The 72,089-nt window shown below is 45.4% G+C and overlaps 2 protein-coding genes across 4 annotated transcripts; both read right to left on the bottom strand.

The window, feature by feature from the left end:
- Nucleotides 1-806: 806 nt before the first annotated feature.
- bahd1 (bromo adjacent homology domain containing 1) lies at nt 807-43,341 on the bottom strand. 3 transcript variants are annotated; one of them, XM_080512695.1, is made up of 7 exons: nt 43,090-43,341; nt 15,011-16,722; nt 7,563-7,939; nt 7,328-7,487; nt 7,162-7,241; nt 2,585-2,676; nt 807-1,331 (listed from the first exon to the last, which is right to left on the bottom strand). In XM_080512695.1, exons 2-7 carry the CDS (start codon nt 16,611-16,613, stop codon nt 1,139-1,141), a joined length of 2,505 nt encoding a protein of 834 aa, XP_080368821.1. In that variant the 5' UTR covers nt 16,614-16,722; nt 43,090-43,341; the 3' UTR covers nt 807-1,138. The 3 variants fall into 3 exon arrangements, with proteins under 3 accessions (XP_080368821.1, XP_080368823.1, XP_080368822.1); XM_080512697.1 differs by lacking the exon at nt 43,090-43,341 and adding an exon at nt 42,827-42,968; XM_080512696.1 differs by lacking the exon at nt 43,090-43,341 and adding an exon at nt 24,308-24,405.
- Nucleotides 43,342-52,340: 8,999 nt separating this feature from the next.
- On the bottom strand, nt 52,341-62,703 carry ivd (isovaleryl-CoA dehydrogenase). Its single transcript, XM_080512785.1, has 13 exons — nt 62,513-62,703; nt 60,113-60,202; nt 59,945-59,996; nt 58,789-58,958; nt 58,477-58,570; nt 58,216-58,346; nt 58,009-58,105; nt 57,819-57,912; nt 56,465-56,546; nt 56,289-56,393; nt 56,129-56,201; nt 52,617-53,670; nt 52,341-52,469 (listed from the first exon to the last, which is right to left on the bottom strand). Exons 1-12 carry the CDS (start codon nt 62,642-62,644, stop codon nt 53,537-53,539), a joined length of 1,254 nt encoding a protein of 417 aa, XP_080368911.1. The 5' UTR covers nt 62,645-62,703; the 3' UTR covers nt 52,341-52,469; nt 52,617-53,536.
- Between the last annotated feature and the right edge of the window lie 9,386 nt (nt 62,704-72,089).

Here is a 72,089-nt window from a genome sequence, read left to right on the forward strand (position 1 = left end):
TGATGGTTAAAGACGTGGCCCCGACCTCCAGATCAGTCCTCCAGACCAATCGACCAAAATCAAACAATTCTGAGAGAAACCAAAATATTAATAAGAATGATAATACAATTTATATAACTGTTGTTGGCCTGATCCTCCACGCACCACAGCTACACATCATTGCGTCCTCTTCATGAAGAATTCCTATATTTTTACATATTAATTACGAATTTTCACGACTTAAAACTATGCAAAATATATATATATAAAAAAAAAAACCACTTGAAGTATTTCAGTTCATATGAAATACATCTAAAATATATGATGTCTGAAATAAAATTGCATCTTTGCCAACAGCCACTTGGAAATTTTATTTGTTTTAAAGCTAATGCTAAGCTATGCTAACTAGCTGCTGGCTGTGGCTTCCCATAACTATAAACAAAACTTTCCTGAAACATGAAAATACTCCTTGAAATCACCTTCAATGTAGTTTGTTTCTCCGGACAGTGGTGTGTGTGTGTGTGTGTGTGTGTGTGTGTGTGTGTGTGTGTGTGTGTGTGTGTGTGTGTGTGTGTGTGTGTGTGTGTGTGTGTGTGTGTGTGTGTGTGTGTGTGTGTGTGGCATCCTGGTTAAAGCATCATGATTCTACCATCAGAATGACTCAAAGAAACTACAATTGACTGACATTCAGTCTCTTGTTCCTTCATAAGGACCAGTGTGGCAGGAAATGCCTCAGATCGTCTTCATCTGCATCATAATGAGACACCGTGTGTGTGTGTGTGTGTGTGTGTGTGTGTGTGTGTGTGTGTGTGTGTGTGTGTGTGTGTGTGTGTGTGTGTGTGTGTGTGTGTGTGTGTGTGTGTGTGTGTGTGTGTGTGTGTGTGTGTGTGTGTGTGTGTGTGTGTGTGTGTGTGTGTGTGTGTGTGCAGACAGTAAGTAGCATTATGCTCACATGTAACATGGACCTCTCCGTCACACTGCTAAGAGCTCCAGTAGCATTTGTCTACAGCAGAGAAAGTTCCAGATTCTTCTCCTCCTCAGCCTGTAACTAATGTGCAGCAGGTCACAATGAACCGAGGTTCCAGACTAAGACCTTCCTCCTGAACAACACTTCCTGGTAGCAGAGGCCGCCTGCCGTGGTGGTGCTCCGTGTGAGGCGCTACTGCAGGTTCTTCAGGAGGCGTCCGTATCGGAAGTCGTAGACGTGTCGACAGAAGAACACCAACTCCGGGTCCACGTCGTCGGGCACACAGTGGTGGGTGGGTGTGGCACTGCCAACAATGGGGGGCACCACGAGGGAGGCGGTGCTGTCGCAGACGCCCTCCCCGCGGCGTTTCACCAAGGCACAAAATCTGAAAATAACATACATTTGAAAACAGCAAACACAACCAACACAGCTTCTGTTTCCCACAAGCTGACGTCAAATAAAGGTCAGATTAAATATGAACTGGAAAATCTCTTTCAACACAACTTCAGTCACAGTCACAAATTTGAGCCTTATGTTATTTATTGACTTTATTCAATTGTATGGGATTGCACTGTATATTGTATATTGAGCAACACAAGGCTCAAATATGTTTTGCTTTTATTAATTTTTACTGTTTTAGATTTTGAATGTATTTTCTATTTAAGCAACAAGAACAGCACTTTGGTCAACAGGATTTAAAGTGCTTTATGAATAAACTTTGATTTGACTTTAGTTATACTCAATTATAAGTGAAGGTATTGTTTCTAAACAAGTATATTCATTCTAAACAATGTCGGTAGCAGCAAATGCCTGAATGTTGTTTACTGTACTAATATGTTTGAAACAACATTCTTTTACATGGGTACTGTACAGCAAGTTCGGGTGCAGTGAAAGGCGCTGATACATTTTTTTTTTAAATTATTATTATTATTATTATTATTGTTGTTATCGTTGCAGATTACTCAGTTAAAATACTGTCACATCTGTACAAAATAGCTGCATTTAAAGGAAAACATTATTCTCACATAAATATTAAAGTAAATGATAATTACGTTATGATAAACATACAGATGCATCTAAAATATATGTCAAAAGTGTTGCTTTTTTTATACTATCAGTTATCAGTTAGAATACCAAAAAGTTTTAATCTCGTTTTTAGGTTTCAGATGCAATATTTATGATAATTCTGAGTTTCACCTTATTTTTGATAGATTACATTAAAAACATAAATAAATCAACCCTTGACGTTTTTCTGAAATTCAGGAATTTTCTTTGTTAAAATCATAAACTAAATAGGAAGAAAAATGCAAATCAAAAGGTTTAATTAATTAGAATTGTCTGTTCTCAGTAGTGAGTGGTTTTATTAGCAGAAATGTAGATTAGATGGTGTAGTATGATGTTGTAAAATCACATATTAGAGAAAATATAAACAGTAAAACATCCAACTTTATAGTAGTGATGTCAGTATTTGAAATGCAGTATTTTCACCCTTGAAAGTCACTTGCAAGTAAAGAAAAATGTATTTGAAGATCTGAATTAGCTTGAACTCTTTCCACCTGCTTTCTGAACGAAACACTATTGTTACTGTTTGTGAACTCAGGAAGGATTTGAAAGTGTTGATTTGTGAAGTTTTCTTACCGACAATACTGTGCCAGCGTGAGGACATAGCATTTGTCTTCGATACAGGCCACACTGTTCACGTCCTGGTGACGAGACGCGAAGATCTCGTTCTGTAAAAACACTGGCGGGTTAACGTCCGCTCTCCGTTTCACTTCGGTTTCATACACAGGACCTGAAAACATCCCGTCTCCCAGCTACTATATACATGAACACCTCAGGTGAGTCTGCTGTTTCTGAGTTGAGCTGAGAAAATGTGAAACTTCTTGTGGTTTATTGATTGTGGACGTGGAATTGAACTTGCTTGGTGAGCTGTGGTACCCTGACTCATGACGTGTCACCGTGATGTGGGTGTGAACTGCCTCCATACATGCTGAGCTGGGAACGGCTCCAGCAATCAAAGATGGCTGAACATACTTTAGAAATCACAATCTTGGAAAATGACTGCTGGTGGAGCAGAGTACATCAAAACAGAACTATATATAATATACACACTCAGGTATGCCCTCTGCTCATGAAACTCTCTCCTACCTTTAGCTTCTATATGTGAACCCTTGGTGGTGGAGGAGTTTGTTTCAGGTCCATTGACAGCAGAGCTCAACATCACTGAGTGCTAAAGTCAAGTGGATTCACAACCTTTTAGCCACATTGTGACCACAGAGGTGAAAATGTTGAGCAATGGAGGCAGTCGATCAGAAATAACTTTTTATTTGAATGGGGCCCAGATCTACACAAGGCAGGATTTCTACCGTTAGTCTGTCAGCGAATTGGTGTATCATAAGCAAGCTCATGTATATAGAACAACTTTACAAACTTTGTTACCTCGTCACTCACATTACCACCAGTTTCCTCCAGTTCCTCCTCTAAAGTCAGAGTTTCCAAGTTGTACACCAGTAAATCATCAACATAGACTGTTCACTCGAGCTGCGCATGTGTGGCGACTCTGGTTCTAACTGGTTCTAACAAGCAGCAGTGTCTAAACTGGCTGCAGCCAATCAGCTGTGAGCTTCCAGATGACGTTGTTCAGTGGGGCTGCGAGCCTCACCGAACATCAACATCATGACATCAACCATCATGACATCATCATCATGACATCATCATCATCATGACATCAACATCATGACATCATCATCATGACATCATCATCATGACGTCAACATCATGACGTCAACATCATGACGTCATCATCATGACATCATCATCATGACATCAACATCATGACATAAACATCATGACATCATCATCATGACATCATCATCATGACATAAACATCATGACATAAACATCATGACATAAACATCCTGACATCAACATCATGACGTCAACATCATGACATCAACATCATGACATCATCATCATGACATAAACATCATGACATCATCATCATGACATCATCATCATGACGTCATCATCATGACATCAACATCATGACATCAACATCATGACATCAACATCATGACATCATCATCATGACGTCAACATCATGACATCAACATCATGACATCAACATCATGTGACCTGAATGAATGGAGCCACAGTCTGAGCACTGACACTTTCACTAATGTAATACACACTGCATGGTGAGAGAGGGGCGAGCTACACTAATGTAATACACACTGCGTGGTGAGGGAGGGGCGAGCTACACTAATGTAATACACACTGCGTGGTGAGAGAGGGGCGAGCTACACTAGTGTAATACACACTGCATGGTGAGCGAGGGACGAGCTACACTAATGTAATACACACTGCATGGTGAGGGAGGGGCGAGCTACACTAATGTAATACACACTGCATGTTGAGGGAGGGGCGAGCGACACTAATGCAATACACACTGCATGGTGACAGAGGGACGAGCGACACTAATGTAATACACACTGCATGGTGAGAGAGGGACGAGCTACACTAATGAAACACACACTGCATGGTGAGAGAGGGACGAGCTACACTAATGTAATACACACTGCATGGTGAGAGAGGGACGAGCTACACTAATGAAACACACACTGCATGGTGAGAGAGGGACGAGCTACACTAATGTAATACACACTGCATGGTGAGAGAGGGACGAGCGACACTAATGTAATACACACTGCATGGTGAGAGAGGGACGAGCTACACTAGTGTAATACACACTGCATGGTGAGGGAGGGGCGAGCGACACAAATGTAATACACACTGCATGATGAGAGAGAGACGAGCTACACTAATGTAATACACACTGCATGGTGAGGGAGGGGCGAGCTACACTAATGTAATACACACTGCATGGTGAGAGAGGGACGAGCTACACTAATGTAATACACACTGCATGGTGAGGGAGGGGCGAGCGACACTAATGTAATACACACTGCATGGTGAGAGAGGGACGAGCTACACTAATGTAATACACACTGCATGGTGAGGGAGGGGCGAGCGACACTAATGTAATACACACTGCATGGTGAGGGAGGGGCGAGCGACACTAATGTAATACACACTGCATGGTGAGAGAGGGGCGAGCTACACTAATGTAATACACACTGCATGGTGAGAGAGGGACGAGCTACACTAATGTAATACACACTGCATGGTGAGAGAGGGACGAGCTACACTAATGTAATACACACTGCATGGAGAGGGAGGGGCGAGCGACAATAATGTAATACACACTGCATGGTGAGAGAGGAGCGAGCTACACTAATGTAATACACACTGCATGGTGAGAGAGGGACGAGCGACACTAATGTAATACACACTGCATGGTGAGAGAGGGACGAGCGACACTAATGTAATACACACTGCATGGTGAGGGAGGGATGAGCTATACTAATGTAATACACACTGCATGGAGAGAGAGGGGCGAGCGACACTAATGTAATACACACTGCATGGTGAGAGAGGGACGAGCTACACTAATGTAATACACACTGCATGGTGAGGGAGGGGCGAGCGACACTAATGTAATACACACTGCGTAGTGAGAGAGGGGCGAGCTACACTAATGTAATACACACTGCGTGGTGAGGGAGGGGCGAGCTACACTAATGTAATACACACTGCGTGGTGAGAGAGGGGCGAGCTACACTAGTGTAATACACACTGCATGGTGAGCGAGGGACGAGCTACACTAATGTAATACACACTGCATGGTGAGCGAGGGACGAGCTACACTAATGTAATACACACTGCATGGTGAGGGAGGGATGAGCTATACTAATGTAATACACACTGCATGGAGAGAGAGGGGCGAGCTACACTAATGTAATACACACTGCATGGTGAGAGAGGGGCGAGCTACACTAATGTAATACACACTGCATGGTGAGAGAGGGACGAGCTACACTAATGTAATACACACTGCATGGAGAGGGAGGGGCGAGCGACAATAATGTAATACACACTGCGTGGTGAGAGAGGGGCGAGCTACACTAGTGTAATACACACTGCATGGTGAGCGAGGGACGAGCTACACTAATGTAATACACACTGCATGGTGAGCGAGGGACGAGCTACACTAGTGTAATACACACTGCATGCTGAGAGAGGGGCGAGCTACACTAGTGTAATACACACTGCATGCTGAGAGAGGGGCGAGCTACACTAATGTAATACACACTGCATGGTGAGAGAGGGGCGAGCTACACTAGTGTAATACACACTGCATGCTGAGAGAGGGGCGAGCTACACTAATGTAATACACACTGCATGGTGAGAGAGGGGCGAGCTACACTAATGTAATACACACTGCATGGTGAGGGAGGGGCTCAGCCGGCCCCTCTGTGGCTGTTTGGACAGATCAAGTTTGAATACAGAGGACAGGAATCTCTGTATCACCGAGTGTACGTGATGAATTACACAATGTATGTTGTATTATTGAATGCATGCCTCTGGTACACATGGCAGTAACTTGTGTTTTAAAACAGAGGTGTCGAACATAAAGGCCACGGGATAAAACTTGACTCGACTAAGGTTTAATTCAGTGTTCTTTTGTTTGTTTGCTTGAGATGAATTAAAATAAGACAGAACGCAGTGGCCTTGTGTGTACAGTGATGTTTTTCCAGTGTGAACTACATATCCTTAGTGCATTATGAAGTTTAACTAAAATCTTCTTTGAAGACAAACAGCCACTTCAAGAACGTTTGAGAAAATGGATTTATTTTTAGCGTTTTCAGTTGCAACAAATTAAAAGAAAAAATAAACTTAATGTGATAGTATTTTGCACCATTCATTAAAAACAATGCTGGAGTTGTAGTTCAATTTCAAAAGGTTAAACAGTACTTTCATTGTCATGAAACAAAGTGTTCATAGATTACAGACTTATTGGCTTCAGATCGTATCGTTCAGTGTGTGGCTCCGTTTGCTAAATTAGTTTGACATCTCTGCTTTAAAAACTCAGTTTATGGTAGTTTAGTCCTGAATCAATGACCCTCAGCAAGTTAACCCCTGGTGGTCTGCTGGCTCTTCCAGTGTGTGTGTGTGTGTGTGTGTGTGTGTGTGTGTGTGTGTGTGTGTTTAACTGTTGGAATGAATGTCCATTATATCGTCAGCAGGTGACCCGAGTTATACTTCAGTGTCTCAGCGTACAATTACTCCACACTGTCATTAGAAACATGTCTTACCTCACAATGTACGCTGGGGTTGCGTCCGCTGTGTGTGTGTTCTGGTCGGTAGTACCATAACAAACTCATCATGAGCTCTCCTGGAGACACACACACACACACACACACACACAGTTATTACCTTCAGCCAGCCGGGGTAAAGCACAGGCTGCAGTAAACCCCTCACCTGACTCCGGTTCCTCCCACAGAGCCGAGATCTTGGCCACATAAGGCAGAGACTTTTTCCTCGGCCCAGACTTGAGAAGAACCGTGTCTCTGACCCGGATCAGCTCGCCGTCCCTGTGGACTCCCTGGAAACACTTCCTCGGCACCAGAGACTCATGGCCCTGGACACAGTGAACCACCCCTGACGTTACCATGGTGATGGTGTGAAGAACAACAGTGGGACTTCTTCAACGTACCACATCGAAAACCTCCTTCTGGAACGGCGGGCCGACCGGCTTCCAGCCGTTGGTGGATCTTTGCCGTCCATTCTTAAGCTGCTTGGTGGCAGCTTGCCCTCCGCCGCCGGCGCAGCCCGGCTTCTGCTTCTTCTCTCTGGCGGGGGGGCGCAGGGCCGAGGCGGCGCCACCGGACCGCGAGCCGCTGGGCGGCTTGGCGCTCCGCGGGCTCTCCTTGGCGACCTGCAGCAGCGGCAGGGGCTGGCTGGGGTCCGACAGCGGGGTCTGGACGTGGGGCACCGACTGACCGGCTGGAGGCACGGCGGCGACGGGGCAGCCCGTCAGGACTCGGGGGCCGGGGCACACCGGGATGGAGGAGGGGCGGAGGGCTGCCGGGTCTGAGGAAGCAAACGTTGCCCCACATGAGTGAACACAGAAACTCTCCAGGTTCAACGTCAGAGACAAGACACAGTTAGCACTTTCACTGAAGCGGCACAAACGTAGGTGATTGGCGCTGTTGACGGATCCGTCGCTCAGAAAACTCATGGTTCCTTGTTAAAACATGTGAATTGATGTTGGACCTCAGTTGAAATGCCTGAACATCTGGAGTTTCAAAGTGGCTGGGTTTTTTTTTTTTGTGCTCTGTTTTCAAACTAGATTTTCCCACAAGGGGGCGCATCAACATGGGAGGTTTTGATTGTGCTCCTGTGATGTTGTCAATAAATGAGTCTAATGTCATAAACCCGCCTCTGTTGAATTTAGCAGTTAGCGACGAGCCACGGACAGTATAAACTCTGAACCTCCTGTGATTTACAACCGACCCTGTATTTCATGTTAAACCTCCACGATGTGTTGCTCTGGAGCGTAGAGCTTTGTGGACGGCTCCACCACTGTTTTTGATTTCTATTTATTCGTGTGACCAAAGGACCGCTAGAGCTCCTGACATGCTATCACTATGCTATCACTATGCTATCGCTATGCTATCGCTATGCTATCGCTATGCTATCACTATGATTGACAGATCTTGTGGCCAGTGGTGCCGGTAACTTAGGTTAATTAGTAATGCGTTACTCTGGTATGACCACTTTTTTCAGTAACTAGTAATCTAACGCGTTACTATTTCCAAAGCAGTAATCAGATTACAGTTACGTGTCCAGGTGCGTTACTGTTGTAGCGTCCAATCAGACGAGTTTCTTGTCTGCAAAGCCGCTTTATTATTAAACACAAGCAGCCGCTCCTCCCTTCTCCTCCACTGACACAGACACATGACCCGCCCCCTTCTCCACTCTCAGCCAATCACAGGCCAACCTGCTCTAACGGTGCGTTCAGGGAACACAAAACAATGGGAACAAACCATTGTCATCAATAAACCTTAACATTGCAATAACCTCCCACCCCTTTATAAATCAATCAATCAATCAATCAATCAATCAATCACTGAAAGACTTTATTTGTCCACAGGAATGGGGGACATTTACGGAGCCCCCGAAGGGACATGGAGAAAAAAACAAAAGGAAGAGGAAAAAGAAAACTTTCTCAGGATCTCACAATAACTTTTGCGAGATCTCGCAAAAGCACGTCCTTCTGCTAAGCACTGCTTGAATCTCTTTATAGTTTAGGCCGATTTCAAAATAAAACTCAATAAAACTCCCATGTGGGTGGGCGACTTCCATTAGCTTCAGCTTCTCTCAACAACGGTGGGGTGTACGGTGTCTCTGAAAGGACAAGCTTAGGTGATCACATACACAATGCACATATATAACAAGATAGTTTTGCGAGATCCCGAGATTTTTTTTCTCTCTTCCTTTTTTCCCCTCCATGTCCCTTCGGGGGCTCCGTAGCAATTAAAGTGTCATAGAGCGGGCAGTGCAAATAAATAAAGAAATAAAAATAGTACAACAACACATCTCTGGGTACATAAATAGCAGTAATAGTGAAACTACGATAATAAAAGCGTGGGTCATATTAAATACAACAAAGAATGAAGGTCAAAGGTTAAATATGCACCAGCAGGTCAATTTGGATCAGCAGAGCTTTTGGCCAAACCAGTGGTCATTTTGATGTTCAGGCGGTGGGGGGTCTCGGCAGCTGCTCAAAGTAACTGAAACAGTAACTTGTAATCTACTTAGTTACTTTTAAAAACAAGTAATCGGTGAAGTAACTAAGTTACTTTTTAAAGGAGTAACTAGTAATCAGTAATCAGTAAAAAAGATTTGTTTTTGAAAGTAACTGTGGCAACACTGCCTGCAGCGAATCAACACTCAGATTCCCCACACTGCCAGACTGGAACCATCTTTAATCGGCACAGCCTCTCAGTCTGAAACTGACTTCAGACCAGTACTTTGTGTGCAGACTGTCCAAACACTGTGAACGACCAGAGTACCAGTCTGAAACTGGCTTCAGACCAGTACTCTGTGTGCAGACTGTCCAAACACTGTGAACGACCAGAGTACCAGTCTGAAACTGGCTTCAGACCGGTACTCTGTGTGCAGACTGTCCAAACACTGTGAACGACCAGAGTACCAGTCTGAAACTGGCTTCAGACCGGTACTCTGTGTGCAGACTGTCCAAACACTGTGAACGACCAGAGTACCAGTCTGAAACTGGCTTCAGACCGGTACTTTGTGTGCAGACTGTCCAAACACTGTGAACGACCAGAGTACCAGTCTGAAACTGGCTTCAGACCGGTACTTTGTGTGCAGACTGTCCAAACACTGTGAACGACCAGAGTAACAGTCTGAAACTGGCTTCAGACCGGTACTCTGTGTGCAGACTGTCCAAACACTGTGAACGACCAGAGTACCAGTCTGTAACTGGCTTCAGACCGGTACTCTGTGTGCAGACTGTCCAAACACTGTGAACGACCAGAGTACCAGTCTGAAACTGGCTTCAGACCGGTACTTTGTGTGCAGACTGTCCAAACACTGTGAACGACCAGAGTACCGGTCTGAAACTGGCTTCAGACCGGTACTTTGTGTGCAGACTGTCCAAACACTGTGAACGACCAGAGTACCAGTCTGAAACTGGCTTCAGACCAGTACTCTGTGTGCAGACTGTCCAAACACTGTGAACGACCAGAGTACCAGTCTGAAACTGGCTTCAGACCAGTACTCTGTGTGCAGACTGTCCAAACACTGTGAACGACCAGAGTACCAGTCTGAAACTGACTTCAGACCGGTACTCTGTGTGCAGACTGTCCAAACACTGTGAACGACCAGAGTACCAGTCTGAAACTGGCTTCAGACCGGTATTCTGTTTGCAGGCTGTCCAAACACTGTGAACGACCAGAGTACCAGTCTGAAACTGGCTTCAGACCGGTACTTTGGCAGTCCGACAACCGTTTACAAAGCCTGACCCATTTGAGCCGCGACTGCAGATTTGGCCTACGACCCGATGCTTCTACGGTTTGATGGACTCAGGAGAGGAAGCTAAAAGTGTCAGAACAAGATGTTTGCTTGTTCTTCCTCATAAATGATCCGAATGGACTTGAGGACAATTGAAGTGAGACGAGACTGAGGCTCCTTCAACAAGACGACACATGAACAAGTGCACACAGGAAAACACCAACAACACATCATACAGTCACACATTCACTCACGGATCAACGCCTCAACATTAGTTTGGGAAGTTTCATGAATGCGTCACCAAATACTCAGATTCACTCAGATTAAATCCTTGTCCAAACTTATTTAACAGCTCCGAGGTTTAGATTATACTCGAAGCGGTAAAGAAAAATGAAGACCAAGAAAACTCAAGAACAGCTACTGTTCATCACTTAAATTGAATTTGATTTCAAGTAAAAGTACTGTTCAGTTACTTGTTAACAGCATTTAATTGTGTTGTCAAAGGGATTTAGATTGATTCACCTGTCTAAGCAAAACTTTAATTTGAAAACACAACTCATGCTTCTAAAATTCTTTTTTTTTTCATCTTTGCTGATGTGAGAAAATCCTACATTTCTCCTTTAACGGTGTATTTAAAAACACATGTACATGAGCTTTTATTCACAGCAAAATGGTTGTTTTGCATCACAAGAGTCTGATTGAAAACTGCAACAATCAACTGATTTCTATACAGTTTTATATCTTAAAAATCCGTCTGAATGGAAAAAATCTGCAGTTTTATTTGGGAATCAAAGTTTAAACCTCACGGACTTGTCACACCACATCAGCTATGATTTCTTATTAATCAGGACAAAATTCCAAGTATTTCTTCAGTTAAACGTCACAGTTTTACGGCCTCGGCTCAGGCGACTGCTAGTTGAGTGGAAATGATCAAATGTTGAAGCTTCACAGAAACGTGTGGGTCTCTTCAGTCATAACACATATATGTGTTAACAACACATTTCTAAAACAGAAGATGAAGCACAAGCCCAGACCACAGTGACAATATATCTACGTGGTGAGTTTCTCTTCGTCACTGCAGGAGGACAGTGTCAATCGTCTCTTCAGCAGTTCTATTTGGTTCATTCAGGTTCTATTCAGCTTCAGCCCAAATTATGTCACACTGACTTGTGCTTTTCAGGACTCCCACATGGAAAGAACCTATATGAGGATATATGCACATATATGAAACCTATATGCAGCATATATGCACATATATGACAATATATATGCTGTATATATGCACATATATGCACATATATGACAATATATATGCTGCATATATGCACATAAATGCTTCATATATGCACATATATGACCATATATACGCTGCATATATGCACATATATGCTGCATATATGTGCATATATGACAATATATATGCTGCATATATGCACATAAATGCTGCATATATGCACATATATGACAATATATGGGCTGCATATATGCACATATATGACAATATATATGCTGGATATATGCACATATATGACAATATATATGCTGCATATGTGCATATATGCAGCATATATGTGCATATATGTGCATATATGCAGCATATATATTGTCATATATGTGCATATATGCAGCATATATGTGCATATATGCAGCATGTATTGTCATATATGTGCATATATGCAGCATATATTGTCATATATGTGCATATATGCAGCCCATATATTGTCATATATGTGCATATATGCAGCATATATATGGTCATATATGTGCATGTATGCAGCATATATGTGCATATATGCAGCCCATACATTGTCATATATGTGCATATATGCAGCATTTATGTGCATATATGCAGCATATATATGGTCATATATGTGCATATATGCTGCATATAGGTTTCATATATGTGCATATATCCTCATATAGGTTCTTTCCATGTGGGGTTTAACAAAAATGTACTTTGAAAACTGGAGTAAAGCGGAAACTGAGCTGCAATTCGGGAAACACTACATGTGAAAACCGTTTTAAAAGTTGTCCTCGCTTCAGAACTGGATGTAAAAATACATTTTGCTCCTTGACTGTGATTCTGACCACATTCTTCCAAGCAACGTTCAGCCGTGAGATAAACACATTGAGATAAACATTTAAAACTCAGGTTTCTGTTACTTTCATGAGGAGCTTTACTTTAAATGTAAACATCTGGCAGAAAAACGCTTACACTGCAAAAAGGCCTAAAATTACTCCTTTGTTTTCCCCATTTTGCTGCAAAAACTTTTCCTTTTCATGGTCTTTAAGGACGTAGTTCATGTCACTTCAGCATCATGACCACATGCTGGTGAATTTACAGAAAACTCACAGAAATTCTAAAACGTAATTTTTTACATTTTGAAGTTATCTCATATAGATGAGATGTCAGTAATTCCTATAGTTGACCCCACATCTCCTGTGGTCCACATCATTTGATCTGAAAGCCTCAATAACACAAACCAGACGTGACGGAGGCGCCATTGGTGAAACAAGTACAATGTGAGGGAACAAGTTACATGATCTCGTTCCCTCGCATTACTAACTTGAGGGAACGACTTATTATTCTGTTCCTACGTTATTATAATTATTTCTCTATGGCCACTCAGGGGGTTCCGTACTATATAGATTAATGTAATGATTTATTCATTATGATATTTCATATCGTTTGAGTCCTGAGCTTCTGTTTTTTACATTATTGCAGTTTATCCCACTATAAATGTCTCTAATCACCTGCTTTTTATGTTTTGATATTTTAATGGAAAACAGGGGAGCGATAACTTTATAACTTTAAAAACTAATTTACTGATGTATGTGCTGCGCTCATATAACTCAATCACAAAACCCTGTGTGTCAAATTGCTTGATGCTCTGAATAAAACAAGAAGTGAGGAAAAAAAGAAAGAAACAGCTTCTTGTGGTTGAATCTGAAACACGGTTCTCTGGGAACCACGGAGGTAAACGTGACGTTCCCCTTGTCGTGTGAAAACATGTCGTCATGGAAACGTGACTTGATCTCCACAGGCGCTTCAGTTTCTACTATATCCTGAGGAGACGGTTTCCAGACGATCTGAACCCCAAAGGTCAGAGGTGCTTTGTATTTCACACCTTTTTTAACAATGTTGTGAAGCATATTGTCCATTAGATGTTATTTCTTTTCATCTGTAAAGTTATAAAATAATCACAGACTGTCTTTTCGCATGTGGTTCTCCAAGACGCTTCCTTTGTTGTTGTACTGCTGGAACTGAAGCTTCTTCACCAGCAGAATGGCCTGAAGACATCAAATACACGTCTGTTCTAATCTGAGTGAAGACGCTGACAATAACTTTAACCCGTCACTCACAGACACCAGGAGTCCCTCCCACTAGGAGTCCATCACACTAGGAGTCCCTCACACCAAGAGTCCCTCACACCAGGAGTCCCTCACACCAGGAGTCCCTCACACCAGGAGTCCATCACACCAGGAGTCCCTCCCACTAGGAGTCCATCACACTAGGAGTCCCTCACACCAGGAGTCCCTCACACCAGGAGTCCCTCACACCAGGAGTCCCTCACACCAGGAGTCCCTCACACCAGGAGTCCCTCACACTAGGAGTCCCTCACACCAGGAGTCCCTCACATCAAACACTGAGCTTTGGCTGAGTTACACATTTTTAAAAAAAGTCGTTGGAAAAAGATGTATAGGCAACAAATAACATTTTACTGTAAACCATCTGATTTGGTGTAAAACTCTGTGGGGGGCGTTTCAGTGCAGCGGAATTAGATCCTGTTTACAAGAAAACCATGAGTGAAAAAACACTCCACTGTTTATAGAACGGCGCTCGATTATGCACAATTTTGCAACTAGTATGTATTTTCACCAGAAATGTTGTGTAAACAGGGCCGAAGAAACATGTAGTGGTGTGTGTGTGTGTGTGTGTGTGTGTGTGTGTGTGTGTGTGTGTGTGTGTGTGTGTGTGTGTGTGTGTGTGTGTGTGTGTGTGTGTGTGTGTGTGTGTGTGTGTGATTTGTTGTGTTTACTGTGATGTGTGTATCAAGGACACGCACATAGGTACAATGACTATAAAATACTCATTCATACTACCAGTTTGCTGAGTGTCCTCACCTGTCTTGAAGAGCTTGGTGCAGTCATGGGGGCTGGAGGAGCGCCCCCCCCTGGCGCTGGCTGGAATCACGCTGCTGTAAGCGGAGAAGCCGCTGAGCCTGCAGGGCTCCACCGACCTGCAGCAGCACACTGGATGTCCGATCCCTGAGGGTGGTGGCGCCGCGCTGGGGAGCAGCTTCGGCCTCTTGCCACTGCCGGGGCACCGAGGGGGGGGCGACATGGGCGACGGGGGGCCGTCCGGGGGGCCGAAGTGGACGTAGTATCCTGGGAAACAGGTGTATGTGTGCGGGCTGATGGCGATGGCTGGCGGGTGGGACACAGAATGAGGCGACTGCAGGTGGTGGTGATGGTGGTGGTGGTGGTGATGGTGGTGGTGGTGGAACACCGGGCCGTCCTCCGGGTCCTTGGAGGTCTTGTGGTCCAGGAAGAGAGCCAGTCTGTGACAGTACTCCACCCCTCGCTCCTGGGAGCAGCAGTAGCAGGACGACACCTCCGCCTCCACCGGCTCCTCTTTCATTGTTTTCAGGGAGAATCCCAGAGAGGAGCCGCCGTGGAGGGGGCGCTTCAGACACCGCTGCCCTCCGGTGGCGCCCGCCCACTCTGGAGTCACAGCGTCGGGTCTGCGTGAGCTGCAGCAGCAGCTCCTTTGGGAATCAACCGGCTCTCCTGCGCCCTGTTTTCTGTGCTTTGATTGCTCTTCGTGTTTCCACTGTGTTCTTCTTTTGGTCTGCGTTGCTCCTCCGCACACTGGCTTATCGCCGCCGCCATCTTTCGCTGGAGGAGCTGCTTCCTCTCCACCGCCACTCCCCGGCTTGGACTCGGTCTTCCTGTGTCGTTTGGACCTGTACTGGGCGCTGGTGAGTCTGAGCAGCGTTGCGGCGGTGAGGCCGGCCTGACGCCGAGGAGTCGGTGCAAGCAAACTCAACCAGTCAATGTCCTCAACCTGAGCTCCTGAACGCTTCTTCTTCTTCTTCTGCTGCTGCTCTGTTGGGGCTGCCTTCCCTCCTGAAGGAACCTTTTTGGTTTGGTGACCTTGGTGTTCACCTCCAGAGAGAAGGTGAGCTGAATCCTGGCTGGACGTCAGACCCTCTGACGGCCCGGCGCTCAGGCTCTTGTCTCTGTAGAGCAGCAGGCTGTTGACGGCCTCGGCGTTCAGAGAGGCCATCCTCCTCTTGCGGGGCTCGCCGACCCCAGCAGGAAACGTGTATAAGGCATTGGATCGGTTGCTTTTTGGTTCCAGTGTTTGCTGATTGGCTGAGTGAGATCGCTTCAGTCCAGTTTTAATCTTACGTTCAGTGGATTTCAGCTTCTTTTTGACGTTGACACACGTCTGCTTCCTGGTTTTTAGTGCATCTTTTTCTTTAGCCACAAGTTTCCTCTCCTCCAGACGGGTGAGCAGGACGCAGCAGTCTAAAGCGTCTCCCTCTCCAATCCCCAGCAGCTGCTTTCTTTGTCCACTCCAGTCTCTTTTGTCCTTTCTTCTTCCTCTTGGGTCTTTCTTTTCCCCATTTCCTTTCGCCACTCGCTCTCTTGCTTCTTTTCTTCCCTTTTCCTTTTGGGGCTTCGCATGCTTTACTGGCTGGTTCCGCGGAGTTTTCGCCATCGTCTCGGCGTCCCAGAGCAGATCCTCCAGATCCTCTTCATCAACAGGGTCCCTCCGAGTGGTCTTGGCTCAGGCGGGGCTTTCAGCTCTCATCCTGGACCCAGACTCTCTGAGGAGACAGAGATTAGACGTTGAACTTTGGAGAGAATGTGACTCATCTCTCACTCACAGTCTGAAAGTCACTGAAAACAGTTTGTTCACATGCTTTATCTAACACCAGGTTTTCACCTTTGCCATCGAACGTCGGGGTGGAAGCACTTTCTTTTTTTAAACGCTTTGAACCCTGGGCCCACGACTCAGCTGTTTAAGAGTTAACGAGCTGGTGATGCTTTCAAGTGCATCACGTAACGCCTACATTTTTTTTTTTTTAACCTTTTTAAATCTGGTGGGTGTGGCTTATACTGTGGTGTGCTCAACAGTCTGGACATCACGGCGTGCTTTTGTCTGCATGTAGTTATTTATTGATTTATCGGTTTGTTTGTATGTAAGCATTCCGCGGGATGATTCGTCATCATGGAGAACCAATCGGTCAGATTTTGGGAGTGAAGAGATCCCGGAAAGGTACAATATTTACTTCATTGTCGACTGGAGCTCCACTGTGAAGCGCCTATCAGGGCTGAAGCTGCCGTTAGCCGCCAGCCAGCACACTGCTGACGCCGCGCCACCACCTCCACCACCTCCACCACCTCCACCACCTTCTCTCTCAGCCAATCACATGCCAACTCACTAACTGTGCTTTCAAGTAAGGGAAAAGAATGGGGGTTGTTTTCAGCTGCCTCATATGTTGTGATTCCTGTATGTTACAGGAAGATTGTCACGCTGAGGTTGGGGCACAACAATGTTTCCGCTACACAATAATGTCATGATGGAAGAGAGATCGGCCTCCAGCTTTGAAAGGAAATCTGTCCTCACATGCAAACATGCACTGCTTAGCAGGCAAATAGAATTCTGACAAGTTCCAGGACAAACTAAGCTGAGGAGCCTTTCATGTGTGTTCAGATAGATTCACCTCTTCTGTTTAGCTTCTTAACTTTGCCTCTCATTAATCGGGATCCATAAAATAATTTGCCTCTCTGTTCCTCTTGGCTTCGTTTTGATGAGTGACTAATTCCAGAGCCAACAAGAACAATTACCGTTTCTTCTTTTGGATCAATGATTGTGAAGCCGCTTGCAGCCATGTTGAAGCAGACTAGTGACTCACACGTCCACTGAGTGCCCAACATCAGCGGCGTTCAGCCACTCATCGCTGAAACATACAAACCACCAGCAGAAACAGGCGACGCCTTTCATCTTGGACACAATGAATCTTTAATTCACAATTTCATTTTGGCCACAAGAGCAAATATTTGAACACCAAACTCTCCTCACCTCTGCACATAACATTTTCAGACAAAAAGAAAACACAAAGTTAAATGACTTGCGTATCCCTCCGTGTTTGACCAAAGCTGGTGGCTGAAACACTCCTCACACAGCGACCGCTTCAGTTTCCATGTCAACTGGCTGAGACTGACGCCGAAGCATCTCCAGGAACGTCAGTCAAAGATGAGTCTGCCACTTGAGTCTGTGCAGCACAAAAAGATGAATCATCCTTTCTGCTGCAGCCCCGAAACACAATGATGCTACTTGACCTCCAAGAACGAAGGCAACACTCGTCTGTTCGATATGAAGCGACTCTTCAGACAGAAAACTACCGGGCTTTTACAATCACGGGGGAATGCTGAAGTGTCAGACTCTTGCTCCATTATTGACACACACATATACAGTGTTTGGTCAACTGCATGGACTTTTGACAAGTTCATACATGTGAAAGAGGTTTTTTCTGCACGACACCATCCAGCTGAGGGAAAACAGCTTGAGGGCACCATGTACATTCCTACAAAAGCTATCTTTGTCCAGCATGTGTGCCAAACTTATGACAGATGTCGTCGCTCATCCTTCACGTCTAAAGCCATGTGGTCACAAAAAGGTTGGGACAGAATTGAAATGACTCAAGACATTTTCTGATTTTATGAACACAAAAAAATCAGCTTGTTTTGCTTTTGATGTCAATATGAGATTGAAAAGTTACTGAAGTCACTGGAAACACAACTGGTGCTAATGAACATCTGGAGGAGCGTCTCACCTGGAACTGCGAGAGTAATCTAGTAATAATACTCTCTCTCTGATTGTGGTTTAACATTGGTCTTCAGTGTTCTATAAACACTGGCCACAGACTGACCACAGGATGACCACAGACTGACCACAGACTGACCACAGACTGACCGCAGACTGACCGCAGACTGACCACAGGATGACCACAGACTGACCGCAGACTGACCGCAGACTGACCACAGACTGACCACAGGATGACCACAGACTGACCACAGACTGACCACAGGATGACCACAGGATGACCACAGACTGACCACAGACTGACCACAGACTGACCACAGGATGACCACAGACTGACCGCAGACTGACCACAGACTGACCACAGGATGACCACAGACTGACCACAGACTGACCACAGGATGACCGCAGACTGACCGCAGACTGACCACAGTATGACCACAGACTGACCACAGACTGACCACAGGATGACCGCAGACTGACCGCAGACTGACCACAGACTGACCACAGACTGACCACAGACTGACCACAGGATGACCACAGGATGACCGCAGACTGACCGCAGACTGACCGCAGACTGACCACAGGATGACCACAGACTGACCACAGACTGACCAGACAGTCACAGCAGCATGGCCGTGACGTAGAGGGTGGTGTAAGGCTCCGTTTACACCACAACCATTCCAAGTGAAAACACGTTAGTTGTGTTTTTGGTTTCATTCACATGACAACGGTTCCTGGAGCAACTGAAAATGCAACTTCTTGAAAATGGCTCCACAGGTTGCACTTTTTGACGACGCTGTGACTCAGTCTCCATGGAAACGGGGGAAAAACAACTTTTTGACAACACTGATTCCATATAGACGAAGAAAAATGCAACTTTTCTTCAACGCTGCTCCTGCGCACCACAGACATAGTAAATAATTATTCTGCACATGCTCAGTAGAGGGCTGATGAAAACAGTTTCCTCCAGTGTCGTGACTCCCAGTCCTTGTTCTCCTGAGACTCGGTTGCTTTAGAGTTCACAGTCACCGTAATAACAATCCAACTTGGTCATCTGTGTCCTCCCCACAGTTAGGGATGAACCGATACCAGTACCGGGTATCGGTACCGATACCACGACACCGATACTGCTCTACGGCGGCGCGGGTGTCGTGTATTTAGACCTACTGGAGCTGCGTAGTTGAGTGAGACACAAGGCATTGTGGGTTTTGTAGTGTGTAGGTGTGTGTGTGTGTGTGTGTGTGTGTGTGTGTGTGTGTGTGTGTGTGTGTGTGTGTGTGTGTGTGTGTGTGTGTGTGTGTGTGTGTATGTGTGAGCTATCCTGCAGCAGACCACAGCTCCTTTGTGTACGGTCGGTGTGTCTATAAATTAAAAGCTTAATCTGCTACTGCATCCGTATCCTTGTTTGTAGGAAGATACACTGAAGACATTAACAGCGCGGTTTTACAGCACTTCATTGCAAGGCAAGGCAAGGTAAGGCGCGCACGCCACAGGCAGCAATGAGGAGCAGTTAAGTCCCGCCTCACAGCCTCCTAAGTGTTTCCTGTCGTCCACACCCTCACTACAAGAGCAAAGATTTGGTGAATCATGAAACAAAACCTTTGTGAAATAAACTGTACAGCAACAAGAATCCTGAATAAAAGCAGAACGGGATGCAACTCTTCCTTCAAGCTGCAGCCTCTCCTCACCTCATCAATATTCACACAGCATAATGTCCTCAAGAGTTTAACATTGAAAATGTGCTAATAATTCTGATGAAATGGAAACATTCATATTCAAATTTCGATATGTAGTAAAATGGATTTACAGAAACCGTAAATACTTCCATCCTGTATTCAATTACATTTCCCACAGTGATTCAGAAAGTTTGTTCATGGTGTCTATATGAACTCTCCCCAAACCTCCTGTGTGGTTGTGTAACGTGTGTGTGGTTGTGTGTCTCCGTGACGGACGGTGACTTGATGATCCAGTGTTCTCTGCCTACGACCAGTCAGCTGGGACCGGCTCCAGCCTCCCACCACCCACACCGGACCGGGCGGGGGACAAAATGGACAGACACTTCGGACGCGAAACTGCAAACTGAACAATAAAGTTTCAGTCTTTAATCATTTACAGCCAAGAAGCATATCTAAAAATAGCAACAACAGCTTGTGACTATTGTTGCTGCCAGAGGAAATGAAGGTTTGGCTTGTTTCCTAATGAAGCTCTTTAAAATCTCTTCTTCACACTTCAGACCACAGAGACACTCGTTGTCTTTGGACGTCATGAAGAAACTAAACTACTTGTAGAAAACCAACTCAAGCACAGGGAGAACATGCAAACGAGTAAGACCCTCATATCAGGGATTGAGCCGGGGGGGAATGAGCCTGGGGGGATTGAGCCTGGGGGGATTGAGGCTGGAGGGATTGAGGCTTGGGGGATTGAGCCTGGAGGGGTTTGAGCCAAGGGGGATTGAGTCTAGGGGGATTGAGCCAAGGGGGATTGAGTCTAGGGGGATTGAGCCTGGGGGATTGAGCCTAGGGGGATTGAGCCAAGGGGGATTGAGCCAAGGGGGATTGAGTCTAGGGGGATTGAGCCTGGGGGGATTGAGCCTGGAGGGATTGAGGCTGGGGGGTATTGAGGCTGAGGGGATTGAGGCTGGGGGGTTTGAGCCTGGGGGGATTGAGGCTGGGGGGATTGAGTCTAGGGGGATTGAGCCTGGGGGATTGAGCCTGGGGGATTGAGTCTAGGGGGATTGAGCCAAGGGGGATTGAGTCTAGGGGGATTGATCCTGGGGGGATTGAGGCTGGGGGGTATTGAGGCTGGGGGGTATTGAGGCTGGGGGGATTGAGGCTGGAGGGATTGAGCCTGGGGGGATTGAGGCTGGGGGGGATTGAGGCTGGGGGGTATTGAGCCTGGGGGGATTGAGCCTGGAGGGAATTGAGCCTGGGGGTATTGAGCCTGGGGGGATTGAGCCTGGAGGGATTGAGGCTGGGGGGATTGAGCCTGGGGGTATTGAGCCTGGGGGGATTGAGCCTGGGGGGATTGAGCCTGGGGGGATTGAGCCTGGAGGGATTGAGGCTGGGGGGGATTGAGCCTGCAGGGATTGAGGCTGGGGGGATTGAGCCTGGGGGGCTCCGCCACTGAGCTGTCACTCTTCTACACGTGGAAAACATGTCAACTGAAGCCTCAACACAGAGAAGTAATCCATGACAATACTTGATTACTGGAGGAATCCCCGGAGCTCCACAGGCCAACAAACCTCAACTATGGCATAGAGGAAAGTGTAAACGCAGTTCAGAGCTCGGCCTGTCGCCCAACGACTCGCTGATCCGTGAAGCACAACACATGAGGGGGAAACTTCATTTCCAGATAACAAGACGACAAAAGGAGCCTCAGTGAGTTTCTGTCCTGACGTCACGTCAACAGGCTTCATTTGAACGACACAACGAGCAGAGATGAAGGACAGGAGCATCATCGTTTCCCACGGCAACACCGTCACTGCTTGAGCACAACACAAAACAACACAACACAACACAACACAACACAACACAACACAACACACATCACAAGACAACACACAACACAACACAACACAACACAACACACATCACAACACACAACACAACACACAACACAACACACAGCACAACACACAACACAACACACAGCCCAACACACATCACAACACAACACACATCACAACACACAGCACAACACACATCACAACACGCAGTACAACACACAACACAACACAACACAACACACAACACACATCACAACACAACACACAACACAACACACAACACAACACAACACAACACACATCACAACACAACATACAGCACAACACACAACACAACACACAGCCCAACACACATCACAACACAACACACATCACAACACACAGCACAACACACATCACAACACAACACACAGTACAACACACAACACAACACACAGCACAACACACAGCACAACACACAACACAACACACAACACAACACACAGCACAACACACAACACAACACAACACACAGTACAACACACAACACAACACACAGCACAACACACAGCACAACACACAGTACAACACACAACACAACACACAGCACAACACACAGCACAACACACAGCACAACACACAACACAACACACAACACAACACACAGCACAACACACAACACAACACAACACACATCACAACACAACATACAGCACAACACACAACACCACACAAGACACAGCACACATCACGGCCACGCTCAGGCTCAGACTCAGACTCAGACTCAGACTCAGACTCAGGCTCAGACTCAGGCTCAGACTCAGGCTCAGGCTCAGGCTCAGGCTCAGACTCAGACTCAGACTCAGACTCAGACTCAGACTCAGACTCAGGCTCAGGCTCAGGCTCAGGCTCAGACTCAGGCTCAGGCTCAGACTCAGACTCAGACTCAGACTCAGACTCAGACTCAGACTCAGACTCAGACTCAGACTCAGGCTCAGGCTCAGGCTCAGACTCAGACGGTCAGTTCAGGAGTCCTTCACACACGAACAGCTGCAAAAACACACAGCTTCAAATGCAACCTTTGTTTAAAGGGAAAGTGAAGTTTAAAAGTTCAAGGTACAACAGTTCATGTTTTGAGTAAAAACACAGAGTTTATCCACGGCAACGTTTTCAGGATGAACGTTTTCAGGATGAACGTTTTCAGGAGGAGGAGGAGGAGGAGGAGGAGGAGGAAGAGGAAGAGGAAGAGGAAGAGGAAGAGGAAGAGGAAGAGGAGGAGGAGGAGGAAGAGGAAGAGGAAGAGGAAGAGGAGGAGGAGGAGGAAGAGGAAGAGGAGGAGGAGGAGCAGGAGGAGGAGGAGGAGGAGGAGGAGGATGAGGAAGTGGAAGAGGAGGTGGAAGAGGAGGAGCAGGAGGAGCAGGAGGAGGAAGAGGAGCAGGAGGAGCAGGAGGAGGAAGAGGAGCAGGAGGAGCAGGAGGAGGAAGAGGAGCAGGAGGAGGAGCAGGAGGAGCAGGAGGAGGAGGAGGCTGTCACACACGCTCATCCAGAAGAAGGACCTGGTGTCAGACCGTCATGAAGAGAGAGAAGCCCTCAGGCAGCCTGAGCTGCGAGCGATCCGAGCACGCGCACGCGCAGCTCCCGATCGCAGCATATCACCAAGTCCACTTTCCTGGAGCAGATCATGATCACACACACACACACACACACACACACACACACACACACACACACACACACACACACACACACACACACACACACACACACACACACACACACACACACACACACAGAGGGATTCAGCAGTAAACGCATTAAAGTCGTTCTTCCAGTAGTTGACCAGTAAAGCAGCAGAGCCTCCAGAAGTAGGAACCCTGGCTGATCCCCGATCAGCTCCAGCAGCTGCTGGTTAACATCCACCAGAAACCCTGGCTGATCCCCGATCAGCTCCAGCAGCTGCTGGTTAACATCCACCAGAAACCCTGGCTGATCCCCGATCAGCTCCAGCAGCTGCTGGTTAACGTCCACCAGCTCGAATTACAGCCGAGAAACAGCCGATCATCTCTGGACTGCGAGAGAAGAACGATCCGCCGTTTACCTTCCGCGTCCCGCCGGGACTCGAGCGACAACCCCCCGCTGCGAGACGCTCAGCGTTCGCCCGGAGCGGCGGAGGAGGATCCGCGGGGCGAGCCGCCGTGTGGAGCCGGAGACATGGCGATCAGACCGGGGAGCGGAGCTGAACACACCGCGGAGCGGAGCGACCGGAGCGGTGACCTACTTCCTAACACGCTGGAGAAGATTCATGCGCTGCCGCTGCGCTGCGCTGCGCCGCCCGGGACTCCCTGTTACACCCTGTTACTCCAAACAGCCCTGTTACACCCTGTTACTCCAAACAGCCCTGTTACACCCTGTTACTCCAAACAGCCCTGTTAAACCCTGTTACTCCAAACAGCCCTGTTAAACCCTGTTACACCAAACAGCCCTGTTACACCCTGTTACACCAAACAGCCCTGTTACACCAAACATCCCTGTTACACCCTGTTACACCAAACAGCCCTGTTAAACCCTGTTATTCCCTGTTACACCCTGTTACTCCAAACAGCCCTGTTAAACCCTGTTACTCCAAACAGCCCTGTTACACCCTGTTTTTCCCTGTTACACCCTGTTACTCCAAACAGCCCTGTTAAACCCTGTTACTCCCTGTTACACCAAACAGCTCTGTTACACCCTGTTACAATAAACAGCCCTGTTACACCCTGTTACACCAAACAGCCCTGTTAAACCCTGTTACACTAAACAACCCTGTTACACCAAACACCCCTGTTACACCCTGTTACACCAAACACCCCTGTTACACCCTGTTACACTAAACAACCCTGTAACACCAAACATCCCTGTTACACCAAACAGCCCTGTTAAACCCTGTTAGAATAAACAGCCCTGTTACACCCTGTTACACCCTGTTACTCTCTGTTACACCCTGTTACACCAAACAGCCATGTTACTCCCTGGTACACTAAACATCCCTGTTACACTAAACAGCCCTGTTACACCCTGTCACACTAAACAACCCTGTTACACCCTGTTACACCAAACATCCCTGTCACACCCTGTTACACTAAACAGCCCTGTTACACCCTGCTACACCAAACATCCCTGTTACACCCTGTTACACCAAACAGCCCTGTTACACCAAACAGCCCTGTTACACCACCCCTCCCTGTTACACCAGACCTTCCTGTTACACCTGTTACACCAGGCCTCCCTGTTACACCAGACCTCCCTATTACACCCTGTTACACCCTGTTACACCAGATGTCCCTGTTACACCAGACCAGGCCTCCCTGTTACACCAGACCTCCCTGTTACACCAGACGTCCCTGTTACACCAGACCAGACCTCCCTGTTACACCAGACCTCCCTGTTACACCAGACCTCCACCAACAGCTTCTCCTGGACTTCAGGTTTCCTAAAGCTCCTTTATTACAGGAATATTTTAATCCCAGAGTAGAAATAATCCACTGAACATGATGAAGACTTTAGAATGCTCATCAGGTGAACAGGTTCACAGGTTAAAAGATTATCAGGTTAAGAGGTCACAGGTTAAAGATCATCAGGTTAAGAGGTCACAGGTTATAAAAGATCATCAAGGTAACAGGTTCACAGGTTAAGAGGGTGCTTTCATTTGTCAGCATTTACTGATTTATATAAGAATACTTCAATATTTAACACCACCACTTATCACTTGTCACTTATACATCATCAAGCTCATTTTACAATGAACAAAATCTCTCTCTCTCTCTCTCTCTCTTCTCGTCTCTCTCTCTCTCTCTCTCTCTCTCTCTCTCTCTCTCTCTCTCTCTCTCTCTCTCTCTCTCTCTCTCTCTCTCTCTCTCTCTCTCTCTCTCTCTCTCTCTCTCTCTCTCTCTCTCTCTCTCTCTCTCTCTCTCTCTCTCTCTCTCTCTCTCTCTCTCTCTCTCTCTCCTCTCTCTCTCTCTCTCTCTCTCTCTCTCTCTCTCTCTCTCTCTCTCCTCTCTTCTCTCTCTCTCTCTCTCTCTCTCTCTCTCTCTCTCTCTCTCTCTCTCTCTCTAGAATAGAGATGTGTAGAAAACATGCTACTGAGCACTATTTTTCCATGACACAAGCAAAACCAAAACAGCCAAAACCAGTCTACCAGAAGAGTTTTCTTGAAGGATCCACTCTCAGAGGATCCACTCCTCCATAGGACCTACTCTCTCATGGGATCTACTCTCTCATGGGATCTACTCTCTCATGGGATCCACTCCTCAGAGGATCCACTCCTCCATAGGATCTACTCTCTCATGGGATCTACTCTCTCATGGGATCTACTCTCATGGGATCCACTCCTCCATGGGATCTACTCTCTCATGGGATCTACTCTCATGGATCTACTCTCTCATGGGATCCACTCCTCAGAGGGATCCCTACATCAGAGGGATTCCCTACATCAGAGGATCCAGTCCCAGAGGACTCCCTACATCAGAGGATTCCCTACATCAGAGGATCCACTTCCAGAGGATTCCCTACATCAGAGGACTCCCTACATCAGAGGATTCCACTTCCAGAGGATTCCCTACATCAGAAGATCCACTTCCAGAGGATTCCCTACATCAGAGGACTCCCTACATCAGAGGATTCCCTACGTCAGAGGATCCAGTCCCAAAGCCATTCTCCTGCTAAACATTCTGTGTACTGTTTTATGAGTTTTGTACAGAAATAATATCCAGAAAATCAAGATTATTATTAAAAAAAACCTGTCGTAAAGAACTGATGTTACTGTAAAACACCAACAAGTACAAAAACAGAAGCTCATAATTACAGGAATATATTTCCAGTTTGACGAGGAGCTCGATGTAAAGCTCCGATCAGCAACTACACACAATTAGTTCTTTCTAAATAATGAGACACAGCACTACGAGTAGCACTGTACTACGAGTAGTACTGTAGAAGTTTTCTTTTGGAATCACACTGATTTGGTTCTTTGAGTCTCACAGAAGCACACAGTTTGCATGAAGATTGAGATTCACCAGATGCAAAAAGACAAAATATTGGTTGTTGTGGCTCAAAGTGACCCAGGATGTACGACAGTGAGCTCAGTGAGGTGAGGACAGTGAGGCTCAGTGAGGTGAGACAGTGAGGCTCAGTGGTGTACGACAGTGAGGCTCAGTGAGGTGAGACAGTGAGGCTCAGTGAGGTGAGACAGTGAGGCTCAGTAAGGTGAGACAGTGAGGCTCAGTGATGAGAGACAGTGAGGCTCAGTGAGGTGAGACAGTGAGGCTCAGTGATGAGAGACAGTGAGGCTCAGTGAGAGACAGTGAGGCTCAGTGAGGTGAGACAGTGAGGCTCAGTGAGGTGAGACAGTGGGGCTCAGTGAGGTGAGACAGTGAGGCTCAGTGAGGTGAGACAGTGAGGCTCAGTGATGAGAGACAGTGAGGCTCAGTGAGAGACAGTGAGGCTCAGTGAGGTGAGACAGTGGGGCTCAGTGAGGTGAGACAGTGAGGCTCAGTGAGTGAGACAGTTGAAGACCTCGTCGATATGCAGTCTCTCTCTCTGCCATCAAGCTGCATGAAGGTTGTTTGTTTAGAAAAAGGGTGCAGTGTCTGCAGGAGGAGGACATGTAATAAACATGTAATAAACATGTAATAAACATGTAAAAAAGGCCATGTTGTGATTTCCACCAGCAGAGTTTCAGGAGCAAAGGTGTTTGTTGTCTTCGGTGTTTTTCCCTGTTTGTTTGGGGTTTCAGACGTCTGTCCTGAGACCATGTTATGAGTTTATTGAGACTCATTCTGCAGTGACTGGAAGACGATCATGACAAGAAATGGAGTGCAAACAGTCTGAACAGGTTTTAGTTTGTGGAACAAAAATCTAAATTGGAAAATCGTCAATAATTTCATAACTGCAAATGGAACCATTAAAACAGACTAAAAAGCAGTGATTCAGTTTTATGCAGCAGACACCCAGAGGTCATTAGGTAGGAGGTCATCATGCACACATTAATGAACGTTACATTCATAACGTTCATCTCATCTTGTTCTTCATCACGACGACAGCAGAAAGTAGAAGCACGTCTCCCTTTTAATTAGGCTCATTTACTGTATCCTCTGCTCCTAATGACACGTTTAATCCAGTTATGAATGATCAGTGTCTGCTGATCATTTATTAGCTCCACTGGATAAAACACAATGAGCCTGATGATCCTCCGTCACTAACCTGCTGTCTGGAACACAGGAAGACTTCTGTTTCTGCACAAGCTGCAGTTTATCCTCCTCCGACCAGCCACCGGCAGATTGTAAAGCCTGCGTGTTTCCAAGTTAGTCAGAATGAAGCTTCATGGGCGTGAATGCTCATCGTCCTCATCAATATCAGCTTTGCTCTGTGATTAACAGCTGGAGAGGAGCTGAGTGTGTGTGTGTGTGTGTGGTGTGGGGGGGGGGGGGGGGGGGGGGGGGGGGGCGAGGGCCAGGGTGGCTGGTGGAGGTGGAGGGTGGCTGGTGGAGGTGGAGGGTCGCTGGTGGGAGGGGTGGCTGGTGGAGGTGGAGGGTGGCTGGTGGAGGTGGAGGGTCGCTGGTGGAGGGTGGCTGGTGGAGGTGGAGGGTGGAGGTGGAGGCGGAGGCTGGTGGTGGTGGAGGTGGAGGGTGGAGGTGGAGGCTGGTGGTGGTGGAGGGTGGAGGTGGAGGGTGGCTGGTGGTGGTGTAGGTGGAGGGTGGCTGGTGGTGGTGGAGGTGGAGGGTGGAGGTGGAGGGTGGCTGGTGGTGGTGGAGGGTGGAGGTGGAGGGTGGCTGGTGGTGGTGTAGGTGGAGGGTGGAGGTGGAGGATGGCTGGTGGTGGTGGAGGTGGAGAGTGGAGGTGGAGGGTGGCTGGTGGTGGTGGAGGTGGAGGGTGGAGGCTGGTGGTGGTGGAGGGTGGCTGGTGGTGGTGGAGGTGGTGGTGTAGGTGGAGGGTGGAGGTGGAGGGTGGCTGGTGGTGATGGAGGTGGAGGGTGGAGGCTGGTGGTGGTGGAGGGTGGCTGGTGGTGGTGGAGGTGGTGGTGTAGGTGGAGGGTGGAGGTGGAGGGTGGCTGGTGGTGGAGGGTGGAGGGTGGAGGTGGAGGGTGGCTGGTGGTGGAGGGTGGCTGGTGGAGGTGGAGGGTGGCTGGTGGTGGTGGAGGGTGGCTGGTGGTGGTGGAGGTGGAGGGTGGCTGGTGGAGGGTGGAGGCTGGTGGTGGTGGAGGGTGGCTGGTGGTGGTGGAGGTGGTGGTGTAGGTGGAGGGTGGAGGTGGAGGGTGGCTGGTGGTGGAGGTGGAGGGTGGAGGTGGAGGGTGGCTGGTGGTGGTAACCCTGTAATGCACCATTAAATATTATAACTCATTTACAAGCTTTTGTTTCCTTTGAGGTTTTATGTTGTGATTTTTTCAGATATAAATGATTTGACATTGTGTTTCACTGTGTTTTTATCCCATCGATCTACAAACCATCTACATTTGGCCTGGTGTTCTTATAGTATGAAACCTTGCCCCAGAAACTCTCCTCTAAGGATCATCTAGTGATGACGATGATGGATTTGTCACTCTGAAGGGAGGAAGATCCTATTGAGTGGAGAGAAATGACACTGTAATACTTTATCGATCTCTCTTCTCCTTCCTGAAAAGTCAGACCACAGATTGTGCAGCCGCCCGGCTGCTCCAACGCTCCAACAGAACGGAATACCATCAAAACACCAACTTCACCAACTCTGGAACATTTAGAATAAAACCTGACCTGGGATGTGTAGAAGACGAGACTTTAGGAAAACAGAACAAAAGCATTTTCTAGGTTTCAAAGTGTCTCTATCAGACCAAATCCTTGTTCTCAACCATCAAACTCCACGTCTGGACATTTTCTGGACTGATTCCTTCAATGTGGACAAACTGAGAAGAGGAAAAGCCTGCAGGACTCCGTCCACCAGACGAGCAGCAGAGGAAGTCATGTGGACACAGGAAGAAGAGTCACCTGACTGCAGTTCCATCCAAACGTCACCGTGACAAGAAAGAAGGGAACTGGACTTTCTTCAAGTTCACAAGATTTTTCTTCTCTTTTTTCCAGACAGATCAAATGAGATGTAGCATGACCTGGGATTCCTGAGAGATTGTACACAAACCTGAGAAACTTGAAATTCAACAGACTCAACGTGTGACGAGGAGATTTCACTTTATTCCATCAGGCCCCATGTAGTTTTGTAGCAAACCCAACATTTTCAAGAGTCCCCCTCTTCATTTCTACATTCAAACTCTGCTGCATTTCTCTTCACTAAATGTTTTTTTATAAAAAGCAAATTTCATACTAAATTCCATAAAATACCATTCTCCTTATCATTTTTGCATTGTAACATTTATTAAAGGCTTTCATGATTAGGTGTAAAAAATTGCTTTTCTCTGCAAAGACAGTTTAAAAATAAAATAAAAGCAGCAACTAGAACGAGAAAAGAATGTTACTAAATATGAAAATGAGTTTGATAAATTGACCCTCATTGTGGCTCAGCTGTGTCGACTCAGCAAACCTCTTTTTCAGTCACAACGCTAAGCTTCTGTTGCATTTTGTGCGTCCGGTTACATGACGGAGTCACTGAAAATGCAACCTTTTGAAAACGACTCCCAAAGTGGAACTTTTGAAAAACCCTCTGAGTCTGTCTCCATGGAAACGGGGAGGAATGCTCAGGCAGCCTCCCGAGTCGACTGTTCAGTGGCTGGACAATGTGAACAAACTAAGAAACGTCCGTAGGAAGATTCAAAATGTTGAGTGTCAAAATGTTGATGTTAGCATGCAATGCTAACAGCGATTTAAGTACGTGGAAACCATGTCATTAGCTAGTTATTCTCGATCGCAGCACCACCACGAGGCCACCCTCCAAATTTCAGCTCATTTGAACAAACTTGTTAGCATGCGATGCTAACACCTGCGATTTGCCTGAAAAGCGCAGAGGCTACCTGCCAGGTGTGGCTGACCTGGAATCTGGAGTTACGTCACATTCTGATATGCTAAGCCAACTAGCTTAGCGCGACAGCTAATTAGCTAGTGCGCCGTGATCGCAGCTCCCCCATGAGGCCACCCTCCAAATTTCAGCTCAATTGAACAAACTTTTTAGCATGCTAATTGGCATGCTAACAAGTGTTGATGCTAAGGCATGAGCATCAGCATAAAAATGCATTGAAAAATATGCTGCCTAAGATACTGTATGTGTGTGAGCACTGTGTGATCAACCATCATGTTACTGGTCCAGCCAATCAGAGGAGCCGTGTGTGTTGCCAGGCAGATTGTCTGCTTGAGTCTGTGATGTCAGCCTGATTAGGTGCAGCTTGTGTGAAATGGAGTTTGCTGAGTCACCCACATAAGCAAAAAAGCACAAACGCAGGTCCCGAACAACTGCTTATAGTTGGAGAACCGTGACACTTGGGTGAAAAACTATTTCACCATCGGCGTCGGGAGAAGTTGAAGGACGTACAGTGTGGTTTTCGTGTCTTCACGAGGTTCCGTCTCCCCGTGAGGACTTGAAACAAATGGCTGAACTTTTGGGATTTGGGGCGAAAACGTCTCCCCAAAATACATGGGAGCGCGTTACAGAAAATCCTGCGCTCCCTGTCAATTAAGTCCCCTGGAGGGAGAACCGTGTCTCTCTGAGACAAAAGTGTCCCCTCGTGAGAAACACAAGGCCTGTAGCTACATTTTGATGTATAATATGTTGAGAAAGACGAAGAAATGTGGCCGTGGCGATGAGATAAAGACGTTTTTTTTTTTTGTAAAACGGCAGTTTCTCTCCAACTAACCGAAATCTTCTCACTCTAACCTTTCCACATACACACCCATACAAAACTGGAAAAAGGAGGGAAAACTTGATGACATTTGAAGGCGCACAGTTTAAAATTGGTGAAACTTTAGACAAATCCGAGGACATATGTGAATAGAGGACAAGTGTGGCAACGTTTTAAGAGTAAGTTGGAGTCTGTAGCTGAAAATTTGGCGACGTGATGTGGCGTGGAAAAAGTGTGGTTTTTTTTCTGTTTTTTCTCGGCTCCCATGTAAAGCGGATGGGAAATCCTTCGCCGTTTTCTACGTTTTGTTCGGAAACCGTTTGCAATATTTATAATCTAAATGGATGCACAGGATTCTCGATAATTCTGCACGTAACGATATGCTTTTTGTGTACGTACTCCAAACGGTGAGGGACTAGTAGTCCGGCAAACTTTGTGCGGCAGAGGAAGAATAATATTTTTAAAAACGGCTTTTCCCAGGATTGTAATAATTGTGCGACGCCTCTTAAAGAGGCAGGCACAATTAATAATAGTATATTATACTAATGGGAAATATAAGTATAATACATAAACTGTATATCCTGTACAGCTTTAATATGAAATCATGTGTTTACATGTGTATCTACAATATATTGTGTATACTTGTATCAATGAAATGTATTATTGTGTTTTTACTTTATGTAAGAAGCTCTGCTCATAATGTGACGTATGGTGGTCTTGATACATTTTGTACTTTTGATTTGTTAACAGGATTAGGAGTAATAAGTGTTGAACTCCAGCTTAAACCCTGTCGGGCGGTAAAATGGTCAATCTCTTACAAGACAATTAATTTTGCTTATTTTTTTGATCACCGACTGAAGAAATAAAAAAACCCCAATGTTTCCTCCAGCGTCATGACCCTCAGTCCAGATTCTCGTGGGACTTGGTACTTTTATTTTGACAGTCACCGTAAAAACAACAACTCGGTCACCTTTCCATACATTCCACGTCTGTTAATGGTCTGCTGTCAATGAGCTCCTAGAGCGTTTTGTCCTCTGCTGCATGTGTGTGTGTGGTTTCAGTCCACAAACAACCAACAGCTCCCGCGTCGTTTTCAGGGTTTTCCATGGAAATTAAAATTGTTTTCAGAGCATTGCCATGGAAACGCAAAACTTTTCTGAATGCAAAAACAATGTATTTTCATGTGGAATGTGGTGTAAACAGGATGTGAGGAACAGGTTGTCACGGTAACACTCAGACGTCAGGATGGGAGGGCGACCTGCTTCAGCCACCGCCGTCGCTCCGTCACCACCAACCACTTCATCGTCTCCCCTCATCGTCTTCCCCTCCTCGTCTCCCCTCGTCGTCCTCCACTCGTCGTCTCGCCCTCGTCGTCCCCCCCTCGTCCTCCCCCCGTCATCCCCCCCTCGTCGTCCACCCCTCGTCGTCTCCCCATCGTCGTCCTCCCCTCGTCGTCCTCCCCTCGTCTCCCCCTCGTCGTCCTCCCCTCGTCGTCTCGCCCTCGTCGTCTCGCCCCCGTCCCCCCCCCTCGTCGTCCACCCCTCGTCGTCTCCCCATCGTCGTCCTCCCCTCGTCTCCCCCTCGTCGTCCTCCCCTCGTCATCTCGCCCTCGTCGTCTCGCCCCCGTCGTCCCCCCCTCGTCGTCTCCCCATCGTCGTCCTCCCCTCGTCTCCCCCTCGTCGTCCTCCCCTCGTCGTCCTCCCCTCGTCTCCCCCTCGTCTCGCCCTCGTCGTCTCGCCCTCGTCGTCTCCCCCTCGTCGTCCTCCCCTCGTCGTCTCGCCCTCGTCGTCTCCCCCTCGTCGTCCCCCCCTCGTCGTCTCCCCCTCGTCGTCCTCCCCTCGTCGTCCCCCCCTCGTCGTCTCCCCCTCGTCACTGCCCGGCGGAGCTGTTTGGTTCCACACATCAGCTTCTATTAGTGCGTGTTTACGTCCTGCCTGATAGAATCTTCACATTCAGCTTCCTGCTTTTCTTTGCTTGACAGCTTTTCAGAGCCATGGCGCTTTTGGAAGAGACTTTGTGAGAGCAGATAAAAACAAGAGGGAAGAAAAATGGGGAGAACGTGTGAGAGCGAGAGAGAGAGAGATGGAGTGTGATACACACTGACTGGAGACACTGAGAGATTGTCATCATCATCGGGAACAATGAGGCTCTGATAGAGGAGGCCCCCCCACCCCCACCCCCCCACCGGCCCACCTGCCAGCGCCTCAGTCAGGCTTTTAGCATCTGCCAAACTGAAGGACGCTCGGTGCCATGTGCTGCTTTCTGAAGGGGCCTGACCTGCTGTCCTCACACTGACGCTTCTGTTCAGCTGCAGCCACACACACACACACACACACACACACACACACACACACACACACACACACACACACACACACACACACACACACACACACACACACACACACCATGTAAACAATCCCAGAGTGTGAGCGAGGCTCTGAAAGCTCCACATCATCTACTGCAGCTGTGGACCGGTGGACAGCTGAGACTGGTCTGAGGGTCGGAGCTCCACTTCTCCTCCTCCTCCTCCTCCCCCTCCCTCCTCCTCCTCCTCCTCCCCTCCTCCTCCTCCTCTGTTCCTCCTCCTCCCCCTCCCCCCTCCCCCCTCCTAATATATAAGAAACAAGAGTAAATACTAAAACTGCTGTATGTTCATTCACTGAAGCATTTGGAAATGGAGGTCAACAATCGGAAGTTTAAGAAAATTTCAAGACCTGCTTTTTAAAATTCCATTTGGGACTTTTTAAAATCAAATACATATTAATTATGTGTAATAACAGTCTATTGAGAAGTGTAAAACTGACTAAAACTATGTTATAACCTACAGTTGTAGTATATTCAAGCATCATAACACTGTGCTGTACACACTATTACCGTCATCTATTCATTTATATTTTATGTATCTGCATCTTTTAATAGTAAGATTTGTTTTCCATATGGATGAATAAAGTCTTTTATTGTCTCGTTATGTTGAAAGAACATTTTTTCAAATGTAAAAATATACTCAATAATGACAGCAGTTGTACTTGTAACGGTGACTTTCAAAGAAAGAAGAAGCAGGACATGGTCAGACAGTTTATGGTTATTTGCTCTGGAGGTCTCCAACAATTTTGGATCATTTTATTGTCGTGCAAAATACATCTGTGATCGCTGGAGTGGAACGTCCGTCCGTCCACAGGTCTTCAATGCTGCTAAGTTGGGAAGGTGCTCAAGGCCTGTGCAGACCAGCTCGCGGAGGTCTTCACCCAAATCTTCAACCTCTCCCTGACGCAAGCCTCCATCCCAGCCTGCCTCAAGTCCGCCACCATCATTCCGATACCAAAGAAACCTGCCACCGCCAGCCTGTCAGACTTTCACCCGGTTGCACTTACCCCCATCATCACCAAGTGCCTGGAGCGACTTGTCCTCACCCATATCAAAGCCTGCCGCCCCCCCCCCCCTCTTTGGACCCCCACCAGTTCGCCTACAGGAACAACCGCTTCACAGAGGATGCAATAGCCGTGCCTCTCCACACCACACTGAGCCACCTGGAACATCGGGGGAGCTACGTCAGAATGCTCTTCATAGACTACAGCTCAGCGTTCAATACCATCATCCCTGACTTGCTGGTCAGGAAGCTGTTGGACCTGGGTCTCCTGGTCAGGAAGCTGTTGGACCTGGGTCTCCTGGTCAGGAAACTGTCGGACCTGGGTCACCTGGTCAGGAAACTGTTGGACCTAGGTCACCTGGTCAGGAAACTGTCGGACCTGGGTCTCCTGGTCAGGAAACTGTTGGACCTGGGTCTCCTGGTCAGGAAACTGTCGGACCTGGGTCTCCTGGTCAGGAAACTGTTGGACCTGGGTCACCTGGTCAGGAAGCTGTCGGACCTGGGTCACCTGGTCAGGAAGATGTCGGACCTGGGTCTCCTGGTCAGGAAGATGTTGGACCTGGGTCTCCCCGCACTAACCTGCGCTTGGATTAAGGACTTCCTTTCCAACAGACCCCAGACCGTCAGACTCAGCCCTCACCGGTCCTCCTCCAGATCCCTGAGCACGGGTTCCCCACAGGGCTGTGTGCTGAGCCCGATGCTTTACACCCTGTACACAACAGACTGCAGACCTGCGCACCCCAGCAACACCATGGTGAAGTTCGCCGACAACACTACAGTGGTGGGACTGATCACCAACGGTGATGAGTCTTCATACAGGGACGAGGTCCTGTAACGGTCCGCCTGGTGCTCCACGAACAACCTGATCCTGAACACCGCCAAGACCAAGGAGGTCGTCCTGGACTTCAGGAGGAGTCGCACGTCGGACCCACCCCCCCTTCACATCAACGGCGAGCTGGTGGAAAGGGTCCACAGCTTGACTTTCCTGGGCACCGTGATCTGGGCTGACCTCTGGTGGTCTGGGAACACCTCGGCCCAGCAGCGGCTGCACTTCCTGAGGGTGCTGCTGGTGACCTTCTACCGATCGACCATGGAGAGCATCCTGACCTACTGCATCCCCGTGTGGTTCTCCCACTGCACCGAGGCAGACCGCAGGGGGCTCCAGGGGGTCGTAAAGACAGCCCCCTCCCCACACTAAAAGACATCTACATGACACGGCGCCTCTAACACCATACTCCATATTACTCTGTGCAATAACAGGTACCTTGTGCTCAACCGCACTACTTATTAGCCAAGGTACCTCAGACAGCTACATTGTAACTTATTATCGGTCGTTTCTTTTAACTTTGTACATCACTGCACTATGTCCTTGGGTGTGTGTGAGCGGGTCTGTGTGAGAGCTGAATGTGTGTGTGAGTGTTTAGGTTATGATGTATATATGGTGTGTCTGCTGAGATGAATGCAATGCTGAATGTGAGACTGGCTGCCTGTGTTTATTGTATGTCTACTGTGTGTTTTTAGCTACACCGCAATTTCGTTGTGCAATTTTATTGTACAATGACAATAAAAGCTTCTAATTCTAATTCTAATTCTAATGTTCAGGGGCGTCAAACACATTTTAGTTCAGGGGCCACAAACGCTCCGATTCCACCTTGAGTGGTTAAATAGCGCCATAAAGACTTTTAAATTATAACTTTATAGCTTTTCTTTGTTGCGGCGCAGAGTTTACAAGATGAAAGTTTCGATATTTTAACAAAACTTAACAATTACTATTGAAAATGACTGCAATCTCACAGAGATCCGATTTTACAGTCAAATGTCAAAACAAGGCCTCCTGTAGCTGTTGCATTATGGGTGTTTTGACACCCTGATCACATGGCTTTGAGACCAACGCTACTTTGCTCTTTCCATGGCAGCATCACCGACGTCTCAGCAGGGGGTCTTCGTGTTGTGTCGCCACTCTTAAGCCAATTGTTGATTAAAAAAAAAAAATCAGTTTTCCTTGAAATTTGACCATTTGCTTGGTGCTTCACTGGGTCGGAGCGTCGCGGTTTTATCTACTGTGAGGAAATCAAAGTGTCCAGAGATACGTAGTGCAGGAAAACATGCAAACCACCTGCAGAAAAGCCCAGATTCCAGATTGGAACCTGAGCTCTTCTCACTGTGAGGTGAGAATACGAACCACGAGTCGTGTAGAACTGCTGGTGTTTCACTCACCCTGGTCTCGTCACATTGCTCACTCATAAAAGTTAAGAGTCCAAATGTCCAGGTTACATGAACATTTGTGTCCAAACTAGGAGAAAAAACTCTAAACTGTAGTTTCATTTAAAAAAAAAAAAAAAAAAGGCTTCTCCAGTTTGCTGATAACGTTGTTCTTGGTTACACGCCACTGAGGGTTTTATTGAAGCCTCTCATAATGTCATGACAGTGAAACGGGGAGTAACTGAAACAGCAGCGTGATGAGCTCAGCGCTTCAGTTGAAAATAAACCAAATGTGAATCCAGCCTCCAAAAGCCCCGTTTCACTGCTGCGTTCTTCCCTGAGCAGCCCATCAGCAGACCAGCACACTTCAACCCCTCAGCACAGGTGGAGGCAGCAGCAGGGTGGAGGAACCGACTTCACAGGGTCAAAGCTCTGCGTGAAAGTCAGACGCGGTACGAGAGGATCACGCAGAGAAGAACACTTCTAAAACGCCTGGTCTCATAAGACTCAAGCTGCGTCTAAGAATAGTTCCAGAAGCTTCAATATGTGGAGTTTGACTACAGCAGCGCGAATCAACATAAGATGAAATAAGACTGGATCCCCAAGTATGTTCTCTCTTTGTGACATGAACCGTTTCAGACCAGAGGCTTGTATCTGCTTGTGCACCAGCAGGTTTTAAAGTCTGGTAGATAAGCACATCACACCCTTCCACTTTATCACTGTGCTCCTGCAAGATACACACTTTGAATTGAACGTTTTCTAATAAACTTAACATAGAGCAAACTCACTGGACTATTTAGGCCCGTTTACACAACATTTAAAGTTACTCTGCCGGAATCCACACAGGAAAAGTAACAATTTAGAACCCAGTTTTAGTTGTTGATAAATAATAAATTGTGGATACAATTCTGGGGGAAATTCCTCATTACACTCAGACAAACACTTATTTCTCGCATTAACATTTTGTGGAAGATCCCCGGGTTTGTTGCTGTTTTTTAAGTTGTATGTTTACATTGTGTGTGGTGGCCTTGACTGTCCTGAAAGGCCCTGAGAAATGTTAAAATATATTATTATTATTATTATTGATAGTCAGGATTCCTGCCCATACCCGTCTGATTTCTCTGGCGCCTTGACTGGAGGCTCACGTCACCGTGAAAACCAGATGCAGTAACGTGTTGATGAGGTTTCGTTCACACTGCAGGGAAAAACAACCCAATTCAGAGTTTCTGCTCACGGTGACCCACATCCACCTGTTTAGAGGCATTTGTTTTTCACACCAGACCCAGGCTTCCATCACATGTGGCACCAATTGGGATGTTCTTCTCCACGCGCCTGCCTCGCCTGTGACGTCACGGAGGAGCTCCGGAGGTTCAAAGCCCTACTGTCTTTTCTCCTCATTCTCCTTCTTCTTCCCTTCGTCACGCTGTCGAGATTTTGTCCACTCATACTTAACAACCACTCCAAATGGCCCCAAAGCATCCGTCTGATCACCTTCACACAGCAGCGGCTTTTCAAACGATCATGCAAATAAATCGGATCCAGGCAAAAAAAAATCAGAATTGAGCATCAAGACCTGCGGTGTGAGCGCTGAATATGTAACGCATTACTCTCCTACGACCGCATTTTTCAGTAACCAGTAATGTAACGCGTTACTATTCCCAAACCAGTAATCAGATTAAAGCTACTTCTCCGAGTCACTGTGTGTTACTGCTGTAGCGCCCAGCACGACCAGTTTCTCGTCAGTATAGCCACTTGACTACTGAACACGACGGGCCGCCAACCATATCACTGCATCAGTAAAACAACTGCAGAGGTGTTACATAATTTTTGTAATTTTCCTGAGTATTGAGAGATTTGGCAGGAAGCCCCGCCCCTTTTTGGGGGCAAAACCGGCTGTTATGCTTTTAATGTTGAGACGGTGCAGGGTATTGTCAGCAGCTGCTAATAACTAAGACAAGTCACTTGTAATTTAAATTAGTTACTTTTACAAGCACATAATCCATGAAGTAACAAAGTTATATTTTAAAGGGGTAACCGGTAATCCGATTACTTTTTCAAGGTAATTGTGAAAAGCACTGAAGACACAATAGAAACTGGACAGATGTTAATGTGCGATCAGAAAGGGACACGCAGCGTCTTGGAAGGGGGGGGTTGGTGGGTGTGAAGCAGCCTCGTCACATCGGCACCAGAGAAGCTCAGCCGTCGGGCTCCGAGACAAACAACAGCCACAAGTGTCCAACTGAGAGAATTATTCACTGCGCGTTCACTGATTCCGTCGTTCACAGCGGCTGTGAAAGGAAACTTTCACTATCAAATGAAACTTACTGGATTTCATTTCACTTCATCACATCTAGTGACAATAAGACACAATCTGCATTGTGGTGATACAACATCTTAGTGAAATGTGTCTTCAGGCCTTGTTTGAGAAAAACAGCAACTCCTAAATGACCTAACCCTAACCCTGACAAGACTTGCTAGAGCATAATTAGGGTCGTCACATCAGCATCGGCAGAACACAAACTTGTACTTGTAAAAACGTCTTGCGCTCCTTTATGAAGCTCTTCAATCCTCTGGGTGGTCCGAGTGGACAAACTAACGCTGAATCAGTGTTTAAAGTTCCCATTAGAAGGAATGTCAAAGACTCTTTCAGTTAAAAATACACATTTCCTGGGAAAGTGGAAGCAGCAGCTTGGTTCAGGCCAAACCGAGCGACAGTAGAACAACTCCAGGTGAAGTACCGAGGAAGAGTTGTAGAAACAATAAAAACAATATGTTAAAAGGGGTTTTCTCTTCTAGTGACTGAATGACAAACACACAAAAGACACCACACACACAAGCTGTGTCTTTTTTTGTTAAGGTGTTTTTAACATCTCTGAGCGCTGATGACTAAGACGTGATGTTTTGGTCAAAACGGGATGCGTCACTGTGCTTTTAGTAGAGTTAATGTGGCATTCATACAATATTTTGCTGTGCCAGAACAGGTTTGTGTTAACAATCCAGTGTTAATCGCAAAAGGTCACATGCTCATTCCCACTAAAATACAAACAGCCATTGTGTTCCTGCAGCGCTCCGAGTCGGAGGAGTTGGTCTCCGCGATGGCGAGGAGGTCAACGCCACGGTTCCTCACAACACCAGGATGTTGTCCAGGAGGGATCTCCAGCTCTGGAGCTCCGTCAAGGTCCCGGTGGAGCAGCGGCTCCACACATGATGGAGCAGCTCCTCCACACGGAGCAGCTCCTCCACACATGATGGAGCAGCTCCTCCACACATGATGGAGCAGCTCCTCCACACATGATGGACCAGCTCCTCCACACATGATGGACCAGCTCCTCCACACATGATGGAGCAGCGACTCCACATGGAGCAGCTCCTCCACAGCCGGAGCAGCGACTCCACACATGATGGAGCAGCTCCTCCACACATGATGGAGCAGCTCCTCCACACGGAGCAGCGACTCCACACATGATGGAGCAGCTCCTCCACACATGATGGAGCAGCGACTCCACATGGAGCAGCTCCTCCACAGCCGGAGCAGCTCCTCCACACATGATGGAGCAGCTCCTCCACAGCCGGAGCAGCGACTCCACACATGATGGAGCAGCTCCTCCACATGATGGAGCAGCTCCTCCACACATGATGGAGCAGCTCGTCCACACGGAGCAGCTCCTCCACACATGATGGAGCAGCTCCTCCACACGGAGCAGCTCCTCCACACATGATGGAGCAGCTCCTCCACAGCCGGAGCAGCGACTCCACACATGATGGAGCAGCTCCTCCACATGATGGAGCAGCTCCTCCACACATGATGGAGCAGCTCGTCCACACGGAGCAGCTCCTCCACACATGATGGAGCAGCTCCTCCACAGCCGGAGCAGCGACTCCACACATGATGGAGCAGCTCCTCCACATGATGGAGCAGCTCCTCCACACGGAGCCATTGCCACCAGCGTGGCACTGAGGAGGCACCAGACCACGCTGACCACAGGTCCCCGCTGAGCTTTCCACAGCAGTGGATCATCACTTTATTTCGTGGTGTTTTGAAAGGTGTGGTCTCAGTTAAATCTTGATCTCACTTAACAATTTGAAGATATTTGGCAGATTATTAAAAAAAAATGTCTGAGGCTGTTACAAAGAAGTGAAAATGCACCGTTTGACATTTAGTGAAGCGACATAAACAGAAACAGTAGCCCGGTGCCCCGTTTTCACGTGACAAGGGAGAACGCATCGTTTTTGAGTTGTAACTTCAGAAAAGTTTCCTGTTTACACAGCAAGGTTTTAAAAATGATGTTTGTTTACATGGGAACAGAAGTGAGCATTCCAGGGCATGTGTTGCTGCTGCTGGTACTTTTTGTAATGAAAGCACACACACATGCAGGCAGAGAACAAAATGCTCTAAACATTGACAACAGGACAACAGGACAACAGGACAACAGGGACTACGTGGACCAAGGTTGGATTGTCGTTACAGTGACTGTCAAAATAAAAGTCTGGACCGGGGTTCACGACAGCTGGAGGAAATAGATTGTCCATCTACTGACGTGCAGCCTGACGACCAGCATGTCGGTCCTGCAGCAGCACAAGCTGGTTTCCTGGGGCTCCAGCACAGTGACGTGTAAACAAACACCAACACACAACAAAAGTTTTGCATTTTTTCTTGAAATCGTCACCTTGTCCTCATGGCTGAAGTATGACGGAGGTTGACGTCATGTCATATCCTTCCTGCTCTCTGGTGGGAGGGACAGTCTCACAACACTTTGTCTTTTGTTTTGGAGTAAATAATTGCAAAGCCCCTCATTATTCATTTGAATTTCATCCCACTGAAACTTCAAATCACAGGTTTGTTCTCAGTACACTTTCGTTACGTGTGGCCAGCAGGCCGACTGTTACGTTTGCTGCTATTTCGTAGACAAACTCATTGAATGACTTTGGAAAACGATCTTCTATATCATCTATATCCGAAGTGTCTCGTCATCTGAGGAACTCAGCGGCTTTGCACTTTGTTTCAATCAACAATGAGACATTTTGGTTTGATTTCAAACTTCCCAACAAACTATTACTGCGAAAAGTTCAGCAGCAAGAAATACTGAATAAAGAAGCTGTGTGTGTGTGTGTGTGTGTGTGTGTGTGTGTGTGTGTGTGTGTGTGTGTGTGTGTGTGTGTGTGTGTGTGTGTGTGTGTGTGTGTGTGTGTGTGTGTGTGTGTGTGTGTGTGTGTGTGTGTGTGTGTGTGTGTGACTCCGCTCCGTTCAGCTCCTTCACCTGCACTTTGCGCACAAACACGTTGAAGTTTCACGTTAAAGGAGCGTCGAAGAGGCGGAGGACGAGTCCGCGTCTGCAGAGACACGTTGTCCTGGTTCCTCCTGGTTCCTCCTGGCGCTACCAGGCTGATCCGAGCCGCTCCGTCCTGTCCTGTGCTGTCCTGTCCTGTCCTGTCCTGTCCTGTGCTGTCCTGTCCTGTCCTGTCCTGTGCTGTCCTGTCCTGTCCTGCTTCACACTCCAGTTCGAGGCGTTCCGGTTCTTACCGTCACGGAGCAGCGGCCCCCCGCCGGCCCAGGAGGTTCAGCAGGCAGGAGGGACCGTCAGGGTGGAGGGAGCTGCGTCAGGTGTAGTGACGGAGGAAAACGGTGCGGAGGACGACTCATGTTGACTGGATCGTCCGATCGTTTTCTCTCCAAACTGCCCCGCTTCGCTTCGTGCGTAAAATCCTCCTTGTGCCCGGAAACTGCGAGCGTGAAGCCGGAGAGGTGGAGCTGGAGCTCCGCACGGCTCCTGGAACTACCGATCACTTTGGCATGTTGTTTCTTTTTTACATAACAGCATCATCCGCTTTTTATGTCGACGCATCATGTAGCGAAAACATGGAGTTTCTTAAAGGGCCACGGCCACATGTCCACATGTCCACATGTCCACATGTCCCTGGTCCTGCTGGGCGGACAGATGGCTTCTCCGACTTAATGTCTTATGACACCAGTTAACCCTCACAGCGCCGAGCTGCTGCACAAGACGAGGACCTGACGCTCGAGAGCAGGGCTTTACTGCAGTTACAGTTACATCTCTGGTCTAGTTACATCTCTGTTCTCGTTACATCTCTGTTCTCGTTACATCTCTGTTCTAGTTACATCTCTGTTCTCGTTACATCTCTGTTCTCGTTACATCTCTGTTCTAGTTACATCTCTGATCTAGTTACATTTCTGTTCTCGTTACATCTCTGTTCTCGTTACATCTCTGTTCTAGTTACATCTCTGTTCTCGTTACATCTCTGTTCTAGTTACATCTCTGATCTAGTTACATTTCTGTTCTCGTTACATCTCTGTTCTCGTTACATCTCTGTTCTAGTTACATCTCTGTTCTAGTTACATCTCTGATCTAGTTACATCTCTGTTCTCGTTACATCTCTGATCTAGTTACATTTCTGTTCTAGTTACATCTCTGATCTAGTTACAGCCCTGTTCTAGTTACATCTCTGATCTAGTTACATCTCTGATCTAGTTACATCTCTGTTCTAGTTACATCTCTGATCTAGTTACATCTCTGTTCTAGTTACATCCCTGTTCTAGTTACATCTCTGATCTAGTTACATCTCTGTTCTAGTTACAGCCCTGTTCTAGTTACATCTCTGCTCTAGTTACATCTCTGTTCTAGTTACATCTCTGTTCTAGTTACATCTCTGATCTAGTTACATCCCTGTTCTAGTTACATCTCTGATCTAGTTACATCTCTGTTCTAGTTACATCTCTGATCTAGTTACATCTCTGTTCTAGTTACATCTCTGATCTAGTTACATCTCTGATCTAGTTACATCTCTGTTCTAGTTACATCCCTGTTCTAGTTACATCTCTGATCTAGTTACATCTCTGTTCTAGTTACAGCCCTGTTCTAGTTACATCTCTGCTCTAGTTACATCTCTGTTCTAGTTACATCTCTGTTCTAGTTACATCTCTGATCTAGTTACATCCCTGTTCTAGTTACATCTCTGATCTAGTTACATCTCTGTTCTAGTTACAGCCATGTTCTAGTTACATCTCTGATCTAGTTACATCTCTGTTCTAGTTACATCTCTGATCTAGTTACATCTCTGATCTAGTTACATCTCTGATCTAGTTACATCTCTGTTCTAGTTACATCTCTGTTCTCGTTACATCTCTGTTCTAGTTACATCTCTGATCTAGTTACATCTCTGATCTAGTTACATCTCTGATCTAGTTACATCTCTGTTCTAGTTACATCCCTGTTCTAGTTACATCCCTGATCTAGTTACATCTCTGTTCTAGTTACAGCCCTGTTCTAGTTACATCTCTGTTCTAGTTACATCTCTGTTCTAGTTACATCTCTGATCTAGTTACATCCCTGTTCTAGTTACATCTCTGATCTAGTTACATCTCTGTTCTAGTTACAGCCCTGTTCTAGTTACATCTCTGATCTAGTTTCATATCTGTTCTAGTTACATCCCTGTTCTAGTTACATCTCTGTTACAGTTACATCTCTGTTCTAGTTACATCTCTGATCTAGTTACATCCCTGTTCTAGTTACATCTCTGATCTAGTTACATCTCTGTTCTAGTTACAGCCCTGTTCTAGTTACATCTCTGATCTAGTTTCATCTCTGTTCTAGTTACATCCCTGTTCTAGTTACATCTCTGATCTAGTTACATCTCTGTTCTAGTTACATCCCTGTTCTAGTTACATCTCTGATCTAGTTACATCTCTGTTCTAGTTACAGCCCTGTTCTAGTTACATCTCTGTTCTAGTTACATCTCTGTTCTAGTTACATCTCTGATCTAGTTACATCCCTGTTCTAGTTACATCTCTGATCTAGTTACATCTCTGTTCTAGTTACAGCCCTGTTCTAGTTACATCTCTGATCTAGTTTCATCTCTGTTCTAGTTACATCCCTGTTCTAGTTACATCTCTGTTACAGTTACATCCCTGTTCTAGTTACATCTCTGATCTAGTTACATCTCTGATCTAGTTACATCTCTGATCTAGTTACATCTCTGTTCTAGTTACATCTCTGTTCTAGTTACATCTCTGATCTAGTTACATCCCTGTTCTAGTTACATCTCTGATCTAGTTACATCTCTGTTCTAGTTACAGCCCTGTTCTAGTTACATCTCTGATCTAGTTTCATCTCTGTTCTAGTTACATCCCTGTTCTAGTTACATCTCTGTTACAGTTACATCCCTGTTCTAGTTACATCTCTGATCTAGTTACATCTCTGTTCTAGTTACAGCCCTGTTCTAGTTACATCTCTGATCTAGTTTCATCTCTGTTCTAGTTACATCCCTGTTCTAGTTACATCTCTGATCTAGTTTCATCTCTGTTCTAGTTACATCCCTGTTCTAGTTACATCTCTGTTACAGTTACATCCCTGTTCTAGTTACATCTCTGATCTAGTTACATCTCTGATCTAGTTACATCTCTGTTCTAGTTACATCTCTGATCTAGTTTCATCTCTGTTCTAGTTACATCCCTGTTCTAGTTACATCTCTGTTACAGTTACATCCCTGTTCTAGTTACATCTCTGTTCTAGTTACATCCCTGTTCTAGTTACATCTCTGTTACAGTTACATCCCTGTTCTAGTTACATCTCTGATCTAGTTACATCTCTGATCTAGTTACATCTCTGATCTAGTTACATCTCTGTTCTAGTTACATCTCTGATCTAGTTTCATCTCTGTTCTAGTTACATCCCTGTTCTAGTTACATCTCTGTTACAGTTACATCCCTGTTCTAGTTACATCTCTGATCTAGTTACATCTCTGTTCTAGTTACAGCCCTGTTCTAGTTACATCTCTGATCTAGTTTCATCTCTGTTCTAGTTACATCCCTGTTCTAGTTACATCTCTGTTACAGTTACATCTCTGTTCCCAGCCCCCCCCCCCCCCCCACACACACACACACACACCCTTGTTGAATGAAGTATTATTACACTATAAGTGGAATCCTGTTTCTTGGGTTTATTAAATTAATTAATTATCTTCAGGAAGTGAAAACGTGTGAAAACCCACTGATACACAGACACACCATGTGCATTAACCCTTTCATGATCATCCAAATAAATAAGTTATTTTGTGCAAATATATTTCGATGAAATATACATTAATATTTTATCGAAATATATGTGCACAAAATAACTCCTCCATAACAAAAGTAGAAGGTGAGGCTAGATAACCTCGCCTCACCTTGACCAAGGTTGGAGGACCAGCGTTAGCCGTTAGCTCCTCTCAATGCTCACTGGCCTGTCCGGCAGCATCACAGCAGGACACAGGTCCACCACCCAGGCCCTGCCTCACAGCGGGGGTCCTGACACTCCCCGGAGCGTCTCCATGGCAACAAACGCTGATCTCCTTTGAGCTTGTCCATGACGGTCCCCTCCCTTCCTCTTTGTCTGGGACATTTTTAAACAATTGTGGGGGATTTATTCAGAAGTGGCTGGTGCTTGGATGAAGACAAATCTTCCCTGAAGAGGTCATGGAATTTGGGTTAATAGTTTTTGTGAAAAGTTGGCAAAATACATACATACATACATACATACATACATACATACATACATACATACATACATACATACATGCACTCTGGCACATGGCACCATGAGAGAAAGTGCCTCCTCCTCTTCCCAAGATGGGCGGAGCCAGTCCAGCTCACACAGTCACAGCAGATTGAGGATGCTGCTCATGTGATCCAATCTTCTAATGGAGGAGAATCAAGGAGAAGCTGGATTTGGGCAGTAAACCTTGAATACAAGGTTCTTGGACCAACGAGACCATGTGAAGGGTTGAAAAACTGCCTCACTGGAGATCTTTAAAATCAAGAGGGCTTTATAATATTTCTAAAATACCTGCTTGTCCGACATGTCTTTAAAAATGTTGTTCCCATATTCAAAATGAATAAAAGGAATATTCCATGTGTGAGACACAATGAAAAGCATATGGAGAGACCCCGACCCCCCCCTGGATCCTTCTTCTGCTCTACAGTCCACCAACTGGAGCTCTGCAGCACAAAGTGGCTCTGGACCAGCTGCTGCAGCTCTGATCTCAAGTCCTCATCCAGCACATGTTTGCATGAATTAGCATTTAGCACAAGTAGCCTTCGTCTGCCTGCGTCAGCAGCTTTCAGAAGGTTACCACTGAATTGTGTTGAAGAGCACGTTCAAGTCAAACGTCCAGATTTGTGTCTTCTTTCATTAGTTGACTGCAGCAGGACCACGCTGAAACACACTGAGGTACTGTCAGGTCATAATACACCAGTGATGTCATAATACACCAGTGATGTCATAATACACCAGTGATGTCATATTACACCAGTGATGTCATAATACACCAGTGATGTCATAGTACACCAGTGATGTCATATTACACCAGTGATGTCATAATACACCAGTGATATCATAACACACCAGTGATGTCATAGTACACCAGTGATGTCATATTACACCAGTGATGTCATAATACACCAGTGATATCATAACACACCAGTGATGTCATAATACACCAGTGATATCATAGTACACCAGTGATGTGATGGAGTGTGAAGTGATTGTAAAGCATACATCTCAAAACAGTATAAATATCAGATAATATGTGCATAATATTATAATACATATACAACAAATAATAACACATTTAAGTGTATATTAGTATAAACATGGAATGAAACAATATAGAGTGGAACATGTATTCTCAGTATGGGATGATGGTTATCTAATAAGCCGTATTTTATAGAAATTTAACATACAAAAAATGTAGACATGTTATAAACAAATGAAAAAGACATAATGAATACATGAAAAAGTCTTGTCTGGCTGTTATAGTGTTAGTTTTAGGTATGTCGCACTTTTCTCTTACTTCAACATTCAGCTACGCTGAGTTGAGATGAAAAAGTGTGTTTTTAATTATTAACATGTCTTAACTACACTTAATTCAGTTGATAAAAAAAAACCTGTGTGTTTTAATAAAGTAATAGTTTCAAAACTGTCTGATGAAACCATAAAAGTCATCAAATGTAAGTGAACACGTTTAAGTTGTCAGTGTCTACAATGCTGCTGTGGAAGATAATAAAACTAGTGGTTTTTCTCCCCTCATGTACTGATACTGTGATATTGTCCCTCTATGAATCAACACATCTGAATAAATATAAACTTTAAAATAAAACCTTGTGTCCTTTTTGAAAAGTCTGAATATGTGTGTACTCTGTCACAGTCTATTGTACAAATGAACCTTAGAAAGTGGAGGTCAGTGCATAAAGCTTACCAGAATACTTTAATAAAACAATAAATCCTTCTGGTGCCATGTTTCTAAGCTGCTGGCTTTGTTTCCTCACAGATAATGTAATCTGATTACATTGGAGCAGGAGAACCTTGCCCTGGGCTCAGTTCTGCTCCGTGGTGACTCCAGAGGCTGGAGTTCTGGACAATGAGCCTTTCACACACGCCTCCTCGGAGGGAGGAGTCCTTCCTGCCAAATAATGAGCCACCGTGTGCAACACAGCAGCTTCCTCTGCAGCCAGGCTGACGGCTGACCCAGAGGCCAAATTACACCCAGATGAGCTTTGATTTATTGATTTGTTGCAAACCTGTGCACCTCAGGAGAGAAAACAAAGCGTCCCGAGGGTGAAACAAGGTAAGAAACAGAGTTTTAACCTCAGAAAGGTTCAGACTGAAGACGGACCAGTGGGTGTTTGCTGGTCCAGTGGAGCTTCTCATCACAGCAGCTTCAAGAACAGAGCCACTTTCATCAGCAGCCACAAAGACAAAGAGCTGCTTTGATCACAAATCAGTGGAAACTGTGGCTGACAAAACACAAGATAATAAAACAGACTTGAAGATTAAAGCAGCAGAAAATCGTTACGTCTGTTGGTTTCGTTCCTGACATGAAGAAAACATTCAGTCGTCCTCAAGGTGGTTCTGCTGGAACCTTCTGGTTCTGCTGGAACATTCTGGTTCTGCTGGACCCTTCTGGTTCTGCTGGGAAATTCTGGTTCTGCTGGAACCTTCTGGTTCTGCTGGAACATTCTGGTTCTGCTGGAACCTTCTGGTATTGAGAGGAATAAAAATGTGTGGTCTCAAACACGCAACCATAGACTGAACCATAGACTGAACCATAGCCTGGACCATAGACTGAACCACAGACTGGACCATAGACTGGACCATAGACTGAACCATGGCCTGGACCATAGACTGAACCTTAGACTGGACCATAGACTGAACTATAGACTGAACCTTAGACTGAACCACAGATTGAACCTTAGACTGAACCACAGACTGAACCTTAGACTGAACCTCAGACTGAACCACAGACTGAACCTTAGACTGAACCACAGACTGGACCACAGACTGAACCTTAGACTGAACCACAGACTGGACCATAGACTGAACCTTAGACTGAACCACAGACTGAACCTTAGACCGAACCACAGGCTGGACCAAAAACTGAACTATAGACTGAACCATAGACTGAACCACAGACTGGACCACAGACTAAACCATAGACTGAACCTAAGACTGAACCATAGATTGGACCATAGACTGGACTATAGACTGAACCATAGACTGGAGCAAAGACTGAACCATAGACTGGACCACAGACTAAACCATAGACTGAACCATAGCCTGGACCATAGACTGAACCACAGACTGGACCATAGACTGAACTATAGACTGAACCACAGACTGAACCTTAGACTGAACCACAGATTGAACCTTAGACTGAACCACAGACTGAACCTTAGACTGAACCACAGACTGGACCACAGACTGAACCTTAGACTGAACCACAGACTGGACCATAGATTGAACCACAGACTGAACCTTAGACCGAACCACAGACTGGACCAAAAACTGAACTATAGACTGAACCATAGACTGAACCACAGACTGGACCACAGACTAAACCATAGACTGAACCTAAGACTGAACCATAGATTGGACCATAGACTGGACTATAGACTGAACCATAGACTGGACCAAAGACTGAACCATAGACTGGACCACAGACTAAACCATAGACTGAACTATAGACTGAACCACAGACAAAACCATAGACTGAACTATAGACTGAACCACAGACTGAACCATAGACTGAACCATAGACTGAACCACAGACTAAACCATAGACTGAACTATAGACTGAACCATAGACTGAACCACAGACTGAACTATAGACTAAACCATAGACTGAACCATAGACTGAACCACAGACTGAACTATAGACTGAACCATAGACTGAACTATAGACTGAACCATGGACTGAACCACAGACTGAACCATAGACTGAACTATAGACGTTTACTGTTTAGTAAGAGAGAAACACTGATCTGTTGGGAGGGACGAGAGGATCCACAGCACAGTTAGTTAGTTAATAAGTTATTTAGTTAGTTAGTTATATTTTAATAACCTTTTTTGTTTTAATTCAATACAATACAGAGCAAAGGTTTTCAAATCCTGCATGAAACGTGACTGAATGTATTTCCTGTGTAGAGAAGCAGCTCTGCTGTCCTCTAGAAGAGACTCTGAAGGTCTCCAATGTCCCCTGCTGTCCACCGTCCCCTGCTGTCCACCTTCACCTGCTGTCCACCGTCCCCTGCTGTCCACCGTCCCATGCTGTCCACCATCCCCTGCTGTCCACCGTCTCCTCCACCGTCCCCTGCTGTCCACCGTCCCATGCTGTCCACCATCCCCTGCTGTCCACCGTCTCCTCCACCGTCCCCTGCTGTCCACCGTCCCCTCTCAGACCAGACCAAACGCTGGAACCAAGGAGTCGTTACCTGGTAGCACACGACGCGTCTCCCTCACTTTGTTTCAGTCAATTCTTCACATTTATTAGGAGAAACACTCATTGAGCTCATTCTGCCCTTTTTCATTACACAACTTCTTCTCACAAGAGTTCATGTGAGATTTTAACTGGGAGGATGTTTTTGCATGAGTTGATTGGCCGCACGAGCTGTCAATCATGGCGATAACATAGCATAGTGATAGCATAGCGATAGCCTTAGCAGTCCTATGCCCACACGAAAAATGAAAATATAAAACGACGGGGGAGCCGTCTACAAACATGAAGGTGGCAGAGCAAGGCGCCCAGAGATTTCTAATTAAACACGGGGTCATTTGTAAACCACATGAAGTTCAAAGTTCATACAGTCACGTTAGTGGCTTGCGGTTAACAGGTAGCGGCTAAATTTAACAGCGATGGTTCCTAATAGCATATTGTGTTGATGACATCACAGGAGCACAATAAGAACCTTCCAGTTTGTGATTCCAGTTTGAACAAAGAGCTCAAACAAAAAAAACCCTCAGCAACTCAGCCACGTTTCAACTGAGGTCCAACACCAATACATGCGTTTTAACAAGGAAAGGTAATTTCCGGGTGAGGACTCCTGTAATAAAGCAGAGCTGCCCTCTCTCACGGACAGTCGTATTGATTCTGCACCGTTAAAACACACTGATGTACAGATTGGATCTCGGTCAAGAGATAAAAGTTCAGATTGTGGATGTGGTTAATCGTTCAGTGTTTCATCACGGAGGGGAGTGAATGTGACACTGGACGTCATCCAGGTCCAACCACACCATCGTTTGTCCATCAATCAGCCGCGGCGTCGCTGCAGGGCGGGACGAGGCTATAAGCCCACAGTGAATCATTTTAACAGCTGCTGGACAGGAGAGCGTCAGCTGAGGGTCACTCAGAGGCGATCGGAACCAACACAAGACAAATCGCTCAAGTTCAAGACGGATGAATGATGTCTGGTGCAAGTAAATCAGATTTTAATGGAAAAGGTTCACGTGTGCTCCGCTGCATCGATTTAACGGCTTTTTGTAGATGAAACTTTGACCCAAGAACCAAACACAGTGTTCAATCCACTGAATGATTAGGTTTGTGTTCACACACGGGCTGTGAAATTATGTGCAGCTTTAGATAGATAGATAGATAGATAGATAGATAAATACTTTAATGATCTCCAAGAGAAATTCACAGTTCCAGCAGCAGCAATATGGAAAGACAGGGGCATGCAGGGTTAAAAAAAAAAAAAGCAATAGGTAAAATAGACGAATATACCTTTACTATGGAGAGGCAACTTTAAACTTAAAATACACTTGATTCTAAATTTGGAGCAAACGCACCCCTATAGTGTATCGACAACTTTAACTGCTAAAATTACCGGCAGCTTTCCGAAAGTTACGGAGAGCATCAGAATATTTCATAACCACCGATGGAACAGAAATGCTTCATTAATCCCATAGGGAAATTCTTTTGTACTCAACTACACGTCACGTTGTACATCAGGAAGCAGCTTGACTGTCACTTTGGTTGTTGTGGCTCATTAAACCACTGCTGGAGAGCAGACACACCACACACACACACCTTTTAATGATTCCACTCCTATTTATGGCAAACACAACGATCATAACGTCATACTGTACATCTACAGTGATATTCATAGAAATCTGTGCAGAGGAGAAGACGGACATCACAGATGTGGACAGATGTTTGCTCCTCGAGGAAATGTGACCTTGTCGTCCACCGGCGGGTCATCTCTTCTGGTTCAGCTTCAAATCAATTAAACTGGGAATTTCCTGAAGATCTGGACTACATTCCTGTTATATACAATAGTTTCACAGATGAAAAAAATACATTTATACTGTAGTGGAAGTGATCCTGTTTGATTTCCAGCCTCTCACACATTATTTGGACTGAGTTTGTGAGTTTGATGTGTGATTGGAGTGTTTCTCACCCTGCGGACGTGCAAAGTTTCATGTGTGTCAAGAGTCTCTGCAGCTTCTAACCGGAAAAAAATCTAAATGCTACGAAGGCCACTTTCAGTACAAAAAAAGAAAAACAATCTGCCTGATTTCATGCTGATCCCATTTGATTTGAATTCGGAAACACGTGGGAGCTTGACCCGAGCGGCCGCTCCAGTTCACACGGTAAGGCTGTGGTACGAGTACCGTCCTGGCTCATCGGCTGCTCTCTCCTCTCTACTTGTACAAGCTGTTGAACGCTCGGCCGATGATGAGCCGGCGAACTTCACTGGTGCCCGCCCCGATCTCGTACAGCTTGGCGTCCCGCAGGTATCGGCCTGTTGGGTAGTCGTTGATGTAGCCGTTCCCACCTGTTGACAAACGACGATCTCTAGAGTGAACTGAGAACTGCTGGTTATTAATGCCAATGCATGAAAAACTAGACATTTGTTCTTTATATACGTTTGTATACACACCTACATATGCTTTACTTCTTCCTACCCCTTTCCAGGCATGTAACTAGACATACGATGTATGCATACTCGAATATAGATCACCTATTTTGTCTAGATATATTTCCATAGAATATAAATTTACTTATCGATATGATCGTCAAGGGGTTTATATATGGATATGTAAATGTATGTGTGTATATGCAGCATATAGCTATAAATGCATTGGTGTGGACATGTGATAGATATATATACAGCTATGTTCAGAATAATAGCAGTCCAACATGACGAACCAGATAAATCACTGTTTTTGGTATAAAACATAATAATAAATGGAAAATAATTTACCAGCAGGTGTAGTAAAGTCAGAGGAACCAACAGACCCAACTTTGATGATATGAAGACTCCTGGGTCTGTGTAATTGACTCATTAAGTCAAAGGGGCGTGTTCAGAAAACTAGCAGTGTGGAGGTCAATCATTCATTATGTGAAAGAAACAGGTGTCAATCATGTGGCCCTTATTGAAGGATGAAGCCAGCACGTGTTGTGCAGGCAATTCTCTGTAAAAACTGATGGAAGATGGGTCGTGCCAAACATTGTTCAGAAGAAAAGCGTGCTTTGATTAAAAAGATTGATTGTTGAGGGGAAAACGTATAAAAAAGTGCAGGAAATTATCGGCTGCTCAGCTAAAATGATCTCCAATGCTTTAAAATGGAAAGACAAACCAAGGAAGACTACCACTGGAATGGACCGAAGGATAGTCAGAATGGCAAAGACTGAGCCAAGGGTCTGCTCCAGGGAGGTCGGAGACGGTCTGAAGGGACCTGTGAGTGCTGGGACCATTAGCAATTAGCTTATGTGAGGCTAATCTACCAGCAAGAAGCCCCCGCAAAGTCCCACTGTTGCAAAAAAGACATGTGCTGAAGAGGATTGCATTTGCCAAACATCATGTCGACTGGCCTCTGGAGAAATGGAGAAACATTTTGTGGACTGATGAAAGTAAGATTGTTCTTTTTGGATCCAGTTTGTCAGACGACCCCCAAACCCTGAATCAAAGCCCCAGCACACTCTGAAGACCGTGAAGCATCGTGATATGGGGCTGTTTCTCTTACCATGGTGTCGGGCCTTTATATCGCATACCAGGGATCATGGATCAATGTGGATACATCACAATACTTGAGGAGGTCATGCTGCCTTATGCCGAATGGGAAATGCCCCTGAAATGGGTGTTTCAACAGGACAATGACCCCAAACATACCAGTAAGCAGCCAAATCTTGGTTCCAGACCAACAAAATCGAGGTTCTGGAGTGGCCAGCCCAATCCCCGGACCTTTATCCAATTGAGCACTTGTGGTGTGACATAAAATGTGCTGTTTCTGAGGCAAAACCCCAAAATGCAGAGGAATTGTGGAAGGTTGTCCAATGTTCCTGTTCAGAGGTGCCAGAGGTTGGTTGACTCCATGCAGCACAGATGTGCAGCAGTTATCAAAAACAGGGGTTATTCAACGAAATATTAGTTAACTGATTGTCAGGATTGCTAAATGTTAATATTTTTTCAGTTCATTTAGTACATATTTGAGTTTGCAATGAGAAATGCCGACACTGCTATTTTTTGGAACACAGAAATATCACCTTTTCCTTCATATTCTGTAAAGTAATTAAATATTGATACTTTGTTCTTCATGATTTGTTGTGCAATACCATGTGCAGCGTTCCTAATGAAAGGAAATAAAAAATATTATAAGGATTTTGAGCTTTAGTCACTTTTTTAAAAACACTGCTATTTTTTTTAACATAGCTGTATATAGTCTGTTCACATTGTCAAGCGGAACGATTCTGACTGAGACAACTGTAGAATGTGTTTTATTGAGAGAAACTCCCAAAGAAACAAAAGCTCAGATGAGCACATGCGGATGTAAGTACAATACTGACTGCAGTACACTGCAGGTAACATGGTTTCCCAGTGTACTGGAAACCCGTACTGACTGCAGTGGAAGGTATGAACCCACTAGTCTGGTGGAAAATTGAAAAAATGTCAACAGCACGAGTGTAGCCACAAATATTTATGTGTATATGAACAATCCGAAGAACATTCTACAATTTGAATGATTTTAGTGTTATGTCAAAGTACACTGAATATGTGAGTGCTTCACATTAAGCCCAACAGTGTGCAGTTGTGAAGACCAAAATGGGTAGAGAAGTTTGATATTGATGATGCTGCGTGCAGTTTTGGTTGCAGTGCTTCATTTTGCAGGATTTTGAAGGTACTTTCCAGATTGGGTGTGTGGTTTTGTGAATCGTGTTAAGTATTTACATAAAACCAGCAGAGTTTGCGCAATTGTGTTTTTGCAAATGGAAGACCCCAGTAAATCACCTACCCAAACACTGGATGCCATCCAAAGCGACCTGCGTGGCGTTCTCAGCACAATACAGGATGACTCCAGCACAATCCTGCAACAACACCGAGCCTCAGTGGCTGAAGGAGAGGAAGTGAAGCAGCAGCAGCAGAACCGAGCGGAGAGAGAAGATTCTTCTCACCTTTGCACTGAAGTGTCCCTTGTCACACGCTCGGGCCACGTTGTACAGATACTGGCGACAGGAGCTGAGCCTGGTGTACATGTCGGCCATCTTTCCCTGCATCAGCTGAGCAGCACATCGTCACGTCAGAGTCACTCATGTTCAACTAAAAGTGAAATTAGAGCCGGCGTGCAGACCTGGAAGTGTCCAATCTTCTGTCCGAAAGCTTCTCTGACGTGAAGATAAGGAATCGCCGAGTCCAACACCGCCTGCATGATGCTAACAAGGTAGAAACATCTGGTTCAAAACTGCTGAAACAATCACGTTTTAGTGATTTTGACAATAGAGGCTGTATAAAACCTTAAAACACGGCTGAAAAACTCCTTTTAGTTCAGTGTCCACTCAGAGCTGCTTTGTTTTAGTGCAAATTTAAATAAGTACATTATACAAAGTGTGCTCGCATGTTTTGATGCTAAGGCTGATTATCCCCCGGCTGATAGGCCCCGAAGGGGGATCTTGAAACAGTCTCCGTACGTCCGTACGTCCGTCCGTTCGAACGTTTCTACCTATATCTCGGCAACCCCTGGGCCCACAGTGACCAAACTTCTCATGTGGATACATCTCAGAGGGGGAAGGGATACTATGGTGACCTTGACCTAATTTGCATATTAAGTAGGTCACAGGGTCACAAAGTGCTTAAAAACACATTTTGGGCTCTGGAGGCCTAGGTTTTTGAGCTAGGGCTCTGAAATGTTATACACACATGATACACACTCCAGGGATAACCTCTAGTACGCCAAGTGACCTGACCTTGACCTTGAAGATTGGTAGGGTCTGAAGTTTGCTCGTCATGGTTGCACAATACATGTATTTTCATATAAACATTTCTCCTCATTTCTCAGCAGTTCCTGGGCCCACAGTCACCAAACTTCACACATGGACACTCCACCTGGGGAGAAGGGGCACCATGGTGACCATGACCTCATTTGCATATCAGGTCACAGGGTCACTAAGTGCATAAAAACACCTTTTGGGCTCTGGAGACGTATTTTGACATAGCTTATGAAGAAGACCCTTCAGATTCTACATAATTATCTACTAGGACCCATGGAACACCCTCTAGTGTACCAAGTGTGCTGCCTTAGAGCTGCTTTGTGAGAAAATATAAATCCCTCCGGCGGGGCATTAGCCGAGCAACGGCCTTCTTGTTTATATCTAAGTCTGGCATTACTGGTTTGGATGCAGGAACTTCAATGTTGCTGCATATTTATTGCTCCACCAACAGTGAGCCGGTACAGCTGGGCGGCGTGGCGGCGACGTGTTATGTGATGTTTGGTGTGGCGGCGGCGCCCCTCCTCTGTCTTTGGCCAGTTACAATGTGGAGAAATCCTCTGGGTTGTTTTCCACCCATACGGTTTATAGGCCAATGCTTTTCGTGAATCAACTGCTCCTCAATGCTTTCACTTCTCCCCACAAACATCGGCTGAACAAGACACGTCTCTAACGTCTGAGTTGTAATGTGACGAAGCAGCATCAGAAACGGTCAGTCACCCGATTGGTCCAGCAGCCAGGACCAGCCTCTCCAGGTCCAGACCGCTCATCATCACGTACACTCCTTTGTTCAGCGGCCCAAGAATATTCTTCTCTAAAACCAAAGCAATAAAGAGACACTTCATGTGCATGAAGAGAATGCAGCTGCACACGTGCAGCACAATGAGCACCAGTGATTCTCTCTACTTGCCTGGGATTTGACAGTCCTCAAAGATCAGCTCGCAGGTGTTGGAGCCTCTCATGCCCAGCTTGTCCAGCTTCTGTGCCGTGGAGAACCCTGGCATTCCCTACAGGAGCACAAACCCAAACCTTCTGTCATTGATTGAAAACCCTTCAGTAGGTGAGGAGGTGGAACATGAAGAGCCACGAGAACAACCCTTCATCCGGCTGGATCTACCTTCTCCACAATGAAAGCTGTGATGCCCTTCTGATAAGCCTCGGGATTGGTCTTAGCGTACACGATCAGAACGTCAGCGTCCGGCCCGTTAGTGATCCAGAACTTGTTCCCATTCAGAACGTAGTAGTCACCTATCCAAGGACACAACTGTGAAACCAAGTACAACGTACAGGGAGGCAACAGCTGATAGGAGATGATTTCATGTTGGTTTCAAGCATCAATAATGGACAAACACAATTCTTCACACTTCCTGGTTCCTACCCTTCTTCTTGGCTTTCAGTTTCATGGAAACAACGTCCGACCCAGCATTGGGCTCGCTCATGGCCAGCGCGCCCACGTGCTCTCCCGTCATTAGCTGAGGACAAAGACAAAGACCAGCTTCAACTGAAGCAGCAGGGGCGTCCAACACTTTTCACTTCAGGTTCACTACTCTGAAGAAATCTGTGAAAACTCAACGTTTTCTTGAAAGTCTTTCCAATGAGCTCGGTGGTTCGGCCGCATTTGAGCCTCTTGCGGCCGGTTTGACCCCCGGGCCTTATGTTTGACCCCCTCCATCAGAGAAACCCTGCAAACCTTCGGCATGTACTTCTCCTTCTGCTCCTCGTTGGCGTGGCGAACCATCTGGTTGATGCAGAGGTTGGAGTGGGCGCCGTAACTGAGAGCCACGGCAGCCGACACCCGAGACATTTCCTCCATCACGATGACGTGGTCCAGGTAGCCCAGACCAGTTCCCCCGTCTTCCACTGAAACACACAAACACATTTATATTCCTCCGGTTAATGCAGCCCTGCAACTAAACTCCCTTCTGGAAGGCTGGCTACAAGCTCGGCAGAGTGAGACCGTCTCCTCAGGAGCACCTGAAGTCCACCTCAGGCTGGTGTCTGAGAAGTTTTGCCCAGGAGGTTTAACAAAAACACCAGTGAAACTAGTGACTACATTTAATCAGCAGCAATTCCAGTTATTATCCCCCGCCGTGGCTGATAGGCCCCGAAGGGGGATCTTAAAACAGTCTCCGTACGTCCGTACGTTCGAATGTTTCTACCTATATCTCGACAACCCCTGGGCCCAGTGACCAAACTTCACATGTGGATACATCTCAGAGGGGGAAGGGATACTATGGTGACCTTGACCTAATTTGCATATTAAGTAGGTCACAGGGTCACGAAGTGCTTAAAAACACATTTTGGGCTCTGGAGGCCTAGGTTTTTGAGCTAGGGCTCTGAAATTTTATACACACATGATACACACTCCAGGGATAACCTCCAGTACACCAAGTGACCTGACCTTCACCTTGAAGATTGGTAGGGTCTGAAGTTTGCTCGTCATGGTTGCACAATACATGTATTTTCATATAAACATTTCTCCTCATTTCTCAGCAGTTCCTGGGCCCACAGTCACCAAACTTCACACATGGACACTCCACCTGGGGAGAAGGGGCACCATGGTGACCATGACCTAATTTGCATATCAGGTCACAGGGTCACTAAGTGCATAAAAACACCTTTTGGGCTCTGGAGACGTATTTTGACATAGCTTATGAAGAAGACCTTTCAGATTGTACATAATTATCTACTAGGACCCATGGAACACCCTCTAGTGTACCAAGTGTGCTGCCTTAGAGCTGCTTTGTGAGAAAATATAAAGCCCTCCGGCGGGGGATTAGCCCAGCAACGGCCTTCTTGTTACTAATGGTGAAACTGCAAATGCGTACAACTATTCCTCCACATACCCGGAGCGGTGATGCCGAGCAGACCCATGTCTCCCATCTCTCTCCAAAACGCCTGGCGAGCAGAAAGTCAACACAGGAAGAGTTTCCATGAATCCTGAACAGCTGCAGATCGAACTCTTCTTACCTCTGGTGGTTTATTAGTACACAACAGAAACTCTTTCAACTCACCCGCATCCCTGGAAAGGCGTTGTTCTTGTCGATCTCATCGGCGTACGGTGCCAGTTTTTCTGTGAGGAATTTACGAACCGTGTTCCTCAACTGTGAAGACGACAAGCATTTATCAGAGTCGCTATTCTACAGACACAACAGAATGAAGACAAAGCATCTGCACATGAATAATGAATGAATGAATTTTGTTTAAGTATATCAAATCTGTAACGATGCACACGTGCAGACATCTTGGTTTGGTTCTTGTCCTGCACGTTTCTATAAATCAATCCATTCCACATCAGCAGGAAAGCAGCAGATCACTAGTGCAGCTTCAAACCCTGATCCGGAGCCACTGATTGGCCCGTGTGTCACAGCAGGGAACCATCAGTCACCATTCTGCACTCTAACATTATCCAAACCAGAACCTTTAGCTTGAGAAAGACTTTTTCATTCAGCTGCCTGGAGGGAACAGAAGCAGTCGTTTTAGCAGGAAGCTAAGAGCTTCTCTCTAGAGCTGGAAACAAAACGAGTGTTTCTCTGGTGTCGTGGATCAGAGACGTGGCGGGTCACCGCTGTGAGTCCCTGAGCTCTTGACCTCCATCAATCCCCAGAGCGCCGTAAGGCGGCGGCACCTCCAGCCCTACAGACACGCTCATGTCTGGCAGCCCGGCGGTAGAGACACACCATTAATGTGACAGGAGCCAACGTGACGGCCTTTCAATCTTGCACATTATTTTTCAGTAAAAGAACTTCATGGAAAAAAGGAGATACAATATGAAACAGCAACACAACATGTTTGAAGTCAAATATATACATGAAATTAAGGAAAAATTGATTTTCAGGAAACCAGAGCTTCTGAAATAGGATGACAATATATTCTTTGCAAATTTTATATTCATACCTTTAGTCTGGCTTTTACATAGTAATTTATGATTCCATGGCTTAATATTCATCGGTATGTCTTTTCTTCGTCTATTAGTCTATTTTTTAGCTATATTATATTTGACTTTTGGGGTGTTTTACTTTACTGTGGTTTTAAATCCGCACATGTATGCGTTTGTTATGAAGTTGCACAACTGTTAATGTTGGATAAACTAAAGACTGCTTGACTGAAAAGTACAAAATTAAGTATGTGAAGGTAAGAAGAATGTGCAAAAGTAAGACACTTTAAAGTGAGTTTAGCCATTCAAACTCTTATGGGGATATTTCCAGAAAAGAAAAGTCTCATCCACTCTTTGGAGAATATTTCATGAATAAAACGTATTATGATGATGTTCTGACTTATTGGATAGAAAGTAGAGCCGTTGATCACATGCTGGGCTTTTTATGTCGAATCTCAAGGAGCTCAAGGAAGGTTTTAAACCTGAAATCCTCAACATAGGTTACTAGTCAGGTTACTAGGCAGGTAACTAGTCAGTGCACTAATCAGTGTACTAGTCAGGTTACTAGGCAGTGTACTAGTCAGGTAACTAGTCAGGTTACTAATCAGGTTACTAGGCAGTGCACTAATCAGGTTACTAGTCAGGTTACTAGGCAGTGCACTAGTCAGTGTACTAGTCAGTGTACTAGCCAGGTTACTAGTCAGTGCACTAGTCAGTGCACTAATCAGGTTACTAATCAGTGTACTAGTCAGGTTGCTAGTCAGGTTACTAGGCAGTGTACTAGTCAGGTTACTAGGCAGTGCACTAGTCAGGGTACTAGTCAGTGTACTAATCAGGTAACTAGTCAGGTTACTAGGCAGTGTACTAGTCAGTGCACTAGTCAGGTAACTAGTCAGTGCACTAATCAGTGTACTAATCAGGTAACTAGTCAGTGTACTAATCAGTGTACTAGTCAGGTTACTAGTCAGGTAACTAGTCAGTGTACTAGTCAGTGTACTAGTCAGGTTACTAGTCAGGTTACTAGTCAGATTACTAGTCAGTGTCCTGGATCGCATGAGAACATTATTATTCGTGTAACGACCAGACCCGGGAGGTCGGAGGAGGAGGAGGAGGAGAACCGGGCCTCCAATCACCTCCGTCCTGGAGGAGCTCCACCTCCTGCTGCCAGCTTCTCCTTCACCCGGAACCAGCAGCTGACCTGCTGGTCCCGACCTGCTCCACCTGGTCCCGACCTGCTCCGAGCAGCAGTTTACCTCCAGGCGGACGTTAACTAGTTTAATTAAACAGTTTAAACATGAACTAGTTTACCCCGCAGTGTGTCCCGACTCGAGGACTCGTTAGCCCCGCCCCTTCCCTTCTTATGTCATCACGTCGTGTGGCTTTAAACCAACATTTCTCCACAGTGTCAAACTCAATCATCGACATTTCACACGTATTTACTGTTTCTATGTGAGCGCTTTAAAAGCAGCGGAGGTGTTTTGTTGTCTTTCTTTGTACAGAGCAGTGAACTTTGCCTGCGTCGGCCCCTGAAGCGAACCTGGATCTGGTCGTCCGTCAGCCCGTTCACCACGTCGTCCACCGGCACGGAGGCTCCGGAGCAGCCCCGCCGGGCCACCGCGGGCACACACAGCCTGGAGCCGAGCCGGAGAGCGTGTCTGACGGCGAGCATGTTGCAGGGAGCGAGAGGTGAAGATGGAGCCGAGAGGAGCGCGGGTCGGTGTCTGTCGCTTTAAGGATTCTTCTTCGCTTTCCGGGGAGCAGCGTTCTGCTCAGTATCGCCCCCGCCAGGCGGGACGTGGAACTGGACTGGTACCAGTAGTAGTGGTGGCTGGTGAATATCGTTTGGGATCGAATATTATTGTTTAAAATCATAAATTAGAAGATAAATAACATAAGGCACAACTGTTTCCAGGAAAGAACATTTTAATCACACTATCAAAACCACTCACACTGAGAGTATGACAGATGCATTAAGCCTTTATTCCATTTAGCTAACAAGGACAGACAACGGCTGTGCCACCTTTTCAACAAAGTGGTACTGTCCATCAAAACGTGGAAGTCCAAGTGTCTCGACTGCAGATGTATCCAAATGTCCGGGTGTCAAGACGGTCCAGTCCGGCCTGTCTGGTTTCACTGCTTTCACTGTTCTGTGAAGTGAGACATAATACAATAAACTATATTCATAATTAATCATTTGGTTTAAAATCGTTCAAAAATCCTAAAGAAGTTCTTAACTTACTATTTTTCCAAAAACGGACACCAGCTGCTGAGCATTGTTCAAACTGAAGTGTCCGTCAGAGTCGGTGAAATGCTGCTCTGTTTGTGAGACATCATATTACTTACAATATTCTTAGAGGGTAGGAATGCCATACATGAAACAAGCAGTACTGTTGACAACAGTAGAAATAGTGATGATCTCATTCAAAGAATGGTTTGATATTAATAAGTAATCATTAAATGAAAATAAAACAAAATGTATGGTGTTTGGTTGGACTCGGACAAACTGCAACATTCAATTAATCCTAAATGGAGTACGAATTGAAAGAGTACATGAGACCAAATTCCTGGGGGTCATGCTCGATGATAAACTTAGTTGGAAGCCACACATAGAATATATGAAAAATAAATGATCTAAAACTATTGGTATTATTTATAAAACAAGTGACTTTCTGAATAAGAAATGTTTGCGAATATTGTTTTTCTCACTTATTATGCCATGTATGACATACTGTGTTGAGGTTTGGGGAAACACATATAGAACATATATAGACCCTATCATTAAACTCCAGAAAATAATTATAATAATAAATAAAGCTTCCTACAGAGAAAATACTAATAAACTATTTATTGCCTCTTGCACATTAAAATTTAAAGATATAGCATATTTAAGAACATTAGAAATACTACTTCGAATAAAGAATAAAAGTCTTCCCACAACTATTCAAAATGTTTTTAAATGAAGAGAAAACAACTACAACTAAGAGGACGGTGTATATTTGAAAAAGGTGGTGTGAGAACCAACGTGAAATCCAGATGTTTCTATTCTGGGAGGTTTATGGAACGTCTCAGTGACGACTTCAAACTGTGCAAATCACTGCTCTGCTGCAAAAAACAGTAAAAGGACAAATAATTAGTTTACAATGAACAATAATTTCTGTTTTGTTTGGTTTTTCTCATGTGTTACTTCTGTTATGTTCTATATTCATTTTTTCTCCCGTATTATGACTGCTATGTTTATTATTATTATTTTTTTTTCTTTCTCCAGTTGCTTTTTTAAAACGTGATTATATCTTTTGTATCATGTTAAAAGTCACCGGAGCCAGCCAGGCCTGGCTTCTCATGACTATCTAAAGATAAACCTCGGGGGGTGTGGAAGACTGCGGACATGCAATGGGGGTTGATTGTGATTCTTTGTTTGTGTGAAGCTTACTGGCAAGAAAACAACCCCCTCAAACAATTCCATCAAACAGCCTCCCTTCAAGCAGCCCCCCATCAAACAGCCACAGGAAGGCGGAGACTGACCGCAAGACTATGAAAGAAGCAGCATTTCCGGCGCGAGCTCAGAGTCTCTCTCTGATTCTCACTCTTTCTCTTTCTCTCTCTCTCTCTGTCGCTCTCTGCTGACGTGGTTCTGGAGCAAAATCCTTTCGTGGTGCCATGCTTCAAAACCCGGGAATATTCTTGTAAAGGCCAGTACTTTTTCTGTCTTTTGTAATAAACTCCTGTGTTAATCCATTCTCAAGGTTTGTAGGTTTATAACTCACTGTATCTTTTCTCTCTTCTCGGGGAGAAAGATTGTCACTCCCTGTCTGTGCGGATTATAAGGAAACAGACTTAGACAATCACTGGTGTCTGGGGTAACCGCACGGGTTTTTAAGGGATAGGCTAAAATAAGCCTTGGCTTCAGCCTATACCCATTTCGGTTGCAAGTATATTGTGGAAATATTGTTTGTGCAAAATTTTTGTTCTAGAACTCTAACCGAAATAAACTGTTCATTCATGTATTAATTCATTCATTCAGTACTCTGCAAATCAATATGTTTATTAGGTCTTAGGTCAAGAAGAACAAGAAGACTTGACTTGAAAAAACCTTTATTTAAAAAACACAAAAATCAATGAAATCCATGTTTATCCATCCTCACGAAGGAAAACAATAGTTTGCAGACAATCACACAGAGTGGAACCACAAACATGTCACACACTGTGGTGGGCTATAAGAACACAAGATCACATAGAATATTAAAAGTTCACAATCAGACAGCCCTCCTCACCAAGGGAGCACAGGACCTGCTTGGTTCCCCACAATGAAATAAAACCGGTCAAGTTTTTTGTGAGTTTATAAAAGCTGTTCCTCCTCAGGCGAGCAGCGACCAGACCCTTAAAAACATGCAGAGGATCAGTAAAACCAACACCTGAGACCTGGTTCTTCCTGCTTTGCCAAATGGAAGGTTTTGCACATGCAAAGATGAAATTCAATAAGATCACTGTTGCCTTTTTTTGTTTTGTATACTTTGGACCAAAAACCAAAAGGGAGACAGAAAGAGCCTCTCCCAGAGCCTCCAGCAGCCTTCGTAGAGGCGTATATAGACTGGTCAACCTGGGACGGGACACCACCACATGTTCTACTGTTTCAGGCTCTTGTTTCATATTTTTGTATTGATGCGTATACAAGAATATCAAAGGCATTCAAATATACCAAGGCACATTAATGTCAGCATTAAATGTTTGTATACACCATTCAATTCAAATTTGTATATTTTTTGAGAACAAATAATTACAAAAAAGACAACTCAATTAAAAAAAATACTTAAACACAGTCTGTACAGAATAATAAGTCTAAGAACTTAAACATAAGAATAAATCAAATAGATGTCAAAATAATAATAATAAAAATAAATAAACATAAACAAGCAAATAGAAAGGAGGGAATGTGGGGATGTTTATGTTGTCACAAAGACATCAATAAACGGTTGCCATTTATTATAGAATTTTGTTTCAAGTTTCCCCTTCTTGAGTATCTAATTTTCTCCACTTTTGAAAAGGACATGACCTCCTTAATCCATTGTGTTTTGGAAGGGGCTGTTGTGGATTTCCACTTTAAGGTGTACAGGAGGATGTTCTTTTTCCGGGTGGATCATCAAGACTATTGGTCCTCCCAACTGTCAATCATTCTGGTGATATATTACGTCAGGCCGTCGTACGTGCTCGTCCCCAGGTAGCGTGGATCTATTAGTTTTCACTTTCTGCGCATGCGCGCTTTCAGGTGTATATGGTGAGCTACGCCTTCAGCGAGCTCGCAGTTCTCACCGGGTACTTTGAAAATGGCAGAGGGTCGCATGAGAACAAGTGTCTTGGAAGTGTATGAGAAGAAGAGAAAGGCTTCGGAAGAGAGAAACATGACCAGAGTGTTTTTGGGAGATTGTTTCACACGATGGCGCTGAAAGCCCAGGTTGGGCTTCCCACTGACGCTTCAGTCGCCAAGTTTCTACTCCACAGGTAAAGTTTGGCTTCTATTTGGAGAAATCCATTTCAAATCACTTCCAGTAAAAGTTATCTCCGTCTATATTGTAACTTTCCAGGGTTGATTAGTTTGCAAATCTTCTTGTAAAGTGAGCTCGTGTGAGCGATGCCGACTTGTGACTTGTAAACAGAGCGTGCACAAGGAGAACTGGGCTCGTCACGTCTCTCGCACACGTTTTAGTAGGCGTTCCGTCTCGGGAGCAGGTAGAGCGTTGCGCATGTGCATTTTTTCAAAAGGTGGAGAGGGCGGTTCTTTCCTACAATTCGGGAAAATCCTCCTGTACACCTTTAAGGAGGAGGTGGCGTCTAGCAATTACGGAGGTAAAAGCTACTACTTCCAGTGGAGTATCGAGAATACTCTTTCGGAAGACCAAAAATACCAATGCGAAGTGAAGCAGGAATAGTCCTTGAGAGAACCTTGGACAAGATATTGAAGCAAATTTGAAGAGCTTTTCTCTTTTGGAAGAGCGTTTCTGTTTTGAAGAGCTTTCTCTTTTGAAAGAGCGTTTCTCTTGTTAAAGAGCTCTTTTGAAAAAGTGTTTCTGTTCTGAAAGTGTTTCTCTTCAGAAAGCGCATTTCTGTTTTGTAGAGCGTTTCTCTTTTGAAGAGCATTTCGCTTTTGAAGAGCGTTTCTCTTTGAAGAGCGTTTCTCTTTGAAGTACATTTCTCTTTGAAGAGCGTTTCTCTTTGAAGTGCGTTTCTCTTTGAAGAGTGTTTCTCTTTGAAGTGCGTTTTTCTTTGAAGAGCCTTTCTCTTTTGAAAGAGCATTTCTGTTTTGAAGAGCGTTTCTCTTTAAAGTGCATTTTTCTTTGAAGAGCCTTTCTCTTTTGCAAGAGCATTTCTCTATTGAAAGAGGGTTTCTCTTTGGAAGAGCGTTTCAGTTTTGAAGAAGCGTTTCTCTTTGGAAGAGCGTCTCTTTTTTGAAAGAGCATTTCTCTTTTGAAAGAGCATTTCTCTTTGAAGAGCGTTTCAGTTTTGAAGAAGCGTTTCTCTTTGGAAGAGTGTTTCTCTTTTGAAGTGCTTTCTCTTTGAAAAGAGCATTTCTCTTTTGAAAGAGCGTTTCTCTTATTAAAGAGCTCTTTTGAAAAAGTGTTTCTGTTTTGAAAGAACGTTTCTCTTCTGAAAGCACATTTCTGTTGTGTAGAACGTTTCTCTTTTGAAAGCGCATTTCTGTTTTGAAGAGCATTTCTCTTTTGAAGAGTGTTTCTCTTTGAAGAGTCTTTCTCTTTGAAGAGCGTTTCTATTTGAAGAGCGTTTCTCTTTGAAGTGCATTTCTCTTTGAAGAGCGTTTCTCTTTGAAGTGCGTGTTTCTTTGAAGAGCATTTCTCTTTTGAAAGAGGATTTCTCTTTTGAAGAGCGTTTCAGTTTTGAAGAAGTGTTTCTCTTTGGAAGAGTGTTTCTCTTTTGAAGAGCGTTTCTCTTTTGAAAGAGCTCCTTTGAAGAGCCTTTCTCTTTTGGAGTGCTTTCTCTTTTGAAAGAACATTTCTCTTATTAAAGAGCTCTTTTGAAAAAGTGTTTCTATTCTGGAAGTGCGTGTCTCTTCAGAAAGCGCATTTCTGTTTTGGAGAGCGTTTCTCTTTTGAAGGGCATTTCTCTTTGAAGTCTTTCTCTTTTGAAGAGCATTTCTCGTTGAAGAGCGTTTCTCTTTTGAAAGAGAATTTCTCTATTGAAAGAGGATTTCTCTTTTGAAGAGTGTTTCAGTTTTGAAGAAGCGTTTCTCTTTGGAAGAGTGTTTCTCTTTTGAAGAGCGTTTCTCTTTGAAGTACATTTCTCTCTGAAGTGCATTTCTCTTTGAAGAGCATTTCTCTTTGAAGAGCATTTCTCTTTGAAGTGCTTTTCTCTTTAAAGATTGTTTCTCTTTGAAGAGCATTGCAGTTTTGAAGAAGCGTTTCTTTTTGAAGAAAATGGAAAGAGAATTTCTCTATTGAAAGAGAATTTCTCTTTTGAAGAGCATTTCAGTTTTGAAGAAGCGTTTCTCTTTGGAAGAGTGTTTCTCTTTTGAAGAGCGTTCCTCTTTTGAAGAGCGTTTCTCTTTTGAAGAGCGTTTCTTTTTTGAAGAGCGTTTCTGTTTTGAAAAACGTTTCTATTTTGAAGGGCGTTTTTCTTTTGAAGATCGTTTCTGTTTTGAAAGAGCATTTCTCTTTTGAAAGAGCGTTTATGTTTTGAAGCGCCTTTCTGTTGTGAAGCGTGTTTCTCTTTTGAGGCCCGTTCGTACTTGTCAGCCACCGTACCTCTGGCTGCAGGAGCAGGAGAAGGTGTGGATGTGTGTCCCAGATGCTGGTGGAGGCTGTCGGACTGGTTGTTACAGGATGGGGATCCTCAGTCATGGGATTGGCGGAGGCTCTTTTTTGCTGTTGCTTTTCCACTGATTGCTGATTGTTGTTTGCTGTGCGTGGAGTCGTACTCCTGGCTTGGCCTGATGAAAGTACTTCTCCTGCTCTTCTTTTAGGAATGACTGCCTCTGTAGAGAGATGGCAGCACGTCGTCAGCACACACAGTTACTCACAGACAAGCTGGTTTGAAATCACAGCCACAACATGTCACTTCACCTCTATCCCATTTCCTCATTCTCAGCCGCACTGTCCTTGACGCCGAGCTCCGCCTTCACAGTCGGCTTCTGCTTCCTGAGGAAGAGCATGAAGGCGTTTGGCGGTTTCATCACGTGTGGCTGGTCATCATTGTGCTGGTTGGCACGCTTTCATTTTCTGCAGGCACAAAAACACAAGAGCACACCCAATAAGATTTAAAAACGAAATCAACATTGAATATGATGTGTGGTCTTACAGCCAAACACTCAGGCCTCACTGAGACTAAGTAAACAGAGATTTTCTAACTGGTACAATGACTCAGAACTTGAATTAAAGCTCTGGTAAACAAGCTGAACGTGATGATGTTATTTAGAAAAGCTTATTTAGAGCTTAAACTGGACACGTAACTCACCTTGAACCACAGGAGGAGCAGCAGGGTTGAGAAGGGCCCATTTAAATTTGGGGTGAAAACCGTATTTTGAAAGGCCAACTGCAGACTTCCTGTTGGATTTACGTCAGGGGTGTCAGATTTTCAAGTGTCGCTGAGACGATTTTTTGAAGGAAGAAAAAAGTACATCTCATGAGAAAATGTTTTAATGATTAATATATTCGGTGCTGGTGAGTTCTATGTAATAGATTTGCCGACCTTACACTCATCTTTTATAAACAAATGGATAAAAAGATACTTTTTTGGGGGTCAAACTTTCCGGTTTTGCCCAAATAATTTGCTGTTGCAAATGGTGACCTGTTACTTGAGTGGTTTGTTGGTAACTGACCATTTTTTGAGCAATAAAACCAATAATAAATGTATAAGAGCACTTGTCATAAGGGAGTCCATGAGCAAAGCAGCATCTGTTTTGTGTGGAACAAGGCATTGATGGACATAGACTGGAAGTGTGTCTGGCTACTGAAATACTTTGTAAGCAAAAAGGTTTGAGAGGTATGCCTGAAGATTTTACATCAATGTTACCCTGTAAATAGTGTCATTTCAAAATATTGCAGAAATGTAGATCTTCTGTGCTCTTTCTGTCAGAACACTGACTTACTGCTTGTAAGGAACAGGAAGCTTGTTCCTTTATTTTGATGCACTCACAGCCCTTTATCAGCACTTTAAAAGGTTTATCAGCACTTTATAATGTTCATCAGCACTTTAAGAAGCACACAGCACTTTAAGATCAAGATATTTGCACATATATAAATGAATTTGCACACAATTGTTGTTTTAACTTATTTATTGAATCGCCTGTTGTCGATAGGTCCGGCCACCTGTGGAGAAACACAACAATGAATGGAGCAATGTGCAATATGTGTATTTAAGAATATCTTATTCTTTTAGTTGTTGATGTGTGTGCTGTGAATGTTTGAAGACGTGGTGTGTGAGGAGTTTCCACTTACCTTGTCTTGTGTTCAGGCTGGTGTCCCAGTAAAAGATTGCCCCTGGGACGACAGGTTGAAGAAGGTTCTGGGCTGAACCAAGAGGAGGAGCAAGTGGGGGGGTTGCATAGTTTTAGTAGGGTTTGGGATTTAATTTACTATTTAGGTGTTGGTTTTAGAGGTATTGGCTAATAGGAGTTTTGTTTCATTAAGATATAGTTAGGGTTTTGGTTTGGAGGATTTTAACTGGGTTTTTAGACACTAATGTTAACTTTTATTACCTATGGAGTTTTAATGGTTTCACCCAGTTCAGTGAAGTGTATTTAAGGCGCCTTTTTACATCATTCACTGTTCTGCTGCTGGAGAAGCCACACTCCTCAATTCTCCAATGCATTTCTAGCACTTTGTAAGTTTTTATTTTGGGCACTTGTGAAAATAAAAGAAAGAAAGATGTGGACCACCCACAAACCTCACTGATTTTACTCACTGCTCAAACCACTCGCCAGCCATTCTGAGGCCATATCGGAGATCCGAGGCCTAACATTTGGTGTCAGAAGAACCCCTGCCTCAGTGAGTAAAAGAAGTGACACTTGGTGTCAGGAGTCCAGCCCGGCCACAGCAAGTACAGGAGCGATATGACGTCCAGAGGAAGCAAGAAACCTGTGGAGCCAGATGAGGCGATTGCTGCAGCACCTGGCTCTAAGAATGCGATTGGGGGTCCCAAAGACAAAGTGGAGGAACTGGCAGCTCTGGTTAAAACCCTGGTTAAAACCAGGATGTTAGAGACAAACGATTGGATCAAGAAATGTCTCTACAGGAGCAGCGCTGGAAGTCGATGCAGCAGCAGTTCCAGCAGATCCAGCAGCAGGTTCAGCAGTCTGAGCACTCAAAGCCACATGTGCACAGACGCAGTGGAAGCATGCAGCCGTCATTTGATGATGATTATGAAGATGGGCCAGACCCAGGTGGCAGTGGCAGCTACACCCACAGACCACGGAGGGAGCCCAATCTGCCTGTTTTGTCACCAGATAATGACATTGAACATTTCCTGGTTACGTTTGAGAGGATGGCCCAAGTTTGTCGGTGGCCAGAAGAAGAGTGGGCAGTCCGCCTGGTACCATTATTGACTGGAAAGGCACGCAGCGCATTCGTTCTGATGGACATTCGGGACTCAGATGACTACGACAAGGTGAAAGGAGCAATTCTGGCCAAATATGAAATAACAGAAGAAACCTATCGTCGTCGCTTCAGGTCACTCAAAATTGAGCCAGATGAGACGCCACGTGAGCTATACGTTCGGCTGATGGACCTGATAAACCGGTGGCTCCAGCCTGAAAAAGCAAGAAAAAGTGACATACTGGAGAAGATTATCCTGGAGCAGTTCTTCCGCATGGTCAGCCCAGAGCTCGAGGTATGGATCCGGGAGCGTGATCCTGGCAGTGCAGAAGAAGCAGCTCGTCTGGCAGAAACCTTCCTATCAGCACGGAAAGGGTCCAGAGCTGGCTACTTCGGACGGGAGCCCCGCTTCAACCAGCCTTTGGGGGTGATCGGTGTGGTTCTGTGCCTGGGGGTAACGTCAACAAGCCATCTCCATCTTATACGTCTCACTCAGGACCAACTCAAAAATTCTCAAATAGGACACAGAACCAGCAGGTCAGATGCTACAACTGCAACAACTTAGGCCATACACAG

This window comes from Blennius ocellaris (assembly GCF_963422515.1).
Source record: "Blennius ocellaris genome assembly, chromosome: 17".
NCBI classification, from domain to species: domain Eukaryota; kingdom Metazoa; phylum Chordata; class Actinopteri; order Blenniiformes; family Blenniidae; genus Blennius; species Blennius ocellaris.

What these genes read in the sequence shown, in the direction of transcription:
- bahd1 (XM_080512695.1), bottom strand. Translation starts at nt 16,613, where the DNA reads ATGGCGAAAACTCCGCGGAACCAGCCAGTAAAGCATGCGAAGCCCCAA. An exon ending in AGAAGGAGGTTTTCGATGTG is followed by an intron (nt 7,488 to 7,562) that starts GTACGTTGAAGA and finishes CACTGTGTCCAG; the next exon opens with GGCCATGAGTCTCTGGTGCC. An exon ending in GTGGGAGGAACCGGAGTCAG is followed by an intron (nt 7,242 to 7,327) that starts GTGAGGGGTTTA and finishes GTGTGTCTCCAG; the next exon opens with GAGAGCTCATGATGAGTTTG.
- ivd (XM_080512785.1), bottom strand. Translation starts at nt 62,644, where the DNA reads ATGCTCGCCGTCAGACACGCTCTCCGGCTCGGCTCCAGGCTGTGTGTG. An exon ending in ACTGAAAGCCAAGAAGAAGG is followed by an intron (nt 58,347 to 58,476) that starts GTAGGAACCAGG and finishes GTCCTTGGATAG; the next exon opens with GTGACTACTACGTTCTGAAT. An exon ending in AGGGACACTTCAGTGCAAAG is followed by an intron (nt 56,202 to 56,288) that starts GTGAGAAGAATC and finishes GTGTTGTTGCAG; the next exon opens with GATTGTGCTGGAGTCATCCT.